General features: G+C 38.1%; 1 protein-coding gene and 1 pseudogene across 6 annotated transcripts in view; both read left to right on the forward strand.

Moving 5' to 3' along the window:
• LOC127429491 (heterogeneous nuclear ribonucleoprotein L-like) overlaps nt 1-797 on the forward strand; it is a 23,197-nt gene extending 22,400 nt beyond the window's left edge. For all 6 annotated transcript variants that reach the window (XM_051678524.1, XM_051678526.1, XM_051678525.1 and 3 more), the window contains one exon: nt 220-797. In XM_051678524.1, coding sequence (XP_051534484.1) covers nt 220-278 — 59 coding nt within the window. In that variant the 3' untranslated portion in view covers nt 279-797. The remainder of the gene's footprint in view (nt 1-219) is intronic.
• Nucleotides 798-7,440: 6,643 nt separating this feature from the next.
• Nucleotides 7,441-55,832, forward strand: LOC127429985 (ferroxidase HEPHL1-like; annotated as a pseudogene).
• Nucleotides 55,833-70,551: the final 14,719 nt, after the last annotated feature.

The following is a 70,551-nucleotide window of genomic DNA, read 5'->3' on the forward strand; positions in this document are numbered from 1 at the left end:
CTTAACACAAACTTGTTGGGGACATGCCCTGCTCTATATTTTCACATTTATCCATGTGTCTGTCTTGCTCTGATGTGTAAATAAGTACAGCTTAAATATATCTACCGTGGTGTAGCAAAGTCTCTGCCACTTGACACATTTTTACCGCCACCCAGCCCTGATGTCAATGAATCCTTATCTTGTTTTTCTCTGTGCATCTCTCTCTCTCTCTCTCTGCAGATGGCCCATATCCGTACACACTTAAGTTGTGCTTCTCTACAGCACAGCATGCAAACTGAGCAGCATCTTTCATGTCCCAGTATCATCGTTGACCCCAAACTTTCCTGCTGTGTTTATTGTCATTAATGGCTCATTTGTGCGAATGGGAGTAAAGACTGTTGAGTTTGTCTTGATACTGATTGAGCTGCAGCACAAACTGAGAGTGAAACTGACTTAACTGTCATCATATTGTTTTTAATGGATGAGAAGTTAAAAGGCTTTTGTACCAGTATTTTTGTTACCCTTTTCCCTTTTTTTTATTGCTTCCCATTATTGACTGTTAGCTCTGTGCTCAGCACCTCACTTTTAGAAAACGTTAACCAGTAAAGAATTTTTTTCATTGTCAAATAAAATTAGTGACATTGGGTCTTTGTTGTGATTGCTTGTGCAATGGAACAATTGTGACTCGTGTTTTAAATTGTTTTACAGGACTTTTTTCAAAAGCTGCCTAGGATGTTACTGCTCAGCATATATTCGCAGTCTGGAAAATAAAATGTTATCAGTTTAATAAAAGAATAATGTGCTTATTCAAAAATGGCTCACCACCACTTGCTTATTATTGCAGATCAATGTTGCAGGAGCATATGATGTGCGGAAAAGGTCAAATGGAGCAGACTCACCAGTTGGAGATAAATGTATATTTCCTTTGATGAAAGATACATTGATTTAACCTATTTTAAAGGGTGTTGAATGGTAATATTTTGAGAATTGAAAATCACTGTACTATGTAAATGTACTCCGCTCCATCCCCAGTCCAAAAAGACTATTTATTGGAACTTCAATATTTTATTTAATAATTTGGGTGATTCTCACAAAACCTGTCAAGAAAATATCTTGGTCCTATTTTACTCCAAAATCAAAAGAAACAAATAATAAAATGCAGATAGACAATGAAGCAAATTTTAGGGCCATTAAAGGAATATTCCAGGTTCAATAATACAAGTTTAGCTCAATTGACAGCATTTATGGCATAATATTGATTACCATAAAACTTTATTTTGACTCGTCCCTCCTTTTCTTGGAGAGAGAAAAAAAAAAAAAGCAAAAATTGAGGTTACAATGAGGCACTTACAATGGAAGTGAATGGGGACCATTTTTGGAGGGTTTAAAGGCAGAAATGTTAAGCTTATACAGTGCATTCAGAAAGTATTCAGAATTGATTGATTTTCACATTTTGTTACGTTGCAGCCTTATGCTAAAATACTTTAAATATTTTTTTTCACATCAATCTACACTCCATACCCCATAATGACAAAGCAAAAACCAGATTTTTGATAACTTTGCAAATTTATTAAAAAGAAAAACTGAAATATCACATTAACAAATGTATCCAGACCCTTTGCACTGACACTTGAAATTTAGCTCTGGTGCATCCCATTTCTCTGGATCATCTTTGAGGTGTTTCTACACTGATTGGAGTCCACCTGTGGAAAATTCAAACATGGACATGATTTAGAAAGGCTCACCCGTCTATATAAGGTCTCAGTTGAAAATGAATATCAGAGCAAAAACCAAGCTATGAGGTCAAAGGAACTGCCTGTAGAGCTCAGAGAGAACTGTGTCGATCAAAAAAAGTTTGGCTGCATTGAAGGTTCCCAAGAGCACAATGGCCACCATAATTCTTAAATGGAAGAAGTTTGAAACAACCAGGACTCTTCTTAGAGCTGGCTGACCGAACAAACTGAGCAATTGGGGGAGTAGGGCCTTGGTAAGAGAGTGACCAATAACCCATGGTCACTCTGGTTGAGCTCCAGAGATCATGTGTGGAGTTGGGAGAAACTTGCAGAAGGACAACCATCACTGCAACACTCCACCGATCTGGGCTTTATGGCAGAGTGGCCAGACGGAAGCCTCTCCTCGGTGCAAGACACTTAAAAAAGCACCTAAAGGACTCTCAGACTGTAAGAAATAAGATTCTCTTGTCTGATGAAAAGAAATTTGAACTGTTTGGCCTCAATTCCAAGTGTCATGTCTGGAGAAAACCAGGCACTGCTCATCACCTGCGCAATACCATCCCAACGTTGAAGCATGGTGGTGGTAGCATCATGCTGTGGGGGGCTTTTTCAGCAGCAGGGATTGGGGGACTGGTCAAGGTTGAAGGAAAGCTGAACGCAGCAAAATACAGAGATATCCTTAATGAAAACCTAGTCCAGAGCACTCAGGACCTCAGACTGGGCCAAAGGTTCACCTTCCAACAGGACAATAACCCTAAGCCAAGACAAACTCAGCCAAGACAATGCAAGAGTGGCTTGGGGACAACTCTGTGAATGTCCTTGAGTGGCCCAGAGCCCAGACTCTAACCCAAATGAACATCTCTGAAGAGACCTGAAAATGGCTGTCCACCGATGGTCCCCATCCAACCTGACAGAGCTTGAGAGGATCTGCAGAGAAGAATGGCAGGAAATCCCCAAATCCAAGTATGCAAAGCTTGTCGCATCATACCCAAAAAGACTTGAGGCTGTAATCGCTGCCAAAGGTGCTTCAACTAAGTACTGAGTTAAGGGTCTGAATACTTATGTCAATGTGATGTTTCAGTATTTTCGTTTTAATACATTTGCAAAGTTATCAAAAATCTGTTTTTTGCTTTGTCATTATGGGATATGGAGTGTAGATTGTTTTCTTTGTTTTTAAAGCATTTTAGCATAATGCTGCAAAAACAAATTGTGAAAAAAATGAAGGGGTCTGAATACTTTCTGAATGCACTGTAATTTCCTAAAAGCACTTACATTAATTCTTGTTAAAACTTGTGTATTATCTGAGCTGTAAAGTTGTTTTAAATTGTCATTTTAGGGTTTGTTGACATTACATGGCAATTGGCTATAACTTTTACACAGAAAAGGTTTTTTAAGTGATTTTAGCAAACTAAAATCATGTTAACAACACTTATTGTTTACATCTTGTGGCTATACTTTAGAAAGTATTTTAATGTTCAACAATTGCTATTCACTTCCATTGTAAGTGCCTCACTATAACCAAGTGAGGTTTTTTTTTTTTGTTTTGTTTTTTAAAGGAGGGACAAGTCTAAATTAATTTTTGTAATCAACATTATGCCACAAATGCTGTTGATTGAGCTTAACTTGGATTGAACCTGGAACATTCCTTTAAATATTACAACCATGTGGCATGTCAGATGTCCTGGAAAATTGTGCCTTGAAGAGAGTAGGACCCCTTGATGATAATTTTCAATTTTCAATATATTATGCTTGCAAAGTAATAATTATATCCATATATCATTCTAACTATCGTATAAAACAAAAAAGTAGAGAGCATTTGCACTAAAACCTGGTTTTGCAAACAGATACATTTACAGCAACGTTCATACAATTGAAATAACTAAAGAAGGTGTAGTAGTACAAAAAAAAAACCTTATTTTTAAGGCATCGGTGTACTGTGAAAGCTCCAATACAAAAATATGCAGCTGGAGTTTAAAATGTGCATTTATGAATAAAATATTTGATCGAAAGTATCAGATTATTTATAACAAGTTTCCATTTTCCAATATCCTTCATTGCAGTGCACCGTTACTGCATGAGCAGAAGTAGAGTGCTATGTTTTATCACACTAGAAAGTTCCCCGGTCTCTAATTACAAAGACCCCACTTAATAAAAGTCCGGGCCCTGACGGTTTGCCTTTTGAATTCTATCGGCCGTTTTGGAATTATATAAAAGATTTGATTTTAGATGTTTTTAAGGAATGTTTAGATGGGGGAACTATCTGAATCGATGAAGCAAGGCCTAATTATATTAATTCCAAAACCAAACAAAGATAAAAATTTCTTAGATAATTGGCACCCAGTAACTTTGCTTAACTCTGATTATAAACTATTAGCTGCAGTATATGCTAGGAGACTGAAGCCCTGTTTAGAAGAAGTTATCTCTCACACACAATCTGGCTTCATGACAGGTCGACACATTTCAAATAACATTCAGCTTGTTTTAGATCTTTTAAATTACTCTGAATTGGTTAATCATGATGCACTTATTCTGTTCTTAGATTTTTTTTTATAAGGCATTTGACACTGAAGAACATGCTTTTATGTATGATGTTTTGAGACGATTTGGCTTTGGTCCAAAATTTGAGAAAACTGTACAGACCTTGTATAAAAACGTTACAAGTAATGTTTCCTTGTCTAATGGAACTTTGCTGCATTTTCTCATTGGGAGAGGCATTAGACAAGGCTGTCCTATTTCACCTTTTTTATTTTTGCTGGTCGCAGAGCTTCTTAACCTCTATACGGTGCATTGTTCGAATATCAAAAGGGTTCAAATAGCAGATCACACTATTTTAATCAGTCAACTTGCAGATAATACATGTTTGTTCCTGAACGATAAATGGCAGGTCCCCATTATATTTGATGCATTAACTGTTTTCAGATGCTTCTGGTCTTTCTGTTAATCAGAGCAAGTCTGAGATTATGGCAATTCATAATTCTGACATTTCAGAAATATGTGGAATTAAGCTGAAACAAACAGTTAGATATCTTGGTATTGTAATTAGTAAGTGTCCATCTGAAAGAGTAGAAATACATTTCTCTAAGAGTCTGCACAAAGCAAAGAATGTATTTAATTGCTGGTCTCAGAGGAACCTGACTATCCATGGACATGAACTGCTTTCCAAAGCTGAAGGCATATCAAGGCTGGATATGCAATATCCTGCACTATCTTTGTATGTCAGTCCTAGAATGTGCTTAGCTGTTGACAGGGATTTATTTAAGTTTATTTGGAAGAACAAGACTGAACATGTAAAAAGTACTCTTTCAGAGGGTGGGCCCAATGTCCTTGATTTCAGTACTGTTAATATCATTTTTAAAATCAATTGGATAAACATTGCTTGGCTCTATATGGAGGACTCTATATGGTTTTAATCCCCAATTTGTTTTTTAATAAGTGCGGTGGTCTAACATTTTTACTTTCATGTGACTTCAAATGTAGTAAACTTCCCATTAAGCTAGCTAATTTTCATAAGCAAGCACTGGAAGCTTGGAAACTAGCCTTTAAACATCATTTTTGTCCACACTCATCTATATTATGGAATAATCAACGTGTTATTTAAGAACAAATCTAGATTTAAGAAGGACTGCTTTGAAAGGGGAATTCTTTTTGTTTTAAATTTACTAAATTGTAACGGGGAGATTTATGCTTATGAGCAATTTATCTCTCAGGAATTCTGTCTTCATTTAGAGAATAACATTTGGTTGTGAAAAGCATTTCTCCTTAATTGCTTCATCTTGTGAAAGCACATTTTAGATACAACTCAATAGTTGGACAGGTTCCAAAACTTTTTATTGGAGGTATCTCTATCTTGCATAAGAAATTTAATAATTTTCCCATTAGAAAGTGTCTCAGACAAGATTAAAGTTGTCCCCCAAATGCACTTATGAATTGGAAACAACAATTTCCTATGCTTCCCACTGACAAGATATGGTCCGAGACTAATACATTTTTACTGCCCAATAAGATAAAAGAAATTCACTTTAAAGTGTTGCATAGATATTATCCTTGCAATGCTTTTCTAAAGTTTAAAGGAGACATTTCACCGCAGTGTTCTTTTTGTAATCTTGAACCTGAAATTTCTACACATTTATTTTGCACCTGTAATTACTCTACAGACTTTTGGACCCAGGTAGCTATGTTAATTTTTGATGCGTTTCATAAAATAATCGCAATAGATGACTCCATGATTCTGTTCTTGGATTGTAACACTGGCTTTCCCATAATTGATAGCACTTTAAAATGAATCATTCTTTTTGGGAAGTTTCACTTGCATAAAGCTAGAGTAATGTCTATTAAACCTTCTTTTAAATTATTTTGTATGGATCTGAAAATGTTTTATCATTCACTGAATGTGTTATCCAGAAACAGAAAATCAATGCAAACCTCTCTACTAATAGAAAAGGTAATTTGTTCAATTTAATTTTTATGATTTGTATAACAAAAAACAAAACAAAAAAAAAGCACCCTCAAACGAACATTACAGCACCCTCAATTAAATGTGTAAGCCTAATAATACTGAACATTGGTAGATTTTCTTGAATCCCAGCAAATACATACACAGTGGTGGTGGTGTAGTGGACTAAAGCACATAACTGGTAATTAGAAGGTTGCTGGTTCAATCCCACAGCCACCACCATTGTGTCCTTGAGCAAGGCACTTAACTCCAGGTTGCTCCAGGGGTATTGTCCCTGTAATAAGTACACTGTAAGTTGCTTTGGATAAAAGTGTCTGCCAATTGCATAAAAAAAAAAAAAAATCCCTGCATCAAAAACTAATAAACATATATTATTTTGCAAATCAGCATCTTAATTTGCAGCACAGCATTCTACTTTCAACATACACATACACATTTAATTGGACCTCCGCTCACGCTTACAGGATCCAAATCCACCACATGTTGCATCTGATTTCTGCTCCGGGATAAAGCGGTCCATAACTTCTGGTCTAGGATCAATTTCCCAAAGCCAAATTCAAACATTAACTATTAGTGAAAGGTGAAAATTAACTCAAGATCAGTAGTTCGGATAACATTTTTTCCCGACATCGCTTTCTGCATTCATGCACCGTGAAAACGTACTGTAGCTATTAATGATTGTACGTAAAAGAAATGTAAAAAAAAATTTTTTTTAACAAAGGCAGCATATTTCGTGTTTGGTTGCTTTATACAGAAAAGCTGTTTTGGTAGCATTAAACATGATTTCATCAAATAAATAAAAAAATATTACGCCTCCACTTTATACAGAGCACCCCCATTAATTTCAGAAGCACCCTCAGCGATTTTGATCTGGGACCGGGCCTGCAGTGGTGGAAGAAATATTCAGATTCTTTACTTAAGTAAAAGTACTAATAGCACACTATGAAAATACTCCACTATAAGTAAAAGACTTTATTCAAAAATGTACATAAGTTGATAATAAAAAGAATAATAATCAAACCCCCTACCATTCACCACACAGTCCTCCAAAAAATTTGCATGATGGACTGACTTCAATGGTACATCTTTATTCCATTGGTTTCACACAATAAAAGAACAATGCGGTCCTTTCCTATGGATGTGAATCCTGAGAAAAAGGTTTAATTCTTACTGTTTTCACTTTTCCTTGTTATGACCAGCACCTTCCACTCTTGTACACAAGTGCTCTCTAACTCAATTAATGTCATCTACAGTTGTATTTGTATGTGTGTGCAAATGACTAACATCTGGCAGATGAGACGGAGGGAGAAGGCGAGGAAGAGGCAACACTGGGCCCCAGAGACCATGGAGGAGGCCGTGGCAGAGGTCAGAGCGGGCAGGCAGCCAAGATGTTTGATGTTCCTTAAGTCCAGCTCATATCGACTGGGGCTGTCATGTTTTCCCCAAATCAAGCTCGAACGAATGCAAAGTACACGAGAATTCGTTCAAACTATTTCAAACTTTTATGTAATCAGAAATGATCACATTTTCACAGTCTTATACCTTTCAAAATGTTTTATGTTTTCACGGGTGGGAAAACAGCAAAGACACCAACTCATTATTTAACTATTTGTATCACCTTTGAGCATTGTGGACTGATTGAATGTGTGGAATGATTTGGACACTCACACCAATTGGATCGCACATACTGAAAATCCATAGGCAAATTTGTGTTGACTACTGAGTGACTGACACTGTCTATGGGACACACAATATGGGAGATCCACGAATGGGCAAGCATCAAATTTGTAAACTCCCTGCACCCTTGATTTCCCCATGTTTTCCCCTTCTGCCATAGCTGTTGCATTTTCATTGTTAACCATATAAATAATTCTGTGTGATATGCCACATTTTGCAGTTGTGACTAGTCTTTGTCTGAGTTCACTGAGTTGGCTGTCTAAAAGCTATGTATGTTAACAATACTGTATCATAACCACATCAACTGTATTATTTACTTCTACTTGTGAATTCATGGGAGAATGGATAGAATGGACAAGGAAACTGCCATTTCAAGATGTATAGTAAATATGTTTTGTAAAATAGTTGCAAGCTCTGCAAATGTAAAAAAAAAAAAAAAAAAAAAAAAAAAAAACTCCCTGCATAGTGCATCTTTAATTAATAATGCAAATAAGAACACATTATTGAGGTATTAGACTTCCCATAACCTCTTTACCCCAACATGCACCTGGGAGCAAACTGCAGCAGGTCCTTAGATATACTGTATATCGTCCTCTATATCCAAGTCAAAGTCTGCAACCTTCAGTGTGCATACAGCCAAAATTCATAATGTTGTGCCAATAGACCTATAATGGGGTTTATTCTTTACCACTTTGCTATTGTGGATTAGTCAATGCAAGATTTGACTTGCATAATGTCTAGGATCCAATTTGTATGTTCTGCCTTTAAAAAAAAAAAAAAAAAAAATGTTTACGTTTGGATTTCTGACATCAATTAAAAGAAAATATTGGTTGAAATTGTGTTGTATTACTGCACTTCCTGAAATGCAAAAGCCAATTGAATTTTAGATAGGCTGTTGTACAATAGGCTTAGAGCATTGATTACTAACTTCTTGAAGATGTTTAATGACTGTGTAGGAGCTATTTTTTAGTGTCTAATAGAATTTGATCACTTTAGATCCTTGTTTATTTTGATGAGTATTTTCATTTATTGGTTATTTTTATTTAGTTTATTTTTCTTTTTTGTTTGTTTAGTTTATTTTTATTAGTTTTAGTAAGAGCAGGGTAATGCTATGGGTATCTCATTATGTATAAATAGGTAGGCAGGATAGGACCAGCATGCACTGGAGGAGGGCCCATGGTTTTTTTACCAGAGCAAGAGAGCCAGCAAGAGCCAGGATTCTTTGTTCTTTTTTTTTTTTTTTTTTTTTTTTTTTTTTTTTGCTTGCACTGGATAAATAAACCAGCAAACGCACAGATTGTGTTTGGACAATGGACTTCTTTTGCCATTGTGTAAATTACATGCCTGTGGTGCATCAGTGGCTCTTTGACAACGAGTTTGAATTTGATTTTTGACAAATAGCCATTACAGACCCTTTGGCTATGTTATGATATATATTAAGCTTTAGGCCCCATCCACAAAAATGCAGCCATTTTCTGACCATTTAAACCAGATTAGGTTGATTGGGAGATGCTGAAAATATGTTACAACATACTGTCTTTTTTTTTTTTGCCATTAAAGTTTTTATAAATTTTTCTTTTCAATCAGTCATTCTACATACATATGATTCATGAATGTCTTACGTTATCAGTATTATATGTCAACTTTTCCAAACATATACTCCCCAAAAGGGAGGAACAACCCCCCCCCCCCAAAAAAAACTAAACAAAACAGAAAGAGTCATTTACAGCACTTAAGACATTTTACAAAAGCGCACATATTATATCGATCATTGCTCCTCTCACAAACTTTTGGTGCACTGAGCCCTTAATGTACAGGAAGAAATGATCCCAGACTTGTTCTAGATATGGAGTGGTCAAAGGAAGCTGTTTCAGTCATAAATTTAACCCATTCAGTGAGCTCTGATGTTTTTGTGTTCTTCCCATAGTTTCTTACTGCAACAATGAAGCCTGACAGTATTAATCCGAAATGTGCTTTGCTGACACCCTGTGGTAGAAGTGTTTTATCACCGAGAAGACATAACTGAGAGGAGTCTGGTAAGGGTTGTTATATTTGTTAAATCCATTCTCCAAGTTTTGCCAGCACTTCCTTCCAAAAGGGAAGAACCATGGAGCATTCCCATATTGCGTGTAAGAAGGTCATACTGTGTCTTTTCAACATCTTGAGCACTACTAGAACTTGTGCTTTATGGCCTAATGCTTTCAAAGGTGTTGTTTAAGACCAATAACAGCATCTGATGATAGTTTGTTACTGCCTCCAACCAATAGCTGGTAGTCCCTATGCTACAATATCTTCATTTTCTATTTTTTTTTTTTTTTTTTTTTTAACTGGATTACAGTGAGCACTCAAAATGGCTGTGTCAAATAATGTGTAAGAAATCCCCTTCAATGTGCCTAGACACACTATATACTCACAATGTCCCACAGTGTCCAAAGATAGTTTCTGGGTGTAAAGTTTTGTGAGGCTGATGTGCTGTGACTACTCACATTACACATAAACATAATTATGGCTGTTGAATTCACTAGTTTATCAACTTTACAGCCATCCCCTGAATTTATGCAATTCTTACTGTTTGGGATGACAATATTTTGAAATATTAGGGGGAAACTGAGTTATGGAAATCACATGTCTATACAAAACTGCATAGTTTTTGCCTTCAAATACATGGTATCAACAAACTGGCCAAAGCTGTAAAAGCTGAGGCTCTTCCAATAAGCCCAATTTCATTTGGTCATAATTATTTTTTTGGTAAAAGATTGCCAACTCAGATCTATAGCCTTAACCTATTTATCCCCTTTCCACATAAGCTAGCATGGCATTGGGACCTCTGCTATCAATATACCTCTATCTTCACTCTCTACTATTAAAACTAAGCCCGCTAATGAAAGGCTCACTGTTGGCAAGCAACTATACTGACATGGAGGCTAGCTTGCTATAACCAAATCAACCAGGTAGCTATAACATTGCTGAGTTATTTGGTGATAACTGGCAAATTAAAGTTACTGCAGACGACACGTCACAGACGTCACGTGGCTTCTCCCGTAGCTTCTCACGCCCATTCTCTGACGAGAGGGGTGACGACGAGAGTGTCACGCTTCTTTTCTAATGTCATTGGTCACGGCGTCAGTTCACAGCAAGGTAAGCGACGATCGACACGATTGGCTGCTTAATTAGCAAAGTGTTATCAGCTTTCACACCCCATACACGCCGTCAGTTCACGGCAAGGTAAGCGACGCTCGACACGATTGGCTGCTTAATTAGCAAAGTGTTGTCAGCTTTCACACCCCATACACGGCGTCAGTTCACGGCAAGGTAAGCGACGCTCGACACGATTGGCTGCTTAGTTAGCAAAGTGTTGTTGTCAGCTTTCATACCCTATACCATAGACATTGACACACTTCACTGAACTGTGTTACATACCGTGTTGCAATACGTGTTAGCGAAATTGAACACAAATTACTCCACTGCAACACGTGAATGATGTGTGAAGTCTGCCTAGATGCTTCACTGACACACGTGGTTTACCTGACGTCTGCGTCACGTAAACGTCTCGTCTGCGTCTTGAATTTAATGGAGTAAATGGTAGAACCTTTAAAAAATCAAGACGTTGAGTGACACGTTCAGTGAGACGAGTGTGTGATGCAAAGTCATATTTTAGAGCCTAAAGGGACGCCATACATGCACTGCTTCAAGCCCGGTGCCGATTGGTCTGCGCAGCGCTGCATGAAGTCAAGCACACCTAATGTCTGTCTAGCAAGTCATTCAACTGTCATCCATCTTTGGAACGCTCTAGTCTAGGGAGACTATTTCCAGTCATGACAGTGCAGCTTCTTTCTACTTGAATGGGAATATACCGAAATCTCCTAAACGGTTGGTCAAATTTACTATCAAAGGACATATTTCAAATCAGCAGTAAAATCTTACAACACCGCTATCATAAATTGTGCTTCTTTACCTCAGATTATGCTCAAAAACAAAATTTTCTCGGTTTGTATAGCTAATGTGTATGCGCGTTGTCGAGTTGATTGACTGGCTGAATCTAAAAGGTGATTGTCTCTTTTACCAGTAAGGCGGGACTTCCTTTCTACATCCGTTGACTGTTGGCTGCCGTTGGGCGTTCCAGTTTCTCCCATTCATTTTAATAGAAGTGGCCCGTCTCTGCTATATAGTCTCTGGTACAGTGCGAAGGACTTTAGCGTGTCTTGTTTATATGGAACAGTATTCAAATAGCAGTTAATTCAGCAAGTCCCTGATCTTTTCTGAAACTATTCATAAAACAGCAACATGCCAAGAGGAAGCTGAAGCAGAACTTCGAGGATGAGTCCTCCAAGGTGAGTTTAGATAAAGTGCTTACAGGGTTGGGGAGTAACAGAATACATGTAACAGGATTACGTATTTAAAATACAAAATATAAGTAACCGTATTCCACTACAGTTACAATTTAAATCACTGGTAATTAGAATACAGTTACATTCAAAAAGTATTTTGATTACTGAAGAGATTACTTTGCATTTTATTGTCATTTGTTTCATTTAATATTTAGTCCTTTCAGATTTAAAACATTTCTACATATAAATGATGCAATCCAAAATGCATTTGAACGGCGGTGAAACACTTTCTTATGATGTGTTACATTCATACGAGCAGACAGAGAAGTAAGTTTGAAGTAAGTTTGGAGCAGCAGAAATAGAAATAAACCTTGTGTAAATTGTCAGCTTTACGCTAAGCTAAAATGATATTTCTAGCCATTTACATGCACGTTACCAGGCACAATCATATTTTTTTATCAAGAAAATTCACATTAGATCATAATTTCTTTTTTTCTAGTAAGACCTTTGATATTAGGGCAAAAATCGTATTCTTGATAATTTTTGTATTGTTTTCCTGTAAAAATATCTAAAAATCCTTAAAACTAGATCAATTAGATTGATCTTGTTTTAGAAACAACACTGCATAAGATATTTAGGTTTTTCAGAGAATGTATTTTTAACATGTGTATTTTGTCTTACTGTACTGGCAGAGTTTTTATAGTCAAAACAAGTGAACAAATCTACCAGTGCTGAAGAAGTAATCCAAAGTATTTAGAAAACGTTACTGACCTTGAGTAATCTAACGGAATACGTTACAGATTACATTTTACAGCATGTATTCTGTAATCTGTAGTGGAATACATTTCAAATGTAACCCTCCCAAACCTGAGTGCTTAGCATATGCTATCATCATCATCATGTGTCAGCTCCATTAATTAGATCTAACATATCATCATTTATATATCTACAGCTTAAACTTTAGAAGTGAGTTCTCGCATGTCCCTGTAAATGTAGTTATTCTTCATTATAATAGGGAATGTAGGATTGTTTGAATGGAAAGATGCATTAATGTGAAACTGTTAGTGTGTCAAAGTTGTTTGGCTTTGGTTTTAGTGTTTGTTTACATAATAACTAATCTTCAAGAGCACCACGATCAATGATTTGCAGTGATCATGTTTTAATGTAATCTCTGATGTTACATATTACATATAGTTCTTTCTTTCAGATTTAAAATAACTATTGTATGGTTTAATCCAAATCACAGTCCATGCTAATGTTTGTCAATTAGGCCTTCCTTAGACACTTAAGCCTATTACAGCTCCGTGTGGTGAATAATGTCATATAAATCAGTGCACTCCTGATGTTACAGTGATGTGCAGTTTTACAAGCAGAATAATTCCCAGAATCATGGCAAACCTGGAAATATCAGGGAATTGTAAGATTGTTTTCCAGACCTGGAGAAGTCATGGAAATGAATACAATCTTAAAAGTCATGGACGTTTCTACAGTGAATATGGTTCGTTGACATGTACTGTCAAACGACATGCTATAGACCAGGGGTTTTCAAACTTTTCGATGCCAAAGTTCCCCAAATACCGTCATCCCCTTGCGGGGACCCCCGTTCCTTAAATAAAATAAAGAATATTATTATTTTTTTAATGAAAATATACTAATAATATTTATTTTGCATCTTATTATTATTTTATATGTGTAGTGTTTTTTCCTTACCATCTTATTTTCACTGTTAACGTTTGTGTATAAACCTTAAGATAAATATTTTCAATTAAAGTTATATGTATTTTTATAGCGCTTTCACAATAAATATTTTTCCAAAGCAACTTTACTGAGAATATAGCCTTTCAACCACCAGTATTTCAGCTAAAAGTTCAAGAAATATTTTTTATCACAAACCTAAATGCAGATAATTTTTTTGTTTATTTTTTTCTTAGTTAAAACATCTTTCAGTAGATTAAATTATAAATTAATCTCATAGTTTCCATCCTAGATAGCAGAACAAACAAGTAATAATGTCAAATTTGAAAATGTCAAACTTTTTATTATTTTTATTTTATTTATTTATTTATTTTTTCCACAGACCTCCAATCACCCCCTTGCCGCCAGACCCCAGTAAAAAAAAAAATAAGAAATTATTAGTTAATTAATTATAAATATGCATGCAGCTTTTATGACCGTTTATTTATTGACAAACTACATGAAATATTTTTGCTTTAAAAAAAACAATTTTAAACAGGATTCTTCGAATTATTTTATATGATTAAATAACCGTCTGATCGCGGTTATTTGATTACTGAGCATTCTAATTCCAATTAAATTTTAAGCGAATATACTGTATAAATGAGTGTAATTCAGTTGAACTCCGAGTCCAAGCATCACTGAGCCGCACCGCAGAGGTCTATGGCAAGTCAAAAGGCTTACAATACGTATTTAACTGCAATTTAAACAGTGTCATGTGGCAATCCAAACGGCATATAAAGCGGCTCTTTTCACACACAGGAAAACGGCGTGAAATATGTTTGCAATCACTACGGCGTATTTTACGGCGCCAAAGTAATTTAAAACGCTGTTAAATATGTTGTTTTGGATGAAAACGCGATAAGTCTATAGCGTATTGTGAGCCTTTTGGCTTGCCATAGTGAGGCGCAAAAATAATGCCAGACGGCGTCTGGCGTTAACTTAATGCGTGACGGCGTACGGCGTTTATGTAACGCCTTACGCCGTTTAGAAAACGGCATTTCAAAGATTAATACGGCAATACATGGCTTAATATGGCTTTCCATAGAGGTCAACCAGCTCCTGTCCGGAAGAGCGCGTGAAGCGTTCTGATGCGCGCGTCATCAGCAGAGGCTCGCTCAAACACCTGGAAATAGAAACGAACGCGTAGGGCTGTTCTATTCCAGAAATTTAGGAATGGACTCCGATTCCTGGTTTTGGAATCGTTGGAATCGATACCCAGAGTCAATTGCAGACTCATTTATTCAATACTTTTTCGATTCCGAAAGGTAAAGTTAAATTTCATAATAAACAGCTCACTACTAAGTTCTCTTTGCACTGTTTATAATGGCATGAATGAAATTTACTATGAATAGGTCCTTTCTAAAATTAAATCAGGTCCTACATGCACATACCAAAGCGCAATGCTTCAATCCCATGAGATAAATTTGAGGGAAGTTTGAGTAGATGCACCTCTATTTCGAAGAACTACCACAAATAGTCTTCAAATCACCATTTAAACTACATTGAAATTGTTACCACTCACGAGTTCTTGTTTAGAAAGAGGTTTAAATTAGAATGTACAGTAACTGTCCACTACCTTTTGTACACTGTGCCCAAACAATACACTTCAGTTTTATTTAAAAATCCAGATTGTTGTACTGGTTTATTTAATACAATTTAATACAGAATTTGAAAAACTCATTTTTGATCAAATCTAGACAGGCCCCATTTCCAGCAGCCATCACTCCAACACCTTATCCTTGAGTAATCATGCTAAATTGCTAATTTGGTACTAGAAAATCACTTGCCATTATATCAAACACAGTTGAAAGCTATTTGGTTCGTTAAATGAAGCTCAACATTGACTTTGTGTTTGTTTTTGAGTTGCCACAGTATGCAATAGCCTGGCATGTCTTAAGGTCAATATTAGGTCAAAAATGTCAAAAAAGAAACAGCTTTCTCTAGAAACTCATCAGTCAATCATTGTTTTGAGGAATGAAGGCTATACAATGCTTGAAATTGACAAAAAAAACTTCAAAGACAAAGGACAGCTGGCTCTAACAGGACAGAAAGAGATGTGGAAGACCCAGATGTACAACTAAACAAGAGGATAAGTACATCAGAGTCTCTAGTTTGAGAAATAGACACCTCACATGTCCTCAGCTGACAGCTTCATTGAATTCTACCCACTCAACACCAGTTTCATGTATAACAGTAAAGAGAAGACTCAGGGGTGCAGGCCTTATGGGAGGAATTGCAAAGAAAAAGCCACTTTGGAACTGAAAAACATAAAGAAAAGGTTAGAGTGGGCAAAGAAACACAGACATTGGACAACATATAATTGGAAAAGAGTGTTATGGATCTTAACCCCATTGAGCTTTTGTGTGATCAGTTAGACTGTAAGGTGTGTGAGAAGTGCCCGACAAGACAGCCACATCTATGGCAAGTGCTACAGGAAGTGTGGGGTGAAATGTCACCTGAGTATCCGGACAAACTGACAGCTAGAATGTCAAGGATCTGCAAAGCTGTCATTTCTGCATGTGGAGGATTTTTTGATGAGAAATCTTTGAAGTAGTTTAAGAAGATCTGAACATTTTTTTCAAATTGTAATAGTAATTTTTCACATTATTAATGTCCTGACTATACATTGTGGTCAGTTGAATGCAACTGAATAAATGTACAAATTTCTTTCCAGAAGAGCAAAATCTGTTCATTATTCTAAACTTTTGGCACCAGTGTGTATATATATATATATATATATATATATATATATATATATATATATATAATGTAAAATATGTGAGTTCTAAAAACAACATTGTAAATGTAATATTGACCAAAACTAAAGTTGACCTAAAAGAGAGACATATTTTAAGTATTTAGAAATATTTTGATATTTAAAGTTTTTAAAGCCTTAAAGGAAATCACATATCACTATTTTATTATTTGATTTATATATTTCAAGTCAAATGTGTTAAAATTACTTCTTAAGGTGTATGGAACACACATGCAGAAAAAAGCACACCTTTGACTATTTATGTAACTCTTTATGTTAATCGTGAAAGCCCTTAAAGAGACAATTAATCGCCATAGCCCTAAAACAGACAATTAATTGTCATAATTGCAATTATTTGTTTGACAATTAATCATCAGCCAAATTTCATAATCGTGACAGCCCTAATAATGCATGCAGCTTTTATGACCTCATATTAATTAAGAGACTACATGGAATATTTTTGCTTTCAAAAATTCATTTGTCACAGCAGGAGCATTTAAAATAAGGACCATGAAAGGATAATTTGCCTAGACGGCAAAAAAGGTGATTGAAATTTTTTGAAATGCTTAAGATAAATGGTGACCATTCACACAGTCACAGCACCTAAAATATACACTTTCCCTTATATAGTCATATAAACTTTAACATAAAATGTTGATGTTGATTTAATTAAAACTAATTATTAGTGAGGCACCAAAATAAAAATTCTTGGACGAAGTGACACGAAAACTCTCGACACTCTGGGCCGAAAACTGAAAATGATTATTTTAAATTGGACTTTGTTTGGATTTTTTTTATTTTATTTTTTATTTTTTTATATTATATTATAAAACTTAGTGATTATTTCCTTCAGGTGGTATTACTACCATAACATCTAGGCTCATACAACTTCTAACATATTTCAAAGATAATATTTTTTACATCTATAGATGTAAAAAAATGACTTTTGGCACATCTTTACCCAACAAAGTGCTAATGAAGTGGTTTATAAGACACAACCAAGGTCCATGTGTCCATCATGCATGTTGTCATAATTGCCATCAATATATCATCCATCATCAGCTGCCGTTTACTGTTAATGTTTCTGTTTAATTTTTCAGCTTAGATTTTCTTTTTTCTCCCTCTCTTTTCTTCTCTCTCTTTTGGCCATATTTTCTGTGGCTGAAATTTCATTGCATCCCTACTAATCATATTACTTTTATAAGTGATGCTCTGCTTAAATATATTTCATTCACTAGATTGTTTGTTGGGTAAAAAAAAAAAAAAATCATGGAAATTCACGGTCACAAAGTGTGGCAACCCTGTACAAGGAGATCTTGCCATCACTCCACCATCGGCAGTGGCCACCCCTGCTGCTGCTCCTAGACAACCAGGAATGTTCGCCCAGATGGTGACCACTGTAGCAGGCGTTGCGGTTGGGTCTGCCATCAGGCACACGATAGGTGTATGACCAGTGGCTTTGGTGGAGGGGGACAATCAGAGGCTGCCAGACCATATGTTACATATCAGGTAAAGTCATGCTTACTTCAAGACCCCATGAAATCAAAAATGTTAGTTTTGTGGCATTTAGTCCATATCTGTTAACATCTGTATCGCTAACCCTACTCCTAAAAGTTGACAGATAAAGGAATAGTTAACCCCCGAATTACAATTATCTCATTTACTCACCCTTGTGCCATCTCAGTCATTTTGTTCTGCGGAACACAAAGATTTGAATGTTTTTTACTGAAGAATTTACAAAGTTTTTTTTTGTCCATACAATTTTTGTCCATTCCAAAACTGTCAAGCTTTGAAAAAGACATAAAGGCAGCATAAAATGTTTGGACCCCGAAACTATAAAATTTCTTTAGTGAACATAATTGTTTATTTGATTTTTTTGGCAGATGCTATTTGCACTAAGTGTAGTGAAAGTAGAGAAGTGTAAATAGCAACAAAAAGCATTTTCTTTGCACTAAGTGCAAATAGTGGCAGATGCTATTCGCACCCCTAGTTAAATAAAAACATAAAATATAGGGTATCACTGCAGTGTGTTTTTTGTGTTTATTTAGAGACCCACTGACACCCTACCAAGGTATTTTGTAGTAAAATCAAAGTAACAACAAAATTATACATGGTTACTATATTAACACCACATTACTCTATTTAGACCATGGTTAATTGCAGTAAAACTATGGCTTCCCCCAAAAACATTGTTACTGCAATATTACTATAGTAAAACCATGGGTAATTTTACCCGAATCAAATCTTTTTCTCAACTCCCCGACTGTCACAGTGACCAATCATTGCGAGGCAATCAACCTTTATGTTAATTTTTATTTATTATTACAAGTGGTACTAAAGGAAATATTAAGAGCGGACACAGGAAACAGGATGGGGAAAAGTGGAACGAAAGGGGGAATCGAACCAGAGTTGTTCGCATGAAAAAAGCATATCCACACTGTTTTTACACACTACACTTAAGCAGCAAGACTTGTGCAGGGTTTCCATGGGTCCTTAAAAAGTCTAAAATCCAATAATCTGAATTTTAGGCCTTAAAATGTCTTAAAATTGATTGGATTATGAAGTTAACGCTACTTTTCTAAACCTTAGTCTCGCTTTGGGAAAATGTTTTTATTGATCAAGCTGTAACAAAACTACAATACAAAACCAACATGGAACCAATAACCACTCATGCAAACTGTGCAGTCCAGTTAGAATTTATCGGAGCACGCCCGCGATGAGGTGTGTGGTCTAACGTGGCCCCTCCTCCCATCAAAAAAATATCTACTTCTAGAAGTAATAAGTTAAAATTGTTTCTGTTAACATTACTTTCATCTAATATGGGTAAGTGCAAGTTCAGCGAGATCTGGCTCGAGAACAGTGCATTTAGTTCTTGGTTGAAGCCTGTAGAAAATAAGAATTTGAAGCCTGCTACACATTGTGCAAGAAAACGATAAAATTAGGAACTTTGGGTATAAAGGCATTAGAGTCGCATGGGAAGTCAGAAAAACATAAATCCACTGTAAAAAGCCACCAGCAAATGCCTGCCATCATCCAATATTGTTCTGTATTCACATCAGGAGCATCACCAAAGTCCGGCCCCAGTGCGAACCACTCCTGCAATTCCGGTAAGTGACCTCTGGACAGCATTTGGATCTACGGCAACATTAATAGTGGAGGTGCTCTGGACTTTACACGCAGTAGCAATCCATCAGTCATATAAAAGCAATGAAGACATAGGTGAGCTATTTCAAACCATGTTCCCTGATTCTGACATCGCTAAAATCTTCATTACGCAATTTGGATTGGCAGATTTAATTCAGAGAGACCTCATAAAAAATTAATAAGGGCTCGGTCGTGCTGATGTTCGATCAAAGTCTAAATCAAACAAACAATCCAAACAGTTGGACCTGCACATACGTTTCTGGGAAGGCGAGCAGGTACAGTTGAGGTAACTGGTGTCCCTTTTTGGGGGCATGCGACAGCCCAGGACTTACTGAAACGTCAAAGTAAGTAAATGCTTATTTATTAGCAAGCATTAAATAATCTTTACTCTCACATTCATTGATTTTTTTCAATAGCAATGTTATGGCAAAGTGTGATGATCTATTCTGTTGCATATTAAAAGGATAGTTCATCCATTTTTATCATTTTTATGTTGTTTCACTTAACCCCAAAGTGGTATTTAGGACAGTAGTAATGGTGTCTACCTCACACAGTTCTAGCTGTGCTGGTGTTTATTTTGCAAGAAATCTAGCTGGGGGGATAGTTATCTGAGCACAGCTAGAACCATTTGAGGAAGCTGCCATTGCCACTGTCCTACATACAGTGACTGGCAGTAGCTTCACTACAAATAGTGAAGCTATTAACTACATTTCTCAGTAGCAAGTTGGTAGCATCGCTAGTTTTTAAACCAAGTAGCTTTTCAGTAGCGAAGCTATATTTTTGATAAGGTAGGACGTAGCTTTGACAAAAAGCTACACCACTACATCATACATCACACCGGTGTTTACTGTAGCCAGTTTTGAATCAGAACTAAAGATGTCTGACTCAAAAATGAATCACTCATCTGAGTCGGTTCTTTACAATTAATTGGTCACAGGTTACAGCAAAGCGGTCTGAATCAGTTCGTGATTCAATCTGAATGACTCAGAAAGCATTTGGTACATGCTCTCATTTGCCAGTATGCTCACGGAATATTTTAAAACAAGGAAAATAAAGATAATGCTGGTTGCAGTGGATCTACAATCAACGGAAACCAAACCTGCAAATGTGTCCTATCATTTGCCAGTGATAAAGGAGGTCTTTATTAAGTTCAACACATTTGCAGCTTGTAAACGACTTCTGCAGGTATAGAAATTGTATGACCAAAAGAGTATCAAAACATAAATATCCTACACGAAAACAGAAAATACCATGGCATTACCATGTTTTTTTGGACATGTACCATTACCTGGGAGCACTATGTTAATACAGTTGTTTACGAATAAGGTAGTCATATAGTGAAATACCATAGTAGTACCATGGTATTATTTGAATTACCTTGAAGCACCATGTACATTCAATTGTATATGAATGTGGTAATCAAACAGTATATCAAATTTGGGCTTTCTGTCAGAAGCTGCTTTGTCCCATAGACAGGCCTCTGTGGAGAGAGGCTTTTCTCTGAACAAGGAAGTGGAGACTTGCAATATGCAGGTGAACACTGTTGTTGCACACAGGCTTGTGTGTGATTATGTCACTCTACACAGAGGGGTTACCAAGGTTCCCCTCACAAAAGAGCTCCTGACTTCTGTGGCATCAGCCAGGTCCAGGTACCGTGTCCACCTCGATCAAGAGAGAAGGAAGCAGGAGTCTGATGCACAGGCCCAGAAGAGAAAGGCTACAGAGGATTACCTGGAGGTACTAAAAAAGAAAAGGAAAACCATCCAAGAGGTTTCTGAAAGTCTGGCCAGAGATGCAGACAGGTTTGAGGAAGAGGCTGAGGGCAAGGCTGGCAGTCGGATGGCCCAGCTCATAACAAAGTCAAATGCTCTGAGGAGAGGCTGCAAGGAAAAGTTAGCGGAGCTCAAGAACATTGAGGAGGAGATTGCGGCCAAGGGAAAAGAGCTCAGATTAATGTAGCCTAGTTCTTGTGCACACACACACACACACATTACTCTTGCGTACACACAGTTCTGTGTAATCATGTTCATTTTAATGTTCATGTTGAATGTGAATAAATTCATTTACTTTCAAGTAATTCTGGGACTCCAATTTTCCTATATCCTTCATACTTTGTTTGCCAGTAAGGATGTGAAATAGGTCTTAAATTGCATTCATAATGGTCTTTAATAGGTCTTAAAAGTCTTAAATTTAACTTGTTGAAACCTGCAGAAACCCTGTTGTGGGCACAGTCTGTCTTTAATTTCTGTGTTTCCAACAGACTATTGGAGTGCAATTAGCCGCGCTATGTGGCAGGTGCCATTTACACCTAGTGCTAACTGTTAGTCCTACACATAGTTCTAAAACAGCTAGAAATTGATCTTTGTGCATGCAATCTAGATACAATTGTTTTTTTTTAAAAAAAAATCCTGATAGAGTAATTACAAACTATTGGAAAATTCATGGAAATTCAAGTATAAGTTGAAGAGTTAATATTAAATTTTATTTTATAATTTTGCTAAAATTGTGTGAAATCTGCTTTAAAGTATCAGAGTAATGAATTTGAGCAAATCCTAAAATCTTAATCTGAATCCGTTTTACAGGAGCCCTACTAGAGTCAGCCCATGTATCAACAGCAACCATCAATGTACCAGCTGGAGCCACAGCAGCAGAACCCTTGTGCATATGAGCTGAAGCAGTTCATTGAGTGTGCTCAGACACAAAGCGACCTCAAACTCTGTGAGGGCTTCAGTTAAGTACTTAAACAATGCAAATTTTCCAGTGGTATGTACACAGCAGATCCGGTTTCAGGATATCTGCATCAACATATCTATATATACTAGATCATTCTAGTAATCCTGCTATTGGTGTTTGATTTTTGATATTATAGTTAAGGCTGTCGATTTAATGTTATAATTCAGTGCTACTAATTATATAAAAAAGTAACGCAATTAATCACGCCACCATAATAAGGCATTTTTAAATGTTTTTTAAAGTTCCAAACTTTAAAAAAGACAACTGTAAGTAAGGCATTTGTAGGTAATTTTTGTGAAAACTGTAAACACTGTGGCGCTATAAAAGGTCCTCTGTTTGTTTTGAGAGGCCCGTCACATAAGACACATCAACATTGACTCAACCAATGGTGTGAGTTGGGGGCGGGATTCTCTGTTTGTTTGGTTAGTGGCTGAAGGGACGTATTAAAAGACGTTTTGAAAGCAGCAAGTGTAGTATGGGTAGTATGCCATTCCGGACTCAGGCGTTCCCTGTGAAGATCAATCTTCAAAGTGGTGCTTGAGCTGGAATCATATGAATGTGGCTTTACAATTGCTTCAGCAAAGTGGATAGCCACAGCCTTCCAGTGATTAATATTGTGGAGGATGAGAGTTTAAGAGATTAATTGTGCATTGCAATGAATACACAACCTATGGGGACTAGTTCTTTTTAATTGGTCAACCTTCCACATACACTTTAAAAAACGTTTAATTTTAGTCGAATTGGTGTTATTTTAGTGCATTTTTATTTTTATACCATGGAAGGCTTTGTTTGGAGAATCCATTATTGCAAATAGGATATTGTTTTGCTTTCTTTACTAAGAAAGAACTAAATGCATTTTGACAGGAAAAGTATAGTCAAATTTCAGCACTTTCAAAATCTGTGATTAATCGCAATTCAGTTATTTAAAAAAATCATGCGATTTAAATATTTTAATCTACTGACAGCACTGATTAATATATATTGAGTTATTTTTATTTGGGAGCCTTTTTCAGCAAATATTGAGAAATGTAATTAATTTGATTAAAAAAAAATTATCGATTGACAGCCCTAATTATAGTATTTTGTATGCTTAAAGGGATAGTTCACCCAAAAATGAAATGGTGGCACTGAAGTCAAGATGAAACAGCGTTCACAACCCATTTCACTTTATGCATTGTAATGCATATTGTTTGTATTGTTTTACTGTGCAACCTGTGAAGCAATACTGTGAATAAACAGAATTTAATTAATTTTCCATAGAACTATCATGAGATTTGGATGGAGACATGGACACCCTACTACACTCATTTACCATCTGCTTGCTTTTGCAAAGAGTGTCATTTTAATGAACAAACTTGATCAAACCGAATGCTAAAAGTAAAAGCAGTTTTTCTGGAGAAGTGCTGTGTAACACGTGATGCAAATTATTTATGTATTTTGTTTAAATAATGGCAGTTTTCTGATTTATATTTGCTTCAATAACTGTAGAAGAGATCACATTGTGTATTTCTCTGCAGGGGATTCCTTTGTCAGGGTTGAATTTGATTTCTTATTAAAACTATTTTATTCCAATCGTGTGATCTTGAATTGCAAATAAAAAGATCAGAAAATGTTTCTTTTTTAATATGCATTCAAATGTATAACCATGTATCCATGTATTACACACACACACACACACACACACACACACACACACACACACACACACACTAATATATATATATATATATATATATATATATATATATATATATATATATCAGTTGAAGTCAGATGTTTACATACACTTAGCCATTAAAACTAATTTTTTAACCACTCCACAGATTTAATATTAGCAAACTATAGTTTTGGCAAGTCTTTTAGGACATCTACTTGAGTATTTTTTCCAACAATTGTTTACAGACATATTGTTTCACTTTTAATTGACTATATCACAATTCCAGTGGGACAGAAGTTTACATATACTAAGTTAACTGTGCCTTTAAGCAGCTTGGAAAATGCCAGAAAATGATGTCAAGCCTTTAGACACCTGTGTACCTGTGGATGTATTTTAAGGCCTACCTTCAAATTCAGTGCCTCTTTGCTTGAAATCATGGGAAAATCAAAAGAAATCAGCCAACAAATTGTGGACTTCCACAAGTCTGTTTCATCTTGGGAGTAATTTCCAAACGCCTGAAGGTACCATGATCATCTGTACAAACAATAGTACGCAAGTATAAACACCATTGGATCACGTAGCCATCATACTGCTCAGGAAGGAGACGCATTCTGTCATTCAGAGATTAACGTATTTTGGTGCGAAAAATGCAAATCAATCCCAGAACAACAGCAAAGAACCTTGTGAAGATGCTAGAGGAAACAGGTAGACAAGCATCTATATCCACAGTAAAATAAGTCCTATATCGACATAACCTGAAAGGCTGCTCAGCAAGGAAGAAGCCACTGCTCCAAAACCGCCATACAAAAGCCAGACTACAGTTTGCAAGTGCACATGGGGACAAAGATCTTACTTTTTGGAGAAATGTCCTCTGGTCTGATGAAACAAAAATGGAACTTTATGGCCATAATGACCATCATTATGTTTGGAGGAAAAAGGGTGAGGCAATATTTGGGGGTGGCAGCATCATGTTGTGGGGGTGTTTTGCTGCAGGAGGGACTGGTGCATTTCACAAAATAGATGGCATCATGAGGAAGGACAATTATGTGGATATATTGAAGCAAAATCTCAAGACATCAGCCATGAATTAAAGCTTGGTCGCAAATGGGTCTTCCAAATGGACAATGACCCCAAGCATACCTCCAAAGTTGTGGCAAAATGGCTTAAGGACAACAAAGTCAAGGTACTGGAGTGGCCATCACAAAGCACTGACCTCAATCTGAAAATTTGTGAGCAGAACTGAAAAAGCATGTGTGAGCAAGGAGGCCTACAAACCTGACTCCGTTACACCAGTTCTGTCTGGAGGAATGGGCCAAAATTCCAGCAACTTATTGTGAGGAGCTTGAGGAAGGCTACCCAAAATGTTTGACCCAAGTTAAACAATTTAAAGGCAATGCTACCAAATACTAACAAATTGTATGTAAACTTCTGACCCACTGGGAATGTGATGAAAGAAATAAAAGCTGAAATAAATAATTCTCACTAATATTGTTATGACATTTCACATTCTTAAAATAGTGATCCTAACTCTGGTTATGAAAGGGTTACATTTAAACTGTGTGTATTATATGATTCATATATATTCCCAGCCTAAGATTAACTTCCCATCTGGTTGTCACCATGTAGGCTTATTCATTATTCTATACACTTGAAATATGATTGTAATAAGTCACCACATGGCGGGCCCCTGACCTCATATACATATTATTTGACAAGTGTTTATACCTTGGTGTATCTCTTGGGGTATGACGTCATGTAGTGCGGCGTGATGGGACTCGTTCCCCAAAAGCGTTTACCGCAATGTTGAGGGAACTGCATTGATAGGGAACATCTCCGGTTACACATGTAACCTTGGTTTCCTGAGATGAAGGGAACGAGATATTGCAAAACTTGGCCGGACTACTACTTTGGAGTTTCTAGGTATGAGCGATGAAGAAATGGTGTTTGCGCACTGATATAGGACAACTGCGCGCCTAAAGGGCGGTGCTCAAACACCATTGCCAATAAGATTGGCATTATTATACAAGGGCTTCAACTAGCTAGTCGGAGAAAAGTGTTAACCACAATGTCTCGTTCCCTTCATCTCAGGCAGAGCCGTTGAAAAAGAGAGTTGCGATATGGAAAGTCAAGGGGGTCAGAATTCACGTGTTTTGTTTCGCAATATTAAGCTTTGAAACGCCGTTTTCTAAACACTATTTGAAAGTGCTGCCACGCAGTCACGTGGTTCATGTAGCTCTAAATAGTTCCAACCCCCCAATAATCAACACAAGCAAGTACAACCCCCCCACTATTTATTAGTGCAAAATAAACAAGGCAACCAATTACATTCAACAAAACATTTTATTATATAATATATCCGGGGGGAGGGTAGATACGTTTTTGCTTGAATGGGCAGTCTCATAGAAACTCATTCTACCTCCTACATGGAGAGAAAGTTGGCAGAAAGCAGGCCAGGAAAGGCATAAAAGTGTTCAAAATAGCCATTGCATGCTTTCTTTCACCGCAACAGTAGGAAGAAAAGGAGATCTGGACACCTGGCCATGAGTGCTCAATAAACTTCATTGGATGATGACTGCTCAAAACATCTCCATACACACATGCAAGAACCACATAGTCAAATTCTTATCCATACAATGATAGCAAAAACATTAAAACTCCACGCCACAAGTAATGCTACATTTACTTGAATTTTTGGGTGAGGGCATTCCATTGCCAGAAGCAGAGAGTGGTGGAAGATGTATTCAGATCTTTTACTTAAGTACTAAAGTACTTGTACCACACTGTTAAAATACCCCATTAGGCTGAAATTAATGAGTGAAATTGATAAATAAAATGACAGCACCTAAAAAAAAAAAAAAAACTTTCCTCTTACTATTATACATTATTATTATTATTTTATTTATTTTTTCCCCTGAATGTTCAATGTTGAGGGTGGGGTGGGAGTGTTTATAAATGTTATTGTATGTATTACTATGTTCTTTCGATGCCAAAAACCAATAAATATAATATAACACCTTGACCATTGCCATGAAGGAGCTTGGTCTGACCTTTGCTCCTACAAATGTCCCACCACCTAGCGTGGCTTCAGCTTCAGCTCTCAATAGGTATTTACCTGTTTTGGTCCCTTGTCTTATGTTTTAGTTTCATTGACTGTATATATGCTGTTCATATTATATTAATAGCCTAACATATCTGCTCCTGGAAATTTGAGAGAAATGTGTTGCCTTGTTTGTGGTAGATTTGGCACTTGACAGTCAATGAGTTTCTGACAAATTTCAGAAAATATTCTATTCTATCTTACTCTTACATTCTAATAGCCCCACTAACCAGCTTCTTCTTGTCTCTCTCTCTCACACACACACACACACACACACACACACACACACACACACACACACACACACACACACACACACACACACACACACACACACACACACACACACACACACACACACACACACACACACACACACACACACACACACACACACGATGTATATGTGAAAATGTAACAAAGAAAACCATGAAAACAAAGAATGCAGCTGTATGCAGGGGCAGTGGTTAAGGCTCTGGGTTACTGATCAGAAGGTCAGGGGTTCAAGCCCCAGCACTGCCAAGATGCCACTGTTGGGCCCTTGAGCAAGGTCCTTGACCCTATCTGCTCCAGGGGTGCCGTATCATGGCTGACCCTGCACTCTGACCCCAGCTTAGCTGGGATATTTGAAAAAAAAGAATTTCACTTATAATTATATCATTTAAGAGGTCTCTGTGCAACTGGTATAATGGTCTCTTTCCCATGTTGGTAAAACTAATGGTGACAAAGTTATACGATCTTTGCCAAATACTGCATTATTCTGGAGGTCTATCCCCATCCTTGACCTACAATTTAAATGATCTCCTGTATGTTAATAAGGTTAAATCCCAGGAAGTCATGAACCCATTCACCCCCCAAATTCTCATTGTTCAAAGGATTATACCATTTGGTACACAATGTTTATTCTGTCTGGGTATTTAAGGAAAAGTTGGCAAGAAGCTCAGGGAGTCTGTATTCAGATCTCACATACTGTCACTGTATGTAGTTTCTATTTGCCAAGTATGTTTCTCTGAATTATATCTTATTTTTAGGAATGTTTGTTTATTGTGATCATATGTGAAATTGGGTTTGATTGAATTCTTGTAACAATGTTTTATATCCTACCTGGCATATAAATAGTTATTATTTGATTTATTCTGAATTCTTCCAAAATCATTTGTGACCGGTAGATTGTGTTAAGATACTGTTTGTTACCGCAAGTATGAGACCAGGATAAGACCAATACTGAAGCTTAATGATAGGAGAATCACTGCCTATCGTCCGTCATAGCAAGTTGTGTGTATGTGTCTAAGGGATGGTATCATCTGATTATGAGAGAAGCCAAATCAGATGATATTAAGATTATTCTACAACCTCTGACTATGAACTGAACTGGCTCGCTTATGACGTGAGATCCTCGTAATTGAAATAACGGCCGGCGTGAGACTCTAAGTGACATTCAAGTATTGATCGAAAGGATAAATGAAAATTAAGATGATTCAGAGTAATCAATAACTTAAAAAGATCAAATTAAAAGAATGATCAGAAGTTAATTAGAGCTGTAATCTAAATTAGTGGTCACCTTAAATTGGAGTCAGATTAATATAAAATTGGAGTGAGATAAAATTAATAACAGAGTCAACTGATAAAGTGCAAATTAATATTAAGTGTTTACTTCAGCGCTCAGAAAAGACAGAACAACGCAGAGACCTTCAAAAGGGCAATTTATTGAAGTTCCACTCCGAACAGATAGGGTTGTGCCCTTTACAGCTGGGGCGCCATGTGCAACGAGCACGCAGCCACTGGCTCCTGGACAGGACCGTGACTGCGTTGGTATATCAACTGCCTCGAGTTGCTGGCGATATTGCTGGCCCTGCAGAGGCTTCGGCCATTGATCCAGGGAAAGCACATGTTGGTCCGGATGGACAACATGGTGACAATAGCGTATATAAACCGGCAAGGCGGCTTACGCTCGTGTCACATGTCGCAACTCACCCGCCGTCTCCTGCTCTGGAGTCCCGGGCGACCTCAACCGTGCAGCGGACACGCTGTCACGACAGGTGACGCTCAGGGGAGAGTGGAGACTCCACCCCCAGGTGGTCCAGCTGATCTGGAGTCGGTTCGGTGAAGTGCAGGTAGACCTGTTTGCTTCCCGGGAATCCTCCCACTGCCCGCTCTGGTATTCTCTGACCGAGGCTCCCCTCGGCACAGATGCGCTGGAGCTGGCCCCGTTCCCCCCAGTGAGCCTGCTTGCACAGACATTGTGCAAGGTCAGGGAGGACGAGGAACAGGTCATCCTCGTACCTCGTACTCGCCGTACTGGCCCACCCAGACTTGGTTCTCAGAACTCTGCGTGAGTTCTGCGTGAGTTCTCAGAACGAGTTCCCCTGAGGGAGGACCCCATCTGGCACCCGTGCCCAGACCTCTGGAATCGCTCCCAAGAGCGACCCCTAGTGTCACTACATCGACACAGCATCTCATTCCCTCATTCAGGGAACAGAGGTTACAACAGTAACCAAGACGTTAATTAGCTATCTGCAGTTGTACTTTTTTTTTACTATGATCATCCACATTGATGCACTGTCTAACAAATTGCTAGATACAAGCTAGCCATGTTATCTAGTTGAGCTAGCTACCATTAATTGAAATTATGTGTACTAATGTGGTATTGTCTTGTACTAAGTATTGCTAACTTTAACAACAAATCTAATTACCGAAGATAAACTTTGTATGTTAACGAACGCCAATAACTGCAATTAATTTGAGGTAAATGTAGGCCAACTGACATCTGGTTATGGTAGCTAGTGAAGTGTTGCTCACGTTAGCTAACTGCAATTAGAATCTAACTAGCTATTATCTAACGATAAACATTAACTAGAGCTGGCTATATAAAATACCACTATTGACTAGATTGATGAGAGGTCAGTTAATGCGTTAAAATGTTAAAAAAAACAAAAAAACAAATGCAGTCATTTCAGCAATTACCAGCGAGTGTGCTTGAGAAACACTGAAATGAATGGGGTTCAGTGCTGGAACTATTCAGTGTTTGGAACTATCGGTTCCCCCCCGAACCAAACAAACAGAAAACTGAAAAACTAGCGCATTAACCCGCACACGAAAGCACCAACCGGCGTCTATCCCTCTAAACTCAAAATAGTCCATGTACACTTACGAGAGCCCCCGCAACACCTTTGACATCGAATTGCTCAAGTCTGGTGTTTCTATACAAATTTTGTGAGACAGAATTAATCTATAAAACAAACTCCAGCCAATAGGCATAATAAACATAAAGAACGTGTAGATTCATCCACATAACTGTCCCGAAGGTTTGTTCCTCCACAAAATAAACTCCAGCCTCTAGCGGAACCAGCACACAAATAAATAAATAAATATATGTAAATAAAAAAAAAAGGCTGTTCAGTTTCCTCGGACAGTCAAATGAATATTCAGTGTGCCGGCCCATTCAACTGCTACATGAGTGCAACAAATGACCCAATCAATCAAATGTCCTGCAAGAAATACAGTCATGTCAATGGTAATCCAAACGACTGTGAATTTCACGTGATGGACTTCCGGTGGCAGAGAACTTCCTTGTGCTGATTTCACCTCGAGTTCAAGTTTGGTGAACTTTGACAGGAAATTACCGCGTTGACAAATAGGAAGTTGCTTTGTTTGCCGGTGACCTCTCTGTGGGCGGTGCTTCGTACACAGCTACACTAAATATTCACAATGGACAAGGAAAATCATTTTAGCTGTGAGTTTCTTTTTAGCTTAAGTTAAAAAGGTTGCTCGACAATTACATTTTTGGTTTTACACTTGCTCAACGTCCGCCCACGCCCTTTTCGACTGCGGAATTTCGCCGTGAGAAGGAATATGTGACAGCGCGTTAATGCGTGCTTTGTCTCCATCCGCCTGGCCGACGATTATGTAAATGAAGCTCACACCTGAAAATCACTGGAAAAATCGACAAGTGTGATGCTGGCTTAACCTCTGAACACACAGCGAATCAGACATGCACATCACTGACTTTTCTTTCGTCTATTCTTTAAAATAGAATCAAGTGTGTTTCTTCAATTGCACGTCTTTCTGCCTATTGGCATTTCTTGTCATATGTCATGACATGGCTTCTTAAACGTCGGCCACCACAGTGGTGGGTAGATGAGCAAAATGACCTGCCACTGCGCATGAATACCCGTATTTGGCGGGTTGGCAGGTGTTAATTTCAAACTCTGATAACAACCTCTTTGCAAATCCTGCTTTACATTGTGACAAATTCATACTAAAATGTACCACACAGTGTTGGACTTATATAACTTATATGGTAAATGTAAACTTCAGCCACTCATTTCTAACGTTGAGGTCTTTCAGAAGGCTATGTTGGGCCACATTTGCTAGCCTACAGCCAGGAACAGCACCAGTTTGGTGGCCATCCTCCACATCTTCATTCCAACTGGAATAAGTATATTATTTTTTTGGTGTTTCAGAATTATATTAATACTAACAGTAATAAAATTATCTGTCCTACTTATTACTTCACCATATGCAGGTCAAGTTACTGAATAGGGCAGGAATTTTTATTTTTATTTTTTTTTATTTTTTTTTTTTTTTAGCAAAATGCACATAATTTCTCATCAGAACAAAATTATCTAATACACAATCTAAATGCTCAAAATTCAAATAATAAGACTTTTTCATATACCTTTCTCTATGTTAAAAGATCACAAACTAATGAATCCTCAAAAACAGTTATATTCATGGCTGATCAGATGCAAGAGAAGCAATATAACTGAACAGAACATGCAAAGGACAGCTGTACTTGTTTCTATCCCTAGTCTAGCTCAGGGACATATTATTTGTGAGGTAAAAATACAGTATATGAAGTATGTAAAAGCGTATATATTTTTTATAATCTGTGTGTTGTCATTATTATAATCACATTTTAGCTTTTTAAAAATGTAAACAATTTGCATTCTATCAATTAATAATGTCATGAAATTCCATATATAGTAATGATATAAGCTGTCACTGTTTCAAATTATTAGTACAATTTACAAATGTTTACATTGAGTTTACTTTCATTTGTATCCAGTTTTCTTGACTAAAAATGAGGCTCAATTAACTGTCAAACAAATAATTGCGATTATAAGGATTAATTGTCTGTTTTAGGGCTTTCACGATTATAATGATTATGATTAATTGTCATACAAATAATAAGAATAATTAGATTCGATTTATTCAATCAATCAGTTGATCAATTTACTGGCCAAGTAAGATGCACTTACGAGGAATTTGCTTGGTACGTTGTTTCCCAACATAGACAACAAAAGTACATACCTAAAGTATACAATACAAATATTTTCCAGTACACAATAACGATACATACTATACAATACTTACAATACTTTTGTACATTTATAGACACAATTTTATAAATTGTCATTTTTTTTACATACAGTGCATCTGGAAAGTATTCACAGCGCTTCACTTTTTCCACATTTTGTTATGTTATAGCCTTATTCCAAAATGGATTAAATTCATTATTTTCCTCAAAATTCTACAAACAATACCCCATAATGACAACGTGAAAGAAGTTTGTTTGAAATCTTTGCAAATTTATTAAAAATAAAAAACGAAAAAAATCACATGTACATAAGTATTCACAGCCTTTGCCATGACAATCAAAATTGAGCTCAGGTGCATCCCACTGGTTTCCACTGGTCATCCTTGAGACGTTTCTACAACTTTTTGTCTGTAGACCTCCGAGACAGGATTGTATCGAGGCACAGATCTGGGGAAGGGTTCTTCCATAAATGGAAGAAGTTTGGAACCAACAGGACTCTTCCTAGAGCTGGCCGCCTGGCCAAACCGAGCGATCGGGGGAGAAGGGCCTTAGTCAAGGAGGTGACCAAGAATGTGACCCGATGGTCACTCTGACAGAGCTCCAGCATTTCTCTGTGGAGAGAGGAGAACCTTCCAGAAGAACAACCATCTCTGCAGCACTCCACCAATCAGGCCTGTATGGTAGAGTGGCCAGACGGAAGCCACTCCTCAGTAAAAGGCACATGACAGCCCGCCTGGAGTTTGCCAAAAGGCACCTGAAGACCATGAGAAACAAAGATTGAACTCTTTGGCCTGAATGGCAAGTGTCATGTCTGGAGGAAACCAGGCACCGCTCATCACCTGGCCAATACCATCCCTACAGTGAAACATGGTGGTGGCAGCATCATGCTGTGGGGATGTTTTTCAGCGGCAGGAACTGGGAGACTAGTCAGGATCGAGGGAAAGATGAATGCAGCAATGTACAGAGACATCCTTGATGAAAACCTGCTCCAGAGCGCTCTGGACCACAGACTGGGGCGAAGGTTCATCTTCCAACAGGACAATGACCCTAAGCACACAGCCAAGAAAACAAAGGAGTGGCTACGGGACAACTCTGTGAATGTCCTTGAGTGGCCCAGCCAAAGCCCAGACTTGAACCCAATTGAACATCTCTGGAGAGATCTGAAAATGGCTGTGCACCGACGCTCCCCATCCAACCTGATGGAGCTTGAGAGGTCCTGCAAAGAAGAATGGGAGAAACTGCCCAAAAATAGGTGTGCCAAGCTTGTAGCATTATACTCAAAAAGACTTGAGGCTGTAATTGGTGCCAAAGGTGCTTCAACAAAGTATTGAGCAAAGGCTGTGAATACTTATGTACATGTGATTTTTTATTTTATTTATTTATTTATTTATTTATTTTTTATAAATTTGCAAAGATTTCAAACAAACTTCTTTCACGTTGTCATTATGGGGTATTGTTTGTTGAATTTTGAGGAAAATAATGAATTTAATCCATTTTGGAATAAGGCTGTAACATAACAAAATGTGGAAAAAGTGAAGCGCTGTGAATACTTTCCGGATGCACTGTATGTGTATGTGTGCTTCATAAACCTTGAGAAGTCATTTATTCTCATTCTTATTTAAAAACATGAATGACATTTGAAAAGATATTTTAAATATCAAAATTTTTAAAAATACTTAAAATATCTGTCTCTTAATTTGGACAACTTTAGTCTTGGTCCATTTTGTATTTGCACTGTTGTTGCTGGAATCCAGCCAACATGAATTATATTATATTATATTATATTAAACTATGCAATAGTAAAATATTTCTGTCCAAAATTCTTCACTTTCACACTTTACTGAACCAACAAGCCCTTATTTCACATGAAGAAAGACCTTTGAGATTCTGTGTTTCTTCATTATATCATCTCTGAGTGGGCATGACACAAGGCTCCTCTGTGTCACTGCGTGCCATTAAAGGAATAGTTCACCAAAAATGAAAATTCTCTCATCATTTACTCACCCTCATGCCATTCCAGATGTGTATGACTTTCATTCTCTGCTGAACACAAATAAAGATTTTTAGAAGAATCTCTACAGAGCTGATATATTCTTTTAAAAATCTTAATTTGTGTTCTGCAGATGAAAGAAAGTCACACACATCTCGGGTGGCATGAGGGTGAGTAAATGATGAGAATGATGAACTATTCCTTTAACACTGCGTATATGAACTCACAATGAAAAATAACATTTGCCATTACACAATCGTTAAATTAAAGTGAAACCAGAGCGTTTTGCGTTCACTAAAATCCTCATTTATATATAGTTTGGCGCGAACCTCTACTGACTGCTCGTGCATCACGGTGCTTCAAGCCTTGTTCAGAGGTGGTTAATCTTCACACGCTCTTCAGGAGCTGCACTCAGTGTGGTGTGTGGTGTGGCTCAGACAGTGAGACAGTTGGAGTTCAGTTGAATGAGACACTCAAATGTTCCTTTCAGTTCCTTATTGGGACAGTAAAATGTGATTGGAATTGTAGTGCACATTAATCGTGGTTATCTGAAATAAACGTGGTTAGATCAAATAACCATGATCAGACAATTATTTAATAATCGCAACAGGCCTACTGGAAGTAGTTTATGATACCTACGTACGTACCTAACATCAGTTCATAGCTTCACATCATCCACCCTCTCCTTAAACTTTGGCGATTTAGTTACTGTCAAAAAACAGTCATAGCGACTCTAAAGAATCAGTGTTATGAAGCCACATGCTCTTTTTTTATTTATTTATTTTTTTTTTTGACCATTTAAATTTTTTTAATATGTTAAACACCACATTATCCTCTAAAAACAGTGGAAACACTGGAGACCGTAAAATGAAAACAGGCGTTATGAATAGTGGAACACTTCCGTGTTCAGGAAAAAGGTGGATAAGAAATGCTAAAACGGTACTGTCTCTTTAAGTATGGCAGCAGTTCAAAGAGTGTCACAGATGTGTTTCAACTGAGCGCACATTAACCAAAGAGGAGACACACGTTTCTTCCATGCTATATGTATTAAAATTATTACTATTAGATCAACAACTGACTGTAAAAAACCGAAAGGATTTTAAAAGTCATTATTCAATGAAAGTGCATGAATCTCATCTTTGTTGGACTCATATAACATGGAAGAAATTTCCATTTTAATTTCAAGCACTTTTAAGCACTTTTTAACAAAAAGACGATTTCCTAGGTATTCCTGTACTTAAAAAAAACTACATTTAAACAATTTAAAGAAGAACTTGTGCGAACCCTGTAAATAATGTAGAAAAAAGTGATAGAGGATCTTGATGTCTGATGGGTGATTTCATTTATGATCACACGGACAGAAAACAATGTTGCAAAGTTTTAAATATTGAATTTTTGCTTTGATATGGTTCGTCATTTGTTTTGGTTTATGATATTTCGAAATTCGATAAGCTGTCCATCTCTATTACTAAATGATGAATAGATGTTAATGTGTAAATGTGGATGGTCATATTTTTTATTTTAAAAGGGCAAGGACAATCCTGTTTTCTGATGATAGTTTCCCTGAAAAAGTCCTATGTCTATTGCAGTTTGTCAAATTGCACTATGACTCACAAGAATAGATCAAATTGGATTCGTTTTTTTTTTTGTGTGTGTTTGTGTGTTTTAGGAGCATTGTATCCAGATGGCACCTCTGGTCATTATAAGAGTGACGATGCAGTGCCTCCAAATGAGACCTACAGATACAAGTGGACGGTCAAACCAAAGTACGCTCCCACTGAAGGAGATGCCAGCTGTCTCACCTGGATTTAACATTCACATGGAGATGCACCGAAAGACATTGCATCAGGACTTATAGGAGCTCTGCTCACCTGCAAGAAAGGTAAACACACACAGCCTCTAATTAACTATTCAAAGAAACATTTCATAGCATTATACACAGACAAACAACTTTTCTCTTTTCTCTGTTTCTGATCTCTTTTCTTCACCTTCTCTCTCTCTCTTAGGCATTCATTTTTGGGTGAACTATCCCTTTAAAATACACACTGTTTTAAAAGTATAGCCACAAGATGTGAACAATATGCATGTTAACATGATTTTAGTGTGATAAAATCACTAACTAACCTTTTCGGTGTAAAGTTATATCCAATTTCACAACTCTGTAAACCCTAATACCCTAAAACATCTGTAAAAACAACGATTTAAACAATTTTACAGCTCAAATAATGCACAAGTTCTAAGAGAAGAATTAATGTAAGTACCTTTATAAAATTTTAAAAATTAAAAATTTCTGCCTTTAAATCCACCAATAATAGGCCCCATTCACTTCCATTGTGTCTCACTGTAACCTCGATTTTTGCTTTTTTTAAAGAAAAGGAGGGATGGTTGAATTTTTTTTTTTTTTTTGGGTAATCCACATTGTGCCACAAATGCTGTCAACTGAGCTTCAATTGTATTGAAACTGAAATTTTCTTTTAATATTTTTAGTGTGAATAATCAGTAAAATTGTTGTATTTGAAATTCAGCTTATACAACTGAAATTATCTTATATCCTTTTGCCTTCCTTCACAACTCTTTTTCCTCTTGATCATACCCATCAGCAATAAATGGCTATGTTTATAGGAATTTGCCCAAACCAAAAGTGTGTGTGGGGCATCCTGTGTCTTGGCATCTCTTCGGTATTGGCAATGAGGTGGACATTCAATCCGCATACTTCCATGGGCATACCCTCCTTGATCATGGGCACCGAACAGATGTTCTCAGTTTATTTCCTGCCACTTTTGTCACCGGAACAATGACCCCAAGGACGAAGGGAAAATGGTTGTTAAGTTGCCAAGTGAATGGTCATGTACGAGGTAGTAAATGCTCCAGTCATAGTGCTTCTGTCATCTTTGTTAGAATTATTGTTTTTGTGTCTAATCAGTTTCTGGAGAGAGTTGCTCTGTGTCGTTTTGATGCTCATGTTCATTTTTACTGGCAACTGTTTTATCTTTCTTGGAATGTGTTGCATGGTGTCTACACATTTTAGTTTTTTTTTTTTTTTTTTTTTAATCATCCCCTTTTCTCCCAATTTGGCATGCCCAATTCCCACTACTTAGTAGGTCCTCGTGGTGGCACGGTTACTCACCTCAATCCGGGTGGCGGAGGACAAGTCTCAGTTGCCTCCGCTTCTGAGACAGTCAATCCACGCATCTTATCACGTGGCTTGTTGTGCATGACACCACAGAGACACACAGCATGTGGAGGCTCATGCTATTCTCCGCGATCCATGCACAATTTACCACGCACCCCATCTAATCGTGACCACGAGGAGGTTACCCCATGTGACTCTACCCTCCCAAACAACAGGGCCAATTTGGTTGCTTAGGAGACCTGGCTGGAGTCACTCAGCACACCCTGGATTCAGTGTCAATACTCGCTGAGCTACCCAAGCCCCACCACATTTTAGTTGTTTAAATGTAATCAGCTGGTATCACTGTCTGATTCTAGGTCAGAGTAAATGTGTTTATAATTTTTAAGCTCTTCTTAATTCCTATATTACATTCACATTTTCTGAGGCTCTCTCTTTGTTTTATTGTCTGTTTTTGTGAGCAGCAGGTATGCAGGGTTTTTATGAGATCTCTGCCTGTGAGTCGACAGTCTCTTCGACAGAAGTCCCTGGCACTGAGAGACATTTCTACATTGCTGCTGAGGAGATGTACTGGGATTATGCCCCTTCCGGGATGAACTACATGACAAATACACCATTTACTGATCCAGACAGGTAAAAAAAAGAGAATTGTTATTTACACATATATAAGCTCAACACATACACAATACAATAAATAGACTCTGTCCCCATAAATACAGTCTATATAGAGCTGATATAACCTGGGCCCATTCTAACAGATCTGTTAGTTAAAACTGTATTATTCAGTTGTCATTTACTCAACCTCATTGCATTCCAAACCTGTACAAATTTCTTATTTCAGTGGATCACAAAAGGAGATGGAAAAAGCCTCAGTAGCTGTTCACTTTCATTGTATGGAAAAAGATGCAATAAAAGTGAATGGTGACTGAGGCTGTCGAAATTTTAATTTTGGGTGAACTACTCCTTTAAGATACAGTGTTAGTCTTAATGGCAATTAGGGATGGGCGATATACAAAAAATCACAATATCATCACAGTGATTTTGCTGGTGATATAAAATTAAGCGATATCTGGAATATCGCAATGGCTGTAGTGTGCTTTTTTTCTGGCCACAACTTTTCCTAAAGAGCACATCAGTAGACTAATTTCATGATCCTTTAGGGCTGCACAATTAATAAAAATAACATCTAAATCTCAGTATTGTCATATGTGATTATTAAACCGCAAAAGGCTGCAATTTAATTCAATTAATACATGGTCTCTGTGCACTTCACAGTGAGTGGGTGGCGCACTGTTGTGTGTGTACGCATAGGGCTAATGGTAGTGTTTTCAGCTGTCTCAGAGTGGTTTGCGTGCATTGTAAAAGCAATGTGCTGCAGGTTCATACATTTGTACAATTCGAAAATATTTTAACTGCTATCTAAAAATGGGACTCGGTATCACACAAAAGGAGGTTTCAGCGTTTAAAAAGATTTTTAACGAGCAACAAATGACAAAATGTCAAATACTCACTGCACTTTCAGTATTCTGCCAAAATAAAAGCTCCAGGTAAAGTAAATAATACAAACAAATATAATCCTCATAATGATAATAATAATAACAGTGAAAATAATAATAATAATTCAGTATTATATTGTATTATAATACAATTCAGCTGGGCTCTTCTGCTTTTTGCACACCCTGTTCATTCACAACAAAACAATGTTTTAGTAATAATACAGTACATGTAGGTTAATATTGCTTTTGATTGTTATTTTGGTGCATCTCAATGAAAATGATTAAATAAAACGTTTTATTTCATGCATTAAACATTTTAGGGCTGAAACGATTAGTCGACGTTATCGACAACGTCGACAATAAAAAAATTGTCGACAAATATTTTCGTTGTCGAATAGTCGTTTGATCTCATTTAATGTAGCACGAGATCACATTAAACTCTAATTATGATGCGCGAGAGCAGCGCTGCAGCTCGCGCCTGACACAGCTCACAGTCCAGATGCACTCTAAACTTTCCAAACAGATTCAAGTGATGTATATCGGAAATTGTAAGGAAATTATACAAAATTGCAAAAAAAAAAAATAAAAAAAAAAAATACAGAAGCACTCTCATTGTTGAACAAGCAGAGCCGGAGCTGCCATTCCACTTATGCTTAAAAACTTGTATGTCAGAGCATCTTTAAAGGAAACACCTACCGTTATCTCTAATGCATCCTTCATTAAAGTTAAAATAATAAGGAAGCAGGTCATGTAAATAAGTACAAACTCCAAAACTGGCATTTCTCTGTGTGGTCAGCACCTCTTCTACGAGTCGTGTGAAGTCACCCAGGGAGAAATTGAAACTGCACCCGGCTGATGCACAGTCTGACTCGGGGACACTTTTCCCTCACGCGCACTTGCTGCAGCTAGATTATAACATGATTGCTCATGACATAGTGAATCATAACACATATGTTGCTGTGTGTATCTTATCAGGAAGAAAATCTGTGATACGCAGCTCTTTTAAGAAGAGTTTTTTTTTTTTTTGTGAGTTAAAGATGGATCGAAATCAAGTGAACAAAAAGCTGAGTGATTTTGTCCTCTTTATTGTTAGTAAGCATGATTAATACAACCTTTTAAGTCGGGCACAAGCTGACTAGTCGGTTAAGAGCTAATGATTAATCGTTGCAATAATTGCAGAATAGTCGAATAATCGTTCTAATAATCGTTAGATCGATTATCAAAATAATCGTTAGTTGCAGCCCTAAAACATTTTGAATCTACTTGGTAACAATGGCTGTTTGGTTGCTATGGTTCCTCTGATTAAAAAATAAAAATAATTATGCCATTTCAGAGCAAATACATTATTATCTAGATATATATAAAATATTGTCAATAAGCTGAAAAAATGTAGATATCATTTTTGTAGTCATATTGCCCAGTCCAAATAACATTCAGTTTAAAGTAGGGGTGTAACGGTACACAGAAGTCACGGTTCGGTACGTACCTCGGTTTTGGGGTCATGGTTCGATACGAGATCGGTATAACAGGAAAAAGCAACAAATCCCAAATGCTAGGTTTCTTTTGCATTTCAACAGACAGTAGTGCAAATTACAGTTTGTTCCACCTAGCGGCATTTAGTCCCCCTGAGGTAGTTGGTACAGTACAGCCTCCTTTAGTGTATTAAGCACTAAGCAGTCAACAGAATGCACTCTTGCATAGGCCATATTTTTTTGTAGTGTTGATAAAAAACAAAAGGTATTTGGTATACAATCAGCTACAAAACTGAAAAGCATCTCTTGTATTATAAAAGTACAAAATAAATAGAATAATGAAAAATCAATCTCTGCATTAGGAGAAGCCATTCTTGTTTTGGGTTGGTGCATAGATGGTCTCTTCTTCTTCTGCTCTTTTTCCTGTTGTGGCGGTTAGCAAACAGTGTTGCATTACCGCGCGTGCCCCCTTCTGGATTGACATGTGGATCGCCTGTGACTGACTCAGATGTATTCTTCATCTGACTGCATGCACCGAAGTATGTACTGATGTCACGGTTCGGGACGAATACATGTACCGTTACACCCCTAGTTTAAAGTCAATTTATTCATGTCACCTTACAGTTGTGCTCATAAGTTTGCATACCCTTGGTGAATTGGTAATATATGTACCTTTTTTAAAGAAAACATGAGTTAGCAGGCAAAACACATTTCTTTTGTTTCTTATGGGATTCATATTCAACTTTAGGTTATAACAGAATGGCACAATCATAAAACAAAACATGGCAACAAAGAAAAAAATTAAATGACCCCTGTTCAAAAGTCTGCATACCCTTAGTTTTTAATACTGTGTATTGCCCCCTTTAGCATCAATGACAGCGTGCAGTCTTTTTTAGTGGTTGTCTATGAGGCCCCAAAATCTTGCAGGTGGTATAGCTGCCCATTCGTCTTGGCAAAATGCCTCCAGATCATGCGAAGTCTTTGGTCGTCTTGCATGAACCGCACATTTGAGATCTCCCCAGAGTGGCTCGATGATATTAAGGTCAGGAAACTGTGATGGCCACTCCAGAACCTTCACCTTTTTCTGCTGTAACCACTGGAGAGCCAACTTGGCCTTGTGCTTAGGGTCATTGTCGTGCTGGAAAGTCCAAGAGAGTCCCATGCGCAGCTTTCGTGCAGAAGAATGCAAATTGTCTGCCAGTATTTTCTGATAACATGCTGCATTCATCTTGCCATCAATTTTCACAAGATTCCCCGTGCCTTTAGAGCTCACACACCCCCAAAACATCAGTGAGCCACCACCATGCTTCACAGTGGGGATGGTATTCTTTTCACTATAGGCCTTGTTGACCCCTCTCCAAACATATCGCTTATGGTTGTGACCATAAAGCTCTGTTTTGGTCTCGTCACTCCAAATTACAGTGTGCCAGAAGCTGGGAGGCACGTCAAGGTGTTGTCGGGTATATTGTAACCGGGCTTTTTTGTGACATTGGCGCAGTAAAGACTTCTTTCTGGCAACTCGACCATGCAGCTCATTTTTGTTCAAGTATCGTCGTATTGTGCTCCTTGAAACAACCACGCCGTCTTTTTCCAGAGCAGCCTGTATTTATCCTGAGGTTACCTGTGGGTTTTTCTTTGTATCCCGAACAATTCTTCTGGCAGTTGTGGCTGAAATCTTTCTCGGTGTACCTGACCTTGGCTTGGTATCAAGAGATCCCTGAATTTTCCACTCCTTAATAAGTGATTGAACATTGGCTTTGGATATCTTTTTATATCCTTTTCCATCTTTATAAAGTTCCATTACCTTGTTACGCAGGTCTTTTGACAGTGATTTTCTGCTCCCCATGGCTCAGTATCTAGCCTGCTCAGTGCATCCACGTGAGAGCTAACAAACTCATTGACTATTTATACACAGACACTAATTGCAATTTAAAAAGCCACAGGTGTGGGAAATTAACCTTTAATTGCTATTTAAACCTGTGTGTGTCACCTTGTGTGTCTGTAACAAGGCCAAACATTCAAGGGTATGTAAACTTTTGATCAAGGCCATTTGGTTGATTTCTGTTATCATTATGATTTAAAAAGGAGCCAAACAACTATGTGATGATAAATGGCTTCATATGATCACTATCCTTAAATAAAAGAGTTTTTTTGCATGATCAGTCATATTTTCACAATTTCTGCCAGGTTATGCAAACATTTGAGCACAACTGTATATTTAAAATTCAAATTGTTTTTAAAACTTTTGAAAATTAATTTTAATATTCTGTATTTGAATAAAAATTCAGAATATTACAAAATAAAAAGTAAAACTTATTATAATTATTATAACAAATATATATACTATTTATTTACAATTATTTTCATGTAATATGAATGTACATGGTGTCATTAGAATTAGACCTTCTAAGTTAATGTTTTTCTCTTCCTGCAGTGACTCTGAAGTGTATTTCAGTCATTACGGTGGTAAGCTGGGTGGAAAATACTTGAAAGCCAGATTCATTTCATACACTGATGCAACATTTACCACCAAGACACACATTGTGGCCTCAGATGAGCATCTTGGCATTCTGGGTAAAATCCTCTCAAAAGTCATACATTGACAGTACACAATCGTCTTTCCCTTATGTGAAATGAACTCAAAACATAACATTAAAAGGCAACATGAAGCACACAAGATGCTCAAGAAATTTTGAAATTCATGTTAAGTTTTCAGTTCAACTTTTCACTCAAATTATTATGCTGATAAAAATAGATTTAATAATTTTTAGAAAAATGCAAAATTGAAGCATTTTCACTAGCGCACCCAGGCTTTTGAACTCCAATGTATCTTATGTTTATGAACACTGCTATATCTTTGAAAATGTTATGAATAACAGTGAGTCATCAGTCATTTCCACTCTCCTCTAGGTCCTGTCATCAGAGCGGAGACTGGTGATGTTCTCATTGTAACATTCTTTAATAATGAAAGCGTGACTACAGCATTCAGCCACATGGTTTGCAATATGAGAAAGCCTATGAAGGAGCTATTTTTCAGGATGGTATGTCATTTACAGCTACTGGTGTACACACATAAACTTACACATGAATATCCCTTTGTGCCATGTTAATAGTTTCATTTAGAGCTGAGAAATGAACTTGAATGAATCTTTGACAGCTTTCTGCATATTTTTAATTCATTAGAATTCTAATCATTGCAAATCAAGTTTGTACAAAACGTTGAAAACACATAAAAGTAAACCCAAGTGAACAGAGATTAAGATTTTAGGTTCTCATGTAGAAACATTACTTGTCTCCTCTTCAGGTACTCAGAAAGATGGAGCCTCTGTGGCTCCAGGTAAAAAATGTAGCTATCATTGGAGGGTAACAGAAGGTCCCTCGGACAGTGGCCCTCCCTGTCTTTCATACTTGTATTATTTTGCTGTTGATCCTGTTCGTGACACTAACTCGGGTCTAATTGGGCCAATACAAGTGTGCAAGAAAGGCATTCTTGATCGGAGTGGGCATCAGGTAACAAACTCTCTAACTGTAGGCATACACAGACATTATACGAAATGCATTCCTTTGGACAAGAGAATATATACTTGAATATAATGGGATACACATGTTTCATGATCTCTTTCAATGCTATGTGTGTGTCTCTGAAGCATGCCGACAAAATTCAGCATGAGTTTTTTCTGCTATTCTCTGTAATGGATGAGAATGCAAGCTGGTATCTGGAAGACAATATTGAAAAATTTGGCAGCAGTAAGACAGATCCATCTGATGAAGTATTTCAGGAGAGCAATAAGATGCATGGTATGCATACAGTGCATGGGTGTCTGTGTGTGAATAAACAAATTTGTTGTTTGACAGTATTGTGATTCATCTATGCATGTGTGTATTCCTTCTCAGCGGTGAATGGTTACATGTATGGAAACCTTTTTGGTCTGGACTTGTGTAATGGGGAACATGTTGTGTGGCACACACTTGACTTGGGCACAGAGATAGATATCCGTGGTATCTATTTCCAAGGCAACACGTTTCAACGGGATGGGACGAACCGTGACACTCTTAATCTCTTCCCGCATACCAGAGTGACTGTTAACATGACACCCGACAATAATGGTAATGCTTTTAGGTCAGGGTCTGTTGGTCAGTTCTTATCCAGCACTATTTCTTTAAGTGGTAGTCAATGTTATCCTATGCGTTGATGCGTGATTTCTTTTACCAAACATTATTGCGGTGTTGGATCCCACCCCGTCAAAAAAATCCTACTCAATTAGCCCATTAAACTAGCTTGTTCTACTGTTTGCAGCTTACCAGTTTGTCTGTTGAAAAAGTTTGTCTGGACAGTACTTTCAACACAAACCAGACTGATCTCACAGTGAATTTGGAAACAGTAGGTTGACTTTTCTTTAGCTAAAATCGGTCTGTGCTTAAAGAAATTTGAAACACTGCCCCCAGTGGCCAAACCGGTAAGTGTTGTTGGGCGTATGGGCACGGCATGTGAGCTCCATTTGTTTTATAAACTGTACCTCCCAACCCAAACCTAAAGATAAACATCAGTGGAGTAAAAATGTATTATTAGTGGGGAAAATGGAACCTCCGAATCGTGCTTGTCACTGATTATGTGAACGTGATTACTACCTGGTTTCAACACAGGATCTCAACCTGGTCTCCCACACTGCTGATGCAATGCACTTCCGGTCACGCCTCAAGGGAAGGTTAACACACTGAAGGCCAATGTAGATGACGCTTTTCAGTGATTTGGCATAATGTGACCGATCCTGGGGTACTAGAACACTTGGAAACATCATGCCGACTTCCCGTATGACAATGTCTATTAAATTAATCCAAAATAAATTACAAATGCAATTCACACAAAACAATTACTTTAATACACCTCTTCTATGATGATATGTTGTCAGTTACTGAGTTTAAATACATTTTGATATTTTTTCTGGGACTGAAAGTTAAAAAAAATTTAAATACACAAGAAAATGTTATCCCCTTTAACAGTAAACATTTAAACATAAGCTTTATGCCTTTTTACTTCAGGTATGTTTGAGCTGAGTTGTCGTACAGGTGAACATTACACTGCAGGTATGCGCCAATGTTACAAGGTCAAGTCCTGTTCAGCTAACACTCCTGCACCAGAACATTTCACCTGTAATGTACACTACTACATAGCAGCAGAGGAAGTTGAATGGAATTATGCCCCAAACCATACATGGGAATTGGAGAAACACAAAACTACACTGAAGGAAAGGTATAAACACACACTTAAAACCACATGTGTGTACACTCATTCACACTAAAGTTAGACTTTGAGTGTCATTCATGAACACATTATCTTGTCTTTTTCCATTTTATTTTATTCAGCCCTGGAAGTATTTACCTCTATCAATCTAGTGATCGAATTGGTGCTGAGTGTAAGAAGGTGGTGTTCCGTGAATACTTGGATGGGACATTCACCGAAAAGAAACCCAGGCATGCAGAGGAAGAGCATTTAGGAATAATGGGTATGGCTGACTTGAAAGTGTGAACTGTAAACTCCTTTTTTAAAAACACTACATTTGAATTTTGATGGTAAACAGTCACTGAGATCTTCTCTATTAATCATATATATGGATAGGGCTGGGTAAAAATATAGTTCCCTATCTGTCACTCACTCGAAGGTGTGTCGATGTAGTGACACTAGGGGTCACTCTTGGGAGCCCAAGACACCTCTGGTCTTTGGTAAAAGGCCAATGAAAATTGGCGAGTGGTATTTGCATGCCACTCCCCCGGACATACGGGTATAAAAGGAGCTGGTATGCAACCACTCATTCAGATTTTCTCTTCGGAGCAGAACGGTCATGCTCATTGAGCTGAATACTACTGTTCATTCACCTCTGCTGGATCTGACGGCGCATTTCAGCGGCTTCTCCCTCCTCTGCACTGGTGCACTGCAGAGAATGCCCCTGGGCGCTTCGGCAGAAAAACTAGAGAGTATATTTTCTGAAAGAGCTTTTTCCCTCTAAAAGAGTATATATTTCTCTAAAAGAGAACACACATGGAACGTCTTTTTAAAGATGCGTCTTTTTAAAGATGCCTTTCCGATTGTGTGTTATTCCTGGTTGCGGTCGTTATGTCTCAACTTCGGATGGTCATGATCGCTGTCTTTCGTGTCTGGGCGCGACCTACACGGAGGCAATGTTTGTGGATGGTTCATGTTTTCACTGCGAGAACATGACCATGGCAACGTTGTGGTCACGGCTTGCTTTCATAAGAAAGCAAGCCACCCCAGCGGCTCCCTGCCTCAGTCCTTCTACCTATGGGTATGAGGCCAGCGCGGCTAGCACTGGGGGCGATTTGGGGACCCCAATGGGATCTCCCGCAGACCTCCCATTCCACAATGGGATCTCCCGCTCAAAGCAGCCACGCCCTGCTCCAGTGCCATTCTTCCCAAAAGTGCATGAGGAGCTGACGAAGTCGTGGGAGACACCTTTTACTGCCCGGCCCCGATTCCGCAGTTCCCCCACCCTCACTACCCTCGATGGCGGGGCGGCCAGGGGCTATACGGCGATTCGCGGTGCACCTGTGCCCGCAGAGCGCCGCCACCTGGCATGGACGCCCTAAGCTCCTGTCCAAGCCCTGTAGGCTCACGTCATCCCTGATGGCTAAAGCCTACAGCGCTGCTGGACAAGCCGCCTCTGCCCTGCACGCCATGGCTCTCCTGCAGGTCCACCAAGCCAAGGCACTGAAAGAACTGCACGAGGGTAGTTCTGCCCCAGATTTGATGCAGGAACTGCGCTCGGCGACCGACCTCGCTCTCCGAGCGACGAAGGTCATGGCACGGTCTCTCGGGAGGATGATGGCCACACTAGTGGTCCAGGAGTGCCACCTTTGTCTCAACCTGGTTGAGATGGGCGAGGCCGACAAGACATGGTTCCTTGTTGCCCCCATTTCCCAGGCGGGCCTATTCGGTGACACCGTCGAGGACTTTGCCCAGCAGTTCTCGGCAGTGAAGCAACAGACAGAGGCAATCCAGCACATCCTGCCCCGGCATAGCTCAAGATCCCGCACCCTGTCTGCTCGTCGCCAAGGGTGTCCCCCTGTGGTGCTGGCCTGTTTGAACGCGTTCAAACAGAAAACAGCAGTTCCACTGAAACTTTTTCAGAGGCTCCTGGGGCATATGGCATCCTCGGTGGTGGCCACCCCGCTCGGGTTGATGCATATGAGGCCACTTCAGCACTGGCTCCAGACTCGAGTCCCGAGATAGGCATGGCGCTGCGGGACACATCGCGTGGCCATCACGCCGGTCTGTCACCATCTTTTCAGCCCTTGGACCGACCTCTCGTTTCTACGAGCAGGTGTTCCTTTAGAACTGGTCTCCAGGCACGTCGTGGTCATGACAGATACCTCCAAAACGGGCTGGGGCGCTGTTTGCAATGGGCACGCAGCCGCCAGCCTCTGGACGGGCCCGCGACTGCATTGGCACATCAACTGCCTCGAGTTGTTGACAATTCTGCTCACCCTGCGGAGGTTCCGGCCGTTGATCCAGGGCAAGCATGTGTTAGTTCGGACAGACAGAATGGCAACGTTAGCATATGTCAACCGCCAAGGTGGTCTGCGCTATCGTTGTATGTCACAACTCGCCTGCCGTCTCCTCCTCTGGAGTCAGCAGCACTTCAAGTCGCTGCGAGCCACTCACATCCCGGGCAACCGCAACACTGCAGCAGACGTGCTGTCATGGCAGGTTACCCTCAGGGGAGAGTGGAGACTCCACCCTCAGGTGGTCCAGCTGATTTGGAGTCGATTCGGACGGGCACAGGTGGACCTGTTCGCCTCCCAAGAATCCTCCCATTGCCCGCTCTGGTACGTCCTCACCGAGGCTCCCCTCGGCATAGACACGCTGGCACACAGCTGGCCCCCTGGCCTATGCAAATATGCGTTTCCCCCAGTGAGCCTGCTTGCACATACACTGGGTCTGCCTCCTCCTGGGGCAGCGCTTGCAGGTTCACCACCTGGTCCCTAAAAGGGGTCGTGGGAACCTTGGGCACATAGCCCGGTTGGGGTCTCAGGATCATGTGAGAGTAGCCCAAACTCCAGGCACGTTTCGCTGACAGAGAACGCTTGCAGGTCTCCTACCCTCTTGATGGAAGTGAGTGCAGTCAGGAGGGCAGTCTTCAAGGAGAGTGCCTTAAGCTCGGTTGACTGCAAAGGCTCAAAAGGGGGCTCTCTGTAGACCCTGAAAAACTACAGAGAGGTCCGATGAGGGAACGAGGCGCGGTCTGGGGGGATTCAGCCTCCTGGCGCCTCTTAGGAACCTGATGATCAGGTCGTGCTTCCCTAAGGACTTACCGTCAACTGCGTCGTGGTGTGCTGCTATGGCGGCAACGTACACCTTCAAGGTGGAAGGGGACAGCCTCCCTTCCAACCTCTCCTGCAGGAAGGAAAGCACTGATCTGACTGTGCATCTCTGGGGGTCTTCCCGTCGGGAAGAACACCACTTAGCGAACATACGAGGGGGCCCTAGACTGAGTGATCGTGTCAGACCACTTAGGTCTTCCATGTCCCGTCCAGGGGCCAGACATGGAGATTCCAGAGGTCTGGTCGTGGGTGCCAGATGGTGCCCCATCCCTGAGAAAGAAGATCCTTGGGGGAAAGTCGCAAGGAGCGTGAGGTCCGAGAACCACGCCTGGGTGGGCCAGTAGGGTGCTACCAGGACAACCTGCTCCTCGTCCTCCCTGACCTTGGACAGGGTCTGTGCAAGTAGGCTCACTGGGGGAAACACATATTTGCGCATGCCAGGGGGCCAACTGTGTGCCAGCGTGTTTATGCCGAGGGGGGCCTCGGTCAGGGCGTACCAGAGTGGGCAGTGGGGAGGATTCTTGGGAGGTGAACAGTAAATATCTGTGTGTGTGTGTGCATGTTTATGTATCAGTGTACCATGATCAATGTCTTGATAAAATAATCAAAAGGCACTGCAGAGGTGAATTTTATGTGAGTGAATTTTCCTTTGTTTTCTATGAGCAAACAAATACAAACAAACACTAAGGAGCTGAAATCATCTTAACCATCTTTATTCAACACTCCTTTTCCAAGTTTTACCATCCACCTAAAACAATCATCACATCAGGTTTTCTGGATGACTCTTCCCCTAGAAACCATCATTAAGTACAGAATATATCAAACAATTATTCAATACTTAAGTCTTCACTTTTCTCTGTCTTTTCTTAAACAATATAGGAAGTTTTTTTTTTTTTTTTTTTTAACCAACAGCAAGCCTTGTATAAATGTGTGTAATTTGCTAACCCCATAGCTAAATCTAGAAAATAAAACAAAGAATGCCAAACATTCTTACAAGCAGCCTATTTAAAATGTAAATGTTTCATATCAGTGGAGGCGCATTACTCGGTCTCCACTCTCTGCTGTCACATCTCTAGCTCTCTCACCCAAGTGAGGGAGCGTTATCGCAGCATGTAGCATTTATGTCGGGGCTGACATTAGCTAACGTTGATGTAACGTAACTTTATATACATTAGCTACATAGCTTTATGTGGCCTGTCTTGTCATTGTTTATCACAACCAAAAATTTAACTTGGGAACAACAATTTGTCACTACATGCCCTATCCCCTAAATCTCTCACAAAGTTAACACTGCATTAGCTACATCCCTCAATATATGTTAACTAAATGAGGTAGCTTGCACACCTAGCTAGGTGGCAAATAGCTGGCAAGCACCTGAAGCTAGCACCCTAAAAAACAGTAAATATATAGGAAGCTAATATGTATAGCTAATACTCGCTAAATCTCTTTGGGTGAGGGGTGAAGATGAGTTTAGGTACAGATGCTGTGTTCCATTCAAAGGGATGTGGGATATTCCACTTGATATCTCCGATCTCCGACTAAAGGCATTCCAATGCCAGATGCTCGGCAGATGACGTTAAAGGAAACAAATCTGCAACGCTCCCGTTAGCTTAGCAGGTGTTTGACTGTCACCAGAGATGACATTTTTACCATGTTTTGAACACCTGCTAACATTTGTTAAACAAGCTTTAATATCATGTAATGCAGGAACTTTTACTAATTTATCGATATTTGAAGATTGTGTAACGTCACGCACCTGCATCTCGGCAAAATCGGAGTTTAAAATATCCACACGACTTCCCAAGTTGTAATTATGACTTCAAGTGGCGTTTCATTGCACTTTCCCCTGTAGGAAGTTGGAAAATCTGACTTTCCGAGTTGAATGGAATGCAGCAAGAGGCAGATTGCTAATGTTAGCTAGCTAGCTGTGCTAGCATCACTTACACTTCGCTTATCTTTCTTTATGCTTCCTTTCTAAGTGCCGTTGACATGGTCCCAGCCGTCTCTGTAAGCATTGCATTGCAGAATTTACATACCGCTGTGTGTTTTCTTTTGGATGCTTTTTTGCAGATGAACTCTTTATGGTTTAGGTCAGTATTTCCCAACCTTTTTTCTGCCACGGCACACTTTTTACAATTAAAAATCCCATAGCACACCACTATCCCACATAACCATCATCAGTAGTTTTCCTTTTCAAGAACTTGTCCATGTTTTTTGTCTGTCTTGGTAGAGTGAACTCATGATGTTTGAAATTCGGCTATGCAAAAAAACGCAAGTAACATAGATACATATAATGAGGTCACAGATGCCAAGAGCACTAATTGGATAATGAAAAACCAACAAATTTGTGTCTTTTCCAATTTGTAGATTTGTTTTTGCAAATTAATCCTTGCAACGGCACAGCAAAAATAAATTTTTTATTTATTTATTTATTTACTGTATTTTCCGGAAATAAAGTTGCACCTGACTTTAAGTCGCTCCGGGTCAATATCGCGTTGTTGATAGAGAGAAAAGTCGCTCTGAGAGATGTTGGATCCGGCAGGCACTAGGACCCAAGAGCAGCCACCCAGCCTCATTTCACTGGTTCAGATGTCAAATGCGCTCTGTGAAGATTACAATACCACAGAATCTACACATCGTATCACTGTGTTTTTTGACTTGTTTAATACAGGAGCATTTGCTTTTAGTAATCGTATTTAACAGTTTCTCATATTCTTTTTAAATTTCATGAGAGAAACGTGACAAGTAAGCCACATCTGTTAATACCATCTGTAACTCTATGCTGTGCAAAAATAAACAGCTTTTAGTTTTTGTATTCTATACATTCATTCGATTCACTGATTGAATGTTTTTACTAAAAGTGTGATGATGTATCATCATTTTGTGGGCATGTGAGGAGTTGCGACTGACAGCGGACTAGAATTTGATAGGTCAATAATGTTATGATGGACAAAATATTTAAATATACTGAATTGGCAACTTTAAAACTCTTCTACCATCTAAATGCCTTCACTAAAATACCGGGGAAATTTTTTTTTTTATTTATTTTGAGGAATTTGGTAATTTTCGATGGCACACCTTACAATCTTTCATGGCATACTAGTGGGCACAGTGGTTGGGAAATACTGGTTTAGGTAGCCAAACTGTATTAAAGAAGATTTGTCTGACATCTCTCAGACAGCCACAGTTTCTTTTCCTGTCTCCCGCATTCACTTTCTTCGAGTGTGTGTGAAGGGGGCGGGGAGGGGTGACAGCCGTTAACAGTAACAAACATTTGAAATGAGTCAAGTTATTGCTTGCATTTGAAGCAGGAAGTTTTACATCCAATCACAGTAATGATGTTAACAAATAAATCAGACAATGCACAGGCAATTTAGTGATATCCCCGCAGTTGTGGTCTTGACGGTCTTGAAATAAAATCCCAAGTCGTCTTTGTCCTAGACCGAGACAAGACCGATCTCGAGTACTACAACACTGCATTTCACTCACCAGTAATTCTGTAGTTTAGTCGTGAAGTGTTCAGCAGCGAGATCCTTTCACAGCGTGTTGAGAGTAAAAGTTGTTCCGTGTAATGCATGTCAAAGACGAGATCCACACAACCCATTTGTCATTGAATAATGTCTCTTTTAATACCCTTTCTGTTCTTTACACTCAGTTGTTGATCAAAAACAACTACAAAAAAAATATTTAATTCTAATCATGCATCGCACAGATGAGGTAAAGCTATTCGAGTCCTCTCTCATTAACATGCTCTCATTTAACACTGCTGTTTACAGAAATGCAATTTTTTGTTAAAGAGACAGTTCTGGTTTTAGCGTGTGTTCAACAAATCAATGTAAATACTTGTAAATAGTACAAACTATGCAATTTAACAATAAATATGTAACAAAAATAATATATGAACTATAATATCTTATTTATTGTTTGAATACATTTATTTGTTCATTTTTAAAAAAGCCAAAATGTGACCAAAATGAGGAAAAAGTAATAAATGATAATTAGTAAAATTAATATTTTCCTAATGTACCTAGTTAAAAGGTCCCCTGTATAATTAACAGCATTAGCTGGGAGATAATTTCTTTTTATGTGTAAGCAAAAGGGACATTATAACTGAAACATAACCACATGAATCGATATTGAATCAAATTGGAATTGAATCGAATCGAGAGCTTGTGAATCGTAATCAAATTGAATCAGGAAATCTGTATCAATACACAGCCCTATATATGGAAATATAATTCTAAACAATATTCTGACTCAGGAAACATCAGTTTATAGATGAGTGGTAGATGATTCACCAGTGCGATAGCTGGTCTCTTTGTTTCAGCTCTTTATCTTTGTAGTTCTATGACTCTCCTTTTGTTCAGGTTGTGTTTAAAAATAATGCCAACAGACCATATTCTGTACATGCCCATGGAGTAAAGACCAATGAAGCCAATCAAAATTATGTTCAACCAGGTTTGTTCATTTAAATTGTCTTACACCCTGTCAACACTGGGCGCGTCCGTTGATGCGACACAGCGGCTTGAGGCTGTCTATACTGGACGAATCAACATGCAAGTTCTAAACCGTTTCTTTTGTGTAGTAGCACCAGCGCGTGCAGCGCAAAATGGAACAGGACACCCGTTTATTGTTGGCACGATAGACGTGCCACAACAGATGCTTCCAGTGTAGACAGCATTATTGATTATAATGTGTTCTACTGCTTTTGACGTGATGCTCACATCAGGTGTAGACAGGGTGTTTCTGTGTGGAGCGGAGTGAATAGTATTGTCTTGCATTCTCTATGTACAGTATATCTTTCTGTGTACATGTTCGTGCATGTTATAGGTCATGTACTGATATACAACTGGACCATTCCAGAACGATCAGGTCTAGGTCCGAATGATCCAAATTGTATAATGTTTGCCTACTACTCATCTGCCAGCTTTGTTGAGGTAAAATTCACAAACATAAAATACTATAACAACGAAGGTGTTTAGCATCAGGGACTAAAAACTAAATATTTTTCATTTTGGTTAGTTCTGGTTTTGCCATTGCGCAGCCTCCTTTTATAATGGTAACTGGTTAGAATGAAATAAAAGAACAATCAATAACATTCCAGAGTTCCCACGCATCCTGGAAAACCTGGAATTTTGCAATGCAGTTTTCCAGTCATGGAAAATTAGAAAAATACCTCAGTGACTTGGAAAATAATTATTTGTCCTGGAAAATATTTCAGTATAATAAAATGGTTTGACTGTGTTGCTAGCAAGGTCTCCATTACATGTACAAAAACATGGTAACGATCGGGACTCGTAATAGGAGTCAAAAACACAAATTCGTATCGTTGTGTCACTGCCAGCGGCTGTGCATTGTGAAACAACACCACCGGTTAAGACGCTTACACCCTCGTGATTGATTACAGCAGTGGCCAATCGTGTGCTTTGCAATCGCGGTCGAACTGAGGCAGATCGCTTGATTGGTTACAGCTACAGCCAATCGCTTGTCTACAGCAGCGCATGTACAGTGAGAAGCGGCATTCATGAAACTTCTCATTCATAAACAAACTGAATGACCTGGTGCATGTACCGACCGACTGAATGAGAAGGGCATGTTGTTCATTTACTTCAGCATCGGCATGTGAGTCTAACTTGTTCATCACGGAGAGAAAAGGGCAGAAGAGCTATTAATGATGTTTATACACGTTTAGGGGCTTTCACATGACTCACGTCAGCGCTTCCAAATACATTGAAGTCTATGAAACGCATCTTCGGCTCCAACTTGTAGATGTTTATCTACAATAAACATCTAATTTATCACATGCTTATGTTTTACTAAAAAGAGAGAAGCCTAATTTTTTGGGGAAACAGGAAGTGGTGTAATTCTGAAAATGTACTGTAATAAACCCTTTTGTTTTTGGTTTCAAGAAGAAATTAACCAGTTACCAGCAATCCAAAATAAAGTTTTGATTCCGGAACAGGTTTTTGGTTACGTTCCGCAAAATAAATAAATAAATAAATAAATAAATAAAATGTTCCTTGAACTGTTTTTAGTCCCTATTTAGCGTACAAGAAACACAACTACTTAGAGAATGTTTTTCAGGACTTGATTAGCGGTTTGGTGGGTCCACTGATAGTGTGTCGTAAAAACACCCTGAACGCCAACAGACGCAGACATTGATAAAGAGTTTGCCCTCCTTTTCATGGTGTTTGATGAAAATAAATCCCACTACCTGGATGAGAACATAAGAATTTATCTCAAGACAGACCCAGACCGATTTGGCAAATATGATGAGGACTTTATGGAGAGCAACAAAATGCATAGTAAGTGTGTCTGTGTGTGTGAGAAATACACGGTACGTTCGATTTGACTTTATAGAAGATCTCAAAATTCTCTCTTCCTCAGGTATTAATGGAAAGCTGTACGGTAATCTGCATGCACTAAAAATGAAAGAGAAAGAGAGGACTGAATGGTATCTGTTGGGAATGGGGAGCGAGGTGGATATGCACAGTGTGCACTTCCATGCTCAGAGCTTCATTTACAAAGTAAATACACAAACAGATTCACACATAAACCACAAAAGTTACCCTTCGGAGTTTAAATGTCTTTCAAACACTTTTATCTGTGTCTTTCAGACAGATCATTCCCATCGTGCTGATGTATTTGACCTGTTCCCAGGGACTTTTCAGACTATTGAGCTGACTGCAGAAAGTCCTGGACAGTGGCCGCTGCACTGTCATGTAACTGACCACATCCATACGGGCATGGAAGCGCTTTTGACAGTTCATTCTAAAGGTTGGGTGAAAGCCTAGTTTACTCTTTTAGTATAGTGTCTTTGGTATGATGTCACAAGATTCTTACTAGTGAACCTTCTTAAAGGAATATTTCACCCAAAAATCTCATCATTTACTCACCCTCATGACATCTCAGATCAATCAGTCAATCAATATTTTTTATATAGCACATTTAAAAACAACCAAAGTTGACCAAAGTGCTGTACAGTCAAAAGTATACAAACCAAACAAGCAAACATTAAGATGCACTCACAGGGAACAGAGAAGATTCAAGGAAGGTTAAAAGCCAAAGAAAATAGATGAGATTTAAGTCGAGTTTTAAAAACCGAAATAGAAGGGGCAGTTCTAATATGAGTCGGGAGACTGTTCCAGAGCTCCTCTGTTTTTAAGTCTGGATCTTGGGATAGGTCAAGACCACTAGATCTAAGAGATCTAGATGGTCTATGAGGGTGCAACAACTCAGAAAGATATTGTGAGGCCAGATTGTTTAGGGATTTGAACACAAATAATAACATTTTAAAATCAATCCTATATTTGATAGAAAGCCAATGCAATGAAATCAGGACTGGTGTAATGTGGTCAAATTTACGTTTCCCCTTAAAGAGTCTGGCAGCCGCGTTTTGGACTAATTGAAGACGGCAAAGAGAAGAATGGGAGATTCCAAAATAAAGTGAGTTACAATAATCCAGATGCGATGAAACAAAGGCATGAATCACGGTTTCGAAATTGCTCATGGACAGGAAGGACTTAACTTTTGTCAGTAGACAAAGATGATAAAAACATGATTTAACTACAGCGCTTATTTGTTTATCAAATTTTAGGCTACTGTCAAACAGTACACCTAAGTTCCTAGCACACGAAGTACTGTATGGGGCAAGAGAACCCAGGTCAAAGTCAAGATTGCTGTTTTCATTCGGTCCAAACAACATAATTTCAGTTTTTTGTATATGACTTTCTATCTTCTGCTGAACACAAATTAAGATTTTTAGAAGAATATCTCAGCTCTGTAGGTCCTCACAATGTAAGTGAATGTTGACCAGAACTTTGAATCTCCAAAAAAATCTCATAAAGGCATCAAAAAGTAATTCATAAGACATGGTGTGATAGGTGTTGGTGAGAAACAGATCAATATTTAAGTCTTTTTTATTATAAATCTCCACTTTCACTTTCACTTCCAAATTCGTCTTTTGTTTTGGCGATCCGCAGTCTTCGTGCATGTTGTTGTAGTGAGAATCACCCTGGCACCAACTGAAATGAACTGGGCCTCAAACAAGGCACCTAAGTATGTAGTGATTTTTGATCACATTTTACTCAAGGTGTATGTGTGTGTGATTATTAATAGCAGATGACCCCTCCCTCCACCCTCAGGGCACAAACTAAGGAGTTTCACCTTAACAGTGCAAAAAAATTATCCAAATGGACCATTCAATATATTTGAAATATACAAATTGGAGGGAGTTGGTTTTCTGAATAATCTGAAGGACTCATGAGATTCGGCCTAACCCTTTAGAGCTCTTCTATATCATTAACACAAGGAACACACAGTTTATTAACAAATTAGTTTTATTTACAAAAAGATATAAAGGAATAACTAACAAAAACTACAAAATGGTACTAATATGTTAAAGAATAATGTAAATAAATATGTAAATAAAAGTGCATAGGATGGAAAGATGCAAATGGTTGAATTGGATGTAGCAATGGAAAAGAATCAGAATGAGCTTTATTGCCAAGTATGCTTACACACACACGGAATCTGTCATGGTGACAGAAGCTTCCAGTGCAAAGAGAATGCAACCATATATACATACATACAAACATATATAGTACACTGGCGGCCAAAATATTGGAATAGTGTACAGATTTTGCTGTTTCGGAAGGAAATTGGGACTTTAATTCACCAAAGTGTCATTCAACTGATCACAAAGTATAGTCAGGACATTACTGATGTAAAAAACGGCACCATCTCTATTTGAAAAAAAACTCATTTTTGATCAAATCTAGACAGACCCCATTTCCAGCAGCCATCACTCCAACACCTTATCCTTGATTAATCATGCTAAATTGCTAATTTGGTACTAGAAAATCACTTGCCATTATATCAAACACAGCTGAAAGCTATTTGGTTCGTTAAATGAAGCTTAACATTGTCTTTGTGTTTGTTTTTGAGTTGCCACAGTATGCAACAGACTGGCATGTCTTAAGGTCAATATTAGGTCAAAAATGGCAAAAAAGAAACAGCTTTCTCTAGAAACTTGTCAGTCAATCATTGTTTTAAGGAATGAAGGCTATACAATGCTTGAAATTGCCAAAAAATGTAAGATTTCATACAAAGGTGTACACTACAGTCTAAGACAAAGGACAACTGGCTCTCACAAGGACAGAAAGAGATGTGGAAGGCAAGATACAACTAAACAAGAGGATAAGTGCATCAGAGTCTCTAGCTGAGGACTCACATGTCCTCAGCTGACAGCTTCATTGAATTCTACCCGCTCAACACCAGTTTCATATACAACAGTAAAGAGAAGACTCAGGGGTGCAGGCCTTATGGGAAGATTTGCAAAGAAAAAGCCACTTTTGAAACTGAAAAACAAAAAGAAAAGGTTAGAGTGGGCAAAGAAACACAGACACTGGACAACAGATAATTGGAAAAGAGTGTCATGGATCTTAACCCCATTGAGCTTTTGTGGGATCAGCTAGACTGTAAGATACGTGAGATTTGCCCGACAAGACAAGCCACATCTATGGCAATTGCTACAGGAAGCGTGGGGTGAAATGTCACCTGAGTATCTGGACAAACTTACAGCTAGAATGCCAAGGATCTGCAAAGCTGTCATTGCTGCATGTGGAGGATTTTTTATGAGAACACTTTGAAGTAGTTTTAAGATTTTAGTTAATAAAGAAAAAAATATCAATTTGTAATAGTAATTTTTTACGTTTTTAATGCCCTTACTATACATTGTGATCAGCTGAATGCAACTTTGGTGAATAAAAGTACCAATTTCTTTCCATAAGAGCAAAATCTGTACATTATTCCAAACTTTTGGCCATCAGTGTACATTTAAACATATACCTTTAGTGACATAAAAATAAAAAAATAAGACAACAGATAAAAAAGAAATATACAATAGAGCAAAAATGTTTGAATATTTTATATAGATATACAGTTATGTGCAGGTAATGTAATGTATTAAAGAAGAGTTAGGATATATTAAAGAATATAAATGAAATATGGATATAAGTAGGAATGGATTGTTTGAATATTGCATTGACTTGGGGGCAGTTTTAACAGTTCATGTGGTGGATGGCCTGAGGGGAAAAAACTGTTCCTGTGCCTGACGGTTCTGGTGCTCAGTGCTCTGTAGCGCTGGCCAAATGGCAATAGTTCGGAAAGGAAGTGTGCTGGGTGAATGGGGTCAAGAGTGATTTTACCAGCCCTTTTCATCATTCTGGATGTGTACAGTCCTAGCAGGGTGGGTAGAGGAGTGCCAATAATCCTCTCAACAGTCTTCTGATGTCTGACTTGGTAGCTAAACCAAACCAGACAGTTATAGAAGTGCAGAGGACAGACTCAGTGACTGCTGAATAGAACTGTACCAGCAGCACCTGTGGCAGGTTGAACTTCCTTAGCTGGCGAAGGAAGTACAACCTCTGCTGGGCCTTTTAAAAAATTGAGTCTCTGTGGGTCTCCCACTTCAGGTCCTGTTAGATGGCAGTGCCCAGGAACCTGAATGACTCCACTGCTGCCACAGTGCTGTTCAGAATGGTGAGCAGGGTTAATGTTTGGGTGTTCCTCCTAAAGTCCACTATCATCTCCACTGTTTTGAGCGTGTTCAGCTCCAGATTGTTTTGACTGCACCGGATGGCCAGCTGTTCAACTTCCCTTCCATATGCAGACTCATCTTCATCTTGGATTAGGCAGATGGCTGTAGTGTCGTCTGTGAATTTCAGGAGCTTAACAGAGGGGTCCTTGGTGGTGCAGTCATTTGTGTACAGGGCGAAGAGTAGTGGGGAGAGCACACATCCCTCGGGGGCACCAGTGCTCAATGACTGCTGCTCACATGTGCTGGAGGTGAATTTCACCATTCTCACTAGCTGCTGCCTGCCCGTCAGAAAGCTAGTGATCCACTGACAGATAGAGGCAGGAACAGAGAGCTGGGTTAATTTATTCCATAGGAGAGCAGGGTTGATGGTGTTAAAAGCCGAACTGAAGTCAACAAATAGTATCCTTGCATAAGTCTCTGTATGTAGATGTTGAAATATGTAATGCAATCCCATATTGATTACATCATTCACAGACCTGTTTACTCGCAAAATGCAGTGGATCCAGTAAGGGTTCAGTGATGTCCTTCGGGTGGGCCAACATCAGTCTCTGAAAGGACTTCATGCCAGAGCAACAGGTCCTGTGAAGTCCTGTGATTTGGGGTTTCTTTGGGACGGGGATGATTGTGGAGCATTTGAAGCAGCAGGGAACTTCACACTACTCCAGTGATCGGAGCGGGTGCGGGGTGTGTGACTGGGCTTTTCAAATATACAGTAAAACACAAAACTTGAAGAGAAGGTTTGCTCACCAGAGCTAATACTTGTCGCTGTAGGTATCTCCCTGGAATAGAGATTCCGAACTTGCCGTTGCTTTAGTCTCTTATAGTAAGACCTGGTTATTTGGTCAATATTCTACTGTCTCCAGATGGAGACTAAGAAAGTTGGATGATCTGTTACCCTCTCTCTCTCATGGGGTGAGACCAGACAAGAGAAGTGTTATAGAAGTGTATCCTGTTAATGACCCTCTAGACGGGGACTCAGGACAAAGGTGTGTTACTGTTAATCTATTAACATCCTCCACCACTCAGGCTGGGGACCCAGAATGTTGATTATTATTCTGTTATTGCTCCAGAACTCCGAACAGCCGGGAACTCAGAACAAAGATGTGGTCAATCAGAGGAGATTTAAGTTTAGCACTTCTTGTTTCAGGGTCATGACTGGCTGCTGACATCGGAGGGGGCCCACACAGTGTGGCTCACCCTCCCTTCTCTGTGTGGAACATTTGCATATTTTAAAGTACATAGTTAGACCAATGTCTTTAAAGTTTCATCTATGCATTGTTCCTTTTCCAAACCTCTTCAAAATATTCTTGGCATTTTTCTGAACATATAGAGACCAAACATGATATTGAAAGATTAAATATTAGGCATGCATTTGGCATGCATTAATTTATACCACCATAGTTCATTTTGTGTGAACTGTTGTGCTAATTGAACAACTGCAGTTTACATTAACAGATCTGTTAACAAACATGAAGTGAATGTGAATGTGAGCAGTTGGTTTCCATTTTAGGAGTAAAAGTTTGTGTGTAAAAATTTGTCTTTGTGACTTCTTTGTTTCAGCTTTTGCCACATGGTAAGTTAATGCTGCTTCAAGAGGTTTTGAAGAATTTGTATGGCCCTTAGCTCAACTCTGGTTGTAGGTCAAACCTTTGGATGGGGGTTTGGGATGTTGCTAAGAAACTACTCATGGACCAATGAGAAGTCTTTTCCAATGTGTTGGGAGGTCCTGGCCTTTCTTTCTGACGTATCTGGTAGTTGTCTGAGCAGCTTATCTGATGGCTGCACTTGGCATTTGTTTGTGTTGTTCCTGTCATGATCCAATCAAAATGGAGCCACTCCTCTTTGCTTTGACAGTTAGGGAGAGGCTCTGCCAAAAACTGGCTCCTGGAATGACATCTGGTCTGATTGTTCACTTCAAAACTAGTTTCAAACTTTTGGCACCCATTCACTTGGATTGTATGGACCTACAGAGCTGAAATATTCTTCTAAAAATGTTTGTGTTCAGCAGAAGAAAGAAAGTCATACACATCTGGTATGGCATGAGGGTGAGTAAATGATGACAGAATTTTCATTTTTGGGTGAACTATCCCTTTAAGTGAAGTCATAACTGTTGCTTTCCCTTAAGTTATGTTTGAGAATAATGAATCTCTGACATATAGAGAAATTTCATAAGCTTTAACATGCCACTTTTCTTAGGTAAATAACTGTTTAGAGTGGATGAATGACTAAAATTGATGAATGTCAATGTTAATTTTCGTATTATATTAATGTTATATTCTCTGTTTTTTACACACAGAGTAGACATACAGAAATATTTGTATCATGTTAATGTTCTTAGATTATCATTTGATGTTAATGTATAATGTAAAAACTGATCAAGGATTTTATCCTGTTTGTTTTTCCAGCCTTCAGTCATTTTACAAGCCGCTCCACTGTCATGCTGTATCTCTTTGGATTGGTCCAACTGAGCCTTGTGACACATTAGAAGAGATCAAATTGACCATAAGCCAATCAGAATCAATATTTATTGATAAAATGCTCTCTACTTATATACCTCATTATGTGTACCATAGCATAACATAGCATGGATTTTTTTTTATTATTTTTTTTTTTTTTTTCATTAATTTTGGAGGCATTTTTTGTTTATAGTTAAAAACTGAATCTTTCTATGCTGAAAGTTTTTAAAGTGCTGCTGCAAACCTATAGTGAATGTATAACTCTAGAATCAAATCAAAACAGGCGTTTTGAAGTAATGAAATTTTAATTTTAATTTAAAGCTTGTAACTACAAATACCCCATTGGATACTGTACTGACTGGTAGGACTCATTTAGATATATGTAAGATATATTTGAAGGTAATTATTCCTCATTTGTCAGCTTGTCACGAACAGCAATTATTGTCAACAACAGTAGCTATCAACATAATATTTTCAATTAGTTTTAAACTAAAAGAAAAAAAAAATATTTAAAAAAAAAAGAGCTTTTGGGACACTTCTAATTCTCCACATATAACAAGTAAAGTGGGGAACATAAGAAGAAAGCTTTTCTACTATATATTTAGATATGTCAACAAAGCAAAAATGGCAATTACCAACTTTGGTGCCAGGCTCACCACTTCCAGTGACTTTCTCCAATTCTTCAGAATGCAGCAAATGACACTCTTTGAATGTGCAGAAGTTTCGTTCTGAATATGCAGCCAAATATACATTTAAACAAATATTTGTGTCGTATTGCAAAGTTTAGGGTACATATAAACTACTGCAATCAGATTTTATTTATTCAGATTGGAGAAAAATTAGTGCACGTTAACATTCTCAGTGTCATTTAGTTTTTAACACTGATTTCAGCTAGCAAGTATATCAATGCTGTTAAACATAGGATAGATATTATGTACATACAACACACATAAAAAGTACACTTATAGCTTTCAAGTAAAGTAAAATTATCTTCATTAGTGTACAATGCAAACAGTTCAGTTTAAAGCAGTGATTCCCAACTGGGGCTACATGTACCCCAGGGGTTTAGTGCTCAACCAAAACACATCAGTGACATTTACTGAACTACTGCCATTCTTAAAGAGACTTGTAAATAGTACAAATTATGCATGTAAACAATAAACATGTAACAATATATGCAACATAATATATGCAATTTCAAGACATATTTATTGATGGAATACATTACATTTTTAAAAAGAAGCTCAAATGTGACCAAAATGATGAAAAACTAATGAAAAAAATAAGTACAATTTGTGACGCACTCCATCCAAATGAGCTGTAGAACACAATGGGCCGTTTTTGAAAAAATTTGAAATGTGGTCACAAACTTGATTTTTTTTTTTACTGTTTTGGGTTTTCCATTGTTTTTGATAAAACAAAGTCTCAGCTTTTAAATGATGTCATTGTTGTTAAATTTAAACTATACATTTTTTTTCTACTGCTGTCAATTTAAATGGGAGTGCTATAGCATCTCTCTTCTGATCAGGGCTCCTTATTTACCTCAGGAAAGTGATCCAATGTCCATAGTTAGCTTGAAAAACTTACTCTAGAGAAAAAAATATATAGTTTGTCATGGCCAAACAAATGTTTATATATGCTTATATATGTGGGCCCAAAGCCTATTCAGGGTCCCATCAATAGGACCCTGTGACTCTAAGGGGCACCATCCCTCTTATAGGACCCTTTTGCCATGCATTTATTTGAGCCATGCATTTTTTTTGAGCCACTCTTTAACCCTATAACACTGTGCGGATCATATTTGATACATGATTTTCTAAAGCCTTTACATCATCAACATGATAAAACTTTGCTGAAAAACCTGTTGTATATGGTTTTTTACATGTCTGCTGCCTCCTGGTGAAAGTTTCTGTTTTCTTCTGGAAGTAGAAGACCTTGTCATTTCATCTCCAAAATGGCTGCTTTCATATTGTGATGATTTCGTCTTTTTAATGTGAAATCTTTGCTGGTTTTGATGGAGTAAAAGTAACAATAACATTTATATTGTTAGTGACATTTCAAAATGAGTATTTACTGAATTGAAGGAACGTGTGCTTACCTAAAATTTTGTACATTATTTTATTGAAAATTGTATATACAGTATATATATATATATATATATATATATATATATATATATATATATATATATATATATTAACAGAGCTTTGAAAATACTGATACATGATTTTTATAATTAAAGTGTGAAATGCTATTTATTTTACATATTATTCAGCTTTCTTTATCATTATAAAGATTTCATGGTCTTATATCTCATGGTTTTGTACTATTATAATGTCATCTTTCTATAACCTCCTATGATCCAGCAAACGTCAATGTAATAAAAAAATAAAAAAACATGATAATTTTTTAATATATATTTATATTGTAGTTGATGTGCTGAATTGTAATGTCATACATTTCTATTGAGCAAGGAGAGGAAGTTGGCATGGCCAAACTCCCAAACATTTGGTATCTCTGAAAAGCCTAGGGTGTTCTCTATACCCCAATATTTACTAATGTAGCAAGTATGGGATAAGAGAAACTTAAATATCAAATGTCCTATACAAAAAGGAATTGCTGTCTCAGAAGGATAATGACCTTTAGAGCCTGATGTATTAAATATGACACACACATTTTTTTTTCAAACAAACAGAAAAACATTCTTTTAATTTTGTCTGTAGACTCCAAAACAGCTTTAAAAAAATAAATAAATAAATAAATAAAAAAAAAAAAAATATATATATATATATATATATATATATATATATATATATATATATATATATATATATATATATATATATATACTGTGTATCATTTTCAGACTATTATTTCTTATGTTAGGCTTTAAAGGGTTCAGATTTATTCTTTAGGTGCTGGTGAACAAATTTTTTTAATATATATTATGATATTATTTGCTATAACTGCGTGTTTCCTCTACATTACAAATTATAATAATAAAGTAACTTGGCTTAGGTGGTTGGGAAAAATAAGATATTGGTATTTTATTTTCTAAAACAAAAATGTGTGGTACAAAAGTATTGATTAAACTAGATACATAAAGTTTGTAGAGACAAACTATAAATGTTGGTTTGACAAAAATTTGTCTGAAAGTTTCAAATAGTTTTAAACACTAAGTTTTTCCAGTTCTTAAAAAAAAGCATTCTGTCAATGTAATTTAGTCTAGAGGACTTTGCAAGCACGGCCGGTCAACCCATTTGTCAACATAGGTGAGCGCCTAGGGCGTCATCGCTTCGGGGGAGCCAATCTACCGAGCCAATAAGTACGTGTCCAATCTGTGTCGAACAAAATGCGCCCTGTATGAGGTAGGACCGCCAAATTAGGTAGGACCGGCACTGTTCGCAGGGCACTTGGATGGGAGAATAATAATGGTAGCTGTAGGGTTGTTCCAAACATAAATTCCACTAAAATAAAATGACCACTTTTTTTTAGCAACACACCTTTCAGCCCAAAGTTCTGCCAGTAGAGGGTAAAGTCTTTGCAGGGAATATGGTATAGGGATGATCACTTCTGAGTAGAACGCATTCAAATAATTTAGAAAAGATATAGCAGAACAAACAAGAACTGCCTGATCTCCACTGAGTTTGTTGGATGTAGCTTGAAAAAGTGAAAGTTAGAATTATACAGTTGGTTGGACTAATATGTACAAGACCCACCATCAAATAGCCTTAAAAATAACCACTAAAAAGTGTCTATGTTTAAAAGAATTTGGTTGGTAATTATTTATTTATTTTTTGACACAATGGTATAATCAGATTGTAGTGGTTATGACAGGTACAGTATTTTTGAATTTGAATTAGTTGATGGTGCTGGGACATTCACAGTCAAAAATGTTCAATGTGTACACTGCTTTGCAACCAATGGAGATCATTTTTGAAATTCTACATTCTAGCAATTAATATGATGTCATGTAATTGCATATAGAGTATACTAATGATACAGGATGTCACTGTTTAATATTTCATGTCAGCTACTGATTTTCAATTTTAAATATCCACAAGATTGGAACCTAAAAATTTAAATAGAATTCCACATCCAACATTTAACTTACACTATGAAAAAATTACATTGTGTTTTAAATGTCCAAACGTGAACTGTATGATTTACCTGTGATTGTCAAAAAATATTTATTACCATTTTAGACTATTTAATACTATTACTAGGTTAACATTAGGTTTATGGAGCAGGGCTCATAGATGCTGTAGGAGCCTTGTTAAATGTTTCAATTTTTAAAGAGTTTGATGAAGTTAAAATATTTCATAATATATTGCCTGTTAAAATCAATGCACGTTTACAATCCAATGTGAGTTTTTATTTTCACACTTTTCAGCATTAACAACTTAATGCATGTATGGAGACACAGCCAGCGTTGTGAGTCTTTCTCGCTCTCTTCCGGACGTCTGGACTCCCTTATTTATCCCCCTCCAGCTCTCACTGAAACACAGAACAGCTGTTAGATATAATTTCCCATAGGTGTCAATCCTTATCGTTCTCCTTTTCCAGGCATCGCTCGCCACAGACATCGCTTGGCCACGCCCACATCACCACATACACATTTTGATACATGTTTGTTTTTGTGATCATAATTAGTAGTATTTTCAAGTATTTACATTGAGTTTACATTGAAATGTATCACAAGCACTAAAATGGTACTACCTCTTTAGGAGCAGCAGCTGCTCAGCTGACGAATTTCAGTTGAGTGGTTACTTTACCATAACTGTGCAATGTGTGGTTATTATTAATCTGACTGTAAATAACAGAAAGGCATTAAAAGAGACTTGAATCGATAAAAATGGATTGCGTGGATCTCAACTTTAAAGATAATTATTAAATTTTAAAGATAATTGTCCCTAAAAGAAAACTGACCCAGGGGCCTTTGCTAGTCGTAATCCGCCCCTGCCCCCAAAAAAACACTGGTTCAGTATAGAGCGCACCAGTGCCCGCCCACTTTTTCATCAGTCTGGGTTCCGGAAGTATTTTTCCAATTCATTTTTTTGCTTTGGCTTTTCATAAAATCCCAGATAAAAGAGTTGTAAGCCATGAACCAAAACAACCAGAGGTGAATCACAACATTAGAAACTTTGTTTTGGGGCAAAAAGTATTTGAAAATCAGACAAAAAGACAAAAGTACTGTGATAAATATATACTGTGATTTATATATTATAACAAGATAAATATATAAAAATATTGCTTTTAAGTTGTTGATTATAAGTATAATTGCCAAATATTCCAATATGTACAATATATATGTAGTGTAAGGGTGAAGGGAGACCAAGTCGATAGCATCATTGACAGTGTGACATGGAAGTGGCTGACCGCTCCTGGGCTATTTTTGCTGGCTTTGTTGGACACAAAGCTTTCTCTGCTGGACCATGGGTAATGTAGTTGTTCTGCTATCAAACACGATTTTTAAACAATGAAGTTGAAATAACATAGTCTGTCTTTAAAGGTTTATGAGTAATCGTTGAAAATCAATTAATCTATGGAAAATATTAATGGGATTTATGAATACAATAAGGTCTGTGGTAAACATAACTTGAAGACACTTAGACATTATGTTCTACAACATAAATAACACACATTCATTTCCTTAAATGTGAATTTTGAAGCAGTTGTGTGTTTTAAAAAAGTATGTTGCTAACAAGTTGTGAAATAAATTCTACCCCGGTTTTCCGTTTTGTCAAGCATGTCTACTCACGTGCATATAGTTGTAGTCCTTATTTAGGTATTGTGAAGGATGCAGCAGACCACCGCGATCTGGCTCAGTCTGCTGGGACTGCACAGCGTCCAGGGCTTGACATTAACTTTTGGGCTCACTGGCCACTGTGGCTAGTGGTATTCCAAAATCGAATTTTCACTAGCCAAAATCCCCCACCCCATAAAAAGTGATAAAAGTATCTGGTGACTAACTGCATGCATCTAGCCCACATCTCCAATCTCATTTCATCAGTCAGATGCCAGGTTTGCCAACTCCTTACTTGCTTTTGTTCACGTCCAGTGGGGCTGGAGCACGTGGACTTTGAATTCAAGTAATGTTGGTGGATTCATTGAGGATGTTCTGCCTTCTGTTGCCCATCTTGGCCTGTTGGAGTTTTGCTGTTGGCCCTTGCCAGTTTCAGCGGAGAGCTCCCTGCTTGTTTGCAAGTTCATGCAATCATCTTTCTTCCGATATGATTTTATTCTACTCATCTCTGGATTTACGGCATTTGAATTCCTTGGCCCGACTGTCAGATGGAGTTTATAACTATTGCGAATTGCGCATCGCCCCCGGTATGTCCATCAAGGGTCACGCCGACATCCCTGCAGATTACCAGCTGATTCTCCTGACAACCACCACATACCAGACAAATAGTCTTCATGCCGTCACCCTCCGACTGGTGAAAGTGATGTGAAGAGGGTGTTAATTTTGATAATCTCAGCTTGCTGAATCGCACATCTTTTATTTCACCGTAAAACACAGATGTCGCCACTATTAAGATTATTTTATGCATGTTCAATATCGAACAAGTCTTTTATTCTGAATGACTTTTTTATAGCACGATCATTGGAATTTTTATTCAACACTGAGAGCTGGCTGAATCCTGGCGAACAAATGTCCCTGGGGATCTAACACCACCAGGCTGTGACTTTTTAAATTCCCCACAGACTTCAGGGTGAGGAGGTGGTGTTGCCACTTTTTTTAGAAACTTTTTTAAATGCAGAACACTACCTGTGGACATGTATTCCAGTTTTGAGGTCCAACTATTAAAGACTGATATCTTGGGTCCTGCTTTCTGTGCACTTGTGTACAGACCTCCCAGATTTAATAAGGAATTCATCCAACAATTTTTGGAATTTCTCTCTGGACTGGTGTCTCGTGGTGACAGACTCCTGATTCTTGGGTATTTTAATATTCATGTATGCTGTCCATCAAAACCTCTGGTAAATGAATTTATCTCCCTCACTGAGTTTTTAAATTTTGTACGACATGTCACTGGTCCTACTCACAATATGGGTCATACATTAGATCTTGTGTTATCTTATGTTTTTTCTGTATCCAACTTAGAGGTCTTAGATATTGGCATTTCTGACCATTATTCAATAATTTTTGAGTCTGTCTCTACTTGTCCTCTACCTACTTTTTCTGAGCCCTTACGTCACTCCCGGTCCATTCACTCATCTACTTCCAATCTTTTTTCAGAATTTTATCAAATGCATTTTACAGATGATGTCTTAGCTGGACTCGAACTGAATCATTGGTTGAAGCTTTTAATAAATCTTGTACTTTTACACTTGATAATGTCGCTCCACTCAAGCCAAGGAGAGTTAAGGGTGTTTCACAGCCTTGGTTAAATGATGTCACCCACGCTCTCAGACAAGAGTGCAGAAAAGCAGAGCTAAGTGGAGACAAGCTTCTGGTCTCTTATGACATTTTAAAGGAGTGTTTAACTATCAGAAAGCTGTAAAGGAAGTGAAAGCTAAGTTTTTCTCCACATTAATCTCTGATAACGCAAACCGACCAAAACTATTGTTCAAAACAATTGATTCTGTTTTAAACCCAACTAGAAATGCTCTTCTGGACGCCAACCAAGAGACCTGTGAAACATTTTTAAACTTCTTTACTCACAAAATTGAGCAGATTAAAGGTGCGATTGTACCTGCACAATTTGATCAACCACTAATTCCTTCCCCGTCCAGCTCCCTGACTCACTTTCAACCAGTTTCGTCAGCACAGTTAGCAGATGTAGTCTCCAAGATGAAGTGTTCCAGTTACAAGCTGGATAGTCTTTCTCCATGCCTTCTTAAAGAAGTTTTCGTGACTATCAGTTCCAGTGTGACAGCTATAATTAACAGCTCATTAGCAAGTGGAGTTGTTCCAAGTAGTTTTAAACATGTAATTCTACATCCTTTGTTAAAAAAACCATTTTTGGATCTGGCAGTACACAACAATTACAGACCAATCTCCAAGCTGCCTCTTATTTCCAAGATTTTGAAGAGAGTTGTTTATTCACAGCTCTACTCCTATCTAAATACATTGAACATTTTAGAAACATTTCAGTCTGGTTTCAGACCCTTGCACAGCACTGAATCTGCATTGTTGAAGGTCACTAATTATATTTTTCTCTCCGTGGATTCAGGTTCACCTGTCGTCTTAGTTTTATTAGATCTCAGTGCCACGTTCGACACTATCGACCATAATATTCTTCTCAATTGTCTAGAATGTATGGTTGGCATCCATGGTATGGCCCTCCAGTGGTTTACCTCCTATCTAAAAGAAAGGATGTTCTCTGTAAATGTAGATCATTTTTCTTCTACGTCAGCTCAGTTACAGCATATCGTATCACTGTTATGCTGACGATTCCCAATTTTATTTCCCAGTGAGTGTAGACAAGAATTGTTCATCTGAGTATGCCC

Source organism: Myxocyprinus asiaticus, chromosome 39, assembly GCF_019703515.2.
Source record: "Myxocyprinus asiaticus isolate MX2 ecotype Aquarium Trade chromosome 39, UBuf_Myxa_2, whole genome shotgun sequence".
In the NCBI taxonomy this organism is placed as follows: Eukaryota; Metazoa; Chordata; class Actinopteri; order Cypriniformes; family Catostomidae; genus Myxocyprinus; species Myxocyprinus asiaticus.